Source organism: Amphiprion ocellaris, chromosome 24, assembly GCF_022539595.1.
Source record: "Amphiprion ocellaris isolate individual 3 ecotype Okinawa chromosome 24, ASM2253959v1, whole genome shotgun sequence".
NCBI classification, from domain to species: domain Eukaryota; kingdom Metazoa; phylum Chordata; class Actinopteri; family Pomacentridae; genus Amphiprion; species Amphiprion ocellaris.
Genome location: NC_072789.1, coordinates 13,605,916 through 13,665,706, shown reverse-complemented (window position 1 = coordinate 13,665,706; position 59,791 = coordinate 13,605,916). Strand labels below are relative to the sequence as shown.

The 59,791-nt window shown below is 40.2% G+C and overlaps 1 protein-coding gene and 1 long non-coding RNA gene across 2 annotated transcripts; both read left to right on the top strand.

Annotated features, from left to right (window-relative positions):
* Positions 1-516: 516 nt before the first annotated feature.
* mrps9 (mitochondrial ribosomal protein S9) lies at positions 517-21,174 on the top strand. Its single transcript, XM_023290214.3, has 11 exons — positions 517-657; positions 996-1,175; positions 7,423-7,485; positions 8,862-8,892; positions 8,991-9,070; positions 14,616-14,701; positions 14,824-14,899; positions 15,056-15,224; positions 18,174-18,282; positions 18,995-19,164; positions 20,802-21,174. Exons 1-11 carry the CDS (start codon positions 559-561, stop codon positions 20,891-20,893), a joined length of 1,155 nt encoding a protein of 384 aa, XP_023145982.2. The 5' UTR covers positions 517-558; the 3' UTR covers positions 20,894-21,174.
* Positions 21,175-55,064: 33,890 nt separating this feature from the next.
* On the top strand, positions 55,065-59,233 carry LOC129348235 (uncharacterized). The gene is made up of 3 exons (XR_008600700.1): positions 55,065-57,489; positions 57,617-57,662; positions 58,084-59,233. It is a non-coding gene; the product is annotated as an uncharacterized LOC129348235 (long non-coding RNA).
* The last annotated feature ends 558 nt before the right edge of the window (positions 59,234-59,791 follow it).

Genomic DNA, 59,791 nt, shown 5'->3' with positions numbered 1-59,791 from the left:
AAACAGTGCTTTGTGAAAATGTTTTGTTTAATTCACACATAATTCAGTTTTTACAAATGGCCATTCTTCTTTTTGGCTAGAAAAAAACATCAGATTTTACCATTTTTAAAGCATATTTTGGATAAACAGTACAACACTGTTAGAATTGGTCTGTATTTCCACAGTAATTTATTATACAGTCTAGATCTGTTACAGTCTAAGCGTAATATAAATTCAACAAAACACACACTATACTTTTTAGTGTACTGAAAGGTAGCTGTTTCTGAAAATAATTATAAATACAATGAGTATATAGTTAATCAACAAAGGTTCAGTTGTTTATGTTGAAAAAGTTAGGAAATATTTAAACAAGGACGAAATTAATGTAAACTTGTGGCTCATTTTAACTTACAGATTTTAATATAATGATAGTAACAGGTAAAAATACTTTATAAATAATGACTAGAGATTTATAGCTTCTTTTTAAAAACATTTATAGTAATTTGCAGTTTATGTTGATCTATCACGTGTCTCTGACGTGTACCAACATCCGCCGCGGACGTCACCGCTGCACCAAACATGGCGGCGTCCTGTGTGCGAACCGTGGGCTCGTTTCTTGGGAAATGTGGTAATTGCAGCTCGAGTTTAAACACAGTCACGTCGCAGTTAAGCCGGCAGGTAAATAATGTTTTTGTCTTTCATAAATTAACCAGTTCAAAGTTTTGAACTAACGTGGATGGATGCAAATTACCGACGAAGCCATACTACTGACGTCCTTGAGCTAGCATCCTCTTGCAGCGTTTGTTAGCCGAAGCTGATTGACGGCTCTTTAAAAAATAAGACAGCGTTTACGTCACATTTACTTTTGTCGTGACGTGGAGATATATGAGATGCGCTAATCTAAATGACTGAACACTTAACTAAAATTCGGCGTCTCAGGCGTGCTGCTCCGGGTATTTAGCAAGTTACCATTGTGTTGCATATCTTAAAGTGACAGCGCTTCTCCTCGACCTTAGGTGCTGAGCAGGCAAATATGTGTGAGCACTGCCCTCAAGAAGAATCTGGCGGCTGGAGGACCGGAGAAGTTCACAGTGGAGTTCATCCAGAAGCAGGTGGAGGAGTTTGACATCGGGAAACGACACCTGGCCAACATGATGGGAGAAGACCCCGAGAACTTCACCCAGGAGGACATAGATGTAAGTTAGGACACAGTGCTTAATGTGGGTTTCGAAACATTCAAGGACACCTTGCTAAATATTAGGCATAATAAGACAATAAATAAGCATCAAGACTACGATCAGAGTGGATATGACATGAGCTGGTTACAGCTGTGTTAGAATGGGTATGCTATTCAGTTGTGATGTTCAGTTGAGTCCAGCTGAAGGATGTGTAGCAGTTTCAAAGTTGTCATGCAGAGCAGCTGAAGGCAGCCATGGTGTTGACTCAAAACTTGGGACAAACAGCAGAGCAGCAGAAGAAGATCTTTCAGCATGGGCAGAGGTGTAGGGAGGATGGGATTTGAAGGTGAGCTGCAGAGCCTTGTAATGTATCTGTTGCTAAACAGGAAGCCAGTGGAGATGAGAAGTGAGGAAAGGTGTAATGTGGTCCAGTGATGATCCTAACAGCCGAATTATGAATGATTTGGATCTGATAAGATGTTTTTTGGAAACAACTTCACTGCAGCAATCAACGCAAGATGTGATCTGAGCATAAATAAAAACTTCCGTGCTGGGATGCTCAGGTAGTTCAACTGGTTGAGCGAGCGATAAATGTATGCAGGTGGCCTGGGTTCGATTCCAGCTCACGGCCCTTTACTGCATGTTTTCCCCTCCTGTCTGCCTCTTGACTGTGTCTATCAAATAAATATAAAGGCAAAAGAAAAAAGAAGAACTTCGGTGCTGTGTTGAGAGAGGAAGGATAAAGTTTAGAAATACTGTGAAAGTGAAAATAGGGAGTACATGAGTGCTATTGATGTGTGGACTAAAGGAGATTATACGACCCAGCATGACATCAAGAGTTTTGGTTTGGGAAAAAAGTGTGTACTGCATAGTCATCGATTTATACGGTGAATGGGTGGGTTTTGGTAAGTGTGCTCTTTGAGCCTAAGGAGAACTTCATTTGAATTTCCATTGAATTTGAGAAAGTTGTTTAGCGTAGGTATCGATAGGTATGGGTTTTAAGGGCCAATACAGATGCCGGTTATTGGTTGTCATGAAAGACCGATAACTGATATTTGGAACCGATATTACATGTAGTGTTGTAACAGCATGTGGTAGCAGGGAACTTGTCATTCATAACTAGGCTTCTTCATTAGTAATGGTAACTATAACTGGATCATCCAATAAGGTCCATCTTGTAAAGCACAATTAATTACTGTTTTCCACCCTTTATTTCAGGGTGATTTGTGAATTCTAACTTAGCAGCTAGCCACTGTGAGAGGAGCTAATTTCCTGGTTTGGCACAATGTCTTATGTTTCTTGTTCAGTTTTTGCAGTCTCTGCTTGAGAACCATTTCTGAGACAACAAAGTGACTACAGAGACAGAAAGAGATGCCTGCATCAGACCTGAAGTAGCATATGTAATTTATCAATAATCGGTTATTAAAAATACAGATATAGATAATCATAAAAATGCCATATATCAACCACAACAATTGGCCAGGCTGATAATCAGTCTGTCTCTAGTTTAGAGCTCCAAAATGGGTGATACTTTAGTAGTTTGAGGGTTAAATCATCCATCCATCCATCCATTATCTATACACCGCTTAATCCTCACTAGGGTCGCGGGGGGGGCTGGAGCCTATCCCAGCTGACTCGGGCGAAGGCAGGGGACACCCTAGACAGGTCGCCAGTCTGTCGCAGGGCTACATACAAAGACAAACAAGCACTCTCACATTCACACCTACGGGCAATTTAGAATAATCAATTAACCTCAGCATATTTTTGGACTGTGGGAGGAAGCCGGAGTACCCGGAGAGAACCCACGCATGCACAGGGAGAACATGCAAACTCCATGCAGAAAGATCCCGGGAAAGCCGGGACGTGAACCAGGGACCTTCTTGCTGCAAGGCGAAAGTGCTAACCACTACGCCACTGTGCAGCCCGGGTTAAATCATTTTTGGATTAATTCAGAATATTTCATTGTCCTTTGAAATCGATTTAAAATTCACAAGACAATCCCAAAACTAAAGGAAGTTGACCCGAGTGAGGCTGTATTGCTCAATTTATGAAATACTGAGTAGGAATAAGCATTAATAAGTTAAGGCATATGAATTAAGTTAAGCGTGTTTTGTAGATGTCAGGTGGTGCATACTAGTGATTCATTTCTGTGCTTGGATTCTTGAGGGAAATTTTCAGAGAAATATATCATTAATGTAATTTGGCTTGTAGCCCATGTGACAAAGGAAAGTTGTTACTACATGTTTTTGGAAATAGACAGCATGCATGCCAACAAAATGGGAAAAAATTAATAGCATTTGACTCACTAGTATCTTACATTTTGGTCTACAGTCATATCTCTCACTACTTTTTGTGTGTTTTGGAATATGGTGGAAGTTTATTGAGTAAAAGTTTTGGGTTAGACAGTTGTTTTGGATGACACCACTATGCTCTGAGATGATTATAAAAATAAAGCATTACCACAATGAAAGCAGGGTAAATTAATGAAACGCCCAATCATGAATGTTAACCACGTTTTGACAAAACGTTTATGGGAGCATAGGTTCAGTTTCTGCTGTTTGTAAGAGTCTTTCCTCTGAGTTTATTACATATCGGCAGCGTCACACAGCAGCAAGATCTATATGAAAGTGTAAAAATTGTGCACATTTTTGCACATCGATCAACAGCATTAACTTCTTCAGTTACTTGAATATCATGTGCTATATATCACTTGATGTACTTTTCAATCCCCATGTATGACAGCTATCTAATGGTTCTTTCCATCACTGTTGTGGATTTGTCTGAATGAAGCTGTGAGGAACTTTTGACATTAAAGTGACTAATCTCTGAATGAAAGAATGCCATCACTCGTTGTTTATGTCATGTCTGAGAAGGACTTCAATTTTTTTTAGATTTGCTGGCACTCTAAATGTTAATTTAAATTGTCAACAGACACTTTAATTGACATATTTAGCAGCCAAATGGTATGATATACACAGACACTTTAAATAATATTTTTTAGTTGAAAGGTCAAAGTTGCTCAGTTGAAAAGATAAACCCATGATATGTCATGTCTTTCTTATACTGTTCTTGTACTGTTGCTATGAAAACAACTCATGTAGTTGACAAAACCTGTAGTTTACTTTGACCCAGTCCTAAATGCACTGTCCTGCTGTCCAAACACCCACTAGAGCACTCAGTGTGCTTTGGTCCGCTGCTCAAAATGGTCCCCAGGAAACCTAGATTTTATTGCTGTTTGAGCAAAATTCTTTAAATCTAAATTTAAATATATACAACTGTTGAACCTTGTTTTGAAAATTAAACTAGATTTATGAGAGCCTGAGGACTAGCATATCGGTCCTTTCATGGTATTTGATGGCAGCAAGAAATGTAGGATTTTTTATGATTGCTGTTGTTGAGTAGAATTTGTTGCTGTTATTGCTGTAGTGGAAGAATGCCGACGTCCGACATCTGTTTAACTATTAAGCAGCGTAAATCATTTTATTGCCTTACTGTGCAGAAAAGGGAGCTCCAGAGCTGTTGTTGTTGCAGGAGTTTGTTTCCTGTTCAGTCTTTGAACAAGTGATTTGTTTAAAAAGTCTTCTCATCATCATCATTAGCATCAGTGGACTCCACAGACAGCAGGCAGGTGTGGCCACCTCTGGCTAATCCACTGCATCATTGATATTAGCGACGCCCTCAAACACACACCCGCATGCTTATTTGTGATTTTGGCAATACATTAGCCCTCGCCGCTCCAACCATTTAGCTCGATTTCCCACTTGTCCCTCGCCCGGTCCCCAGTGCCCCTCACAAATAATGAAGAGAGCTGTGGGCGCCAGGCTGTGAAAGCCAAAGCGACGGCTAGCAGCCCAAACTTAGATGTGTGGAAGGAAAGAGGAAAATTTGGGAGGACTGGAGAGGTGCGAAGTGGGGCAGCTGATAAATCCGTCCGCTCTGGTGTGGAGTCCAGACTCCTCAGGTGTGACGGTGATAAAGACCCAGGAAAAATCAAAAGGATGTTTACAGCCAGGGGGAGAAATTAACACTGCCCACAGACCCACAAAGACCCATAAACGTCTGGTGTGGCTATCGAAAACAAAACTGTGAAATATTTTGGACTCCTATCACCTGTTAAATTTTTAAATATATTTGAAAATACCTTTTTGTAAGAACTCATGGCCACACCGTCTGCTCACACACAGGTTGCCAACTGTTTGAGTCAAAGTTAGAGTAAAGTTATCTGCTTTTAAACTAGTGCTGAAACAGTTAGTTGAACAACAGTTGTCACACGATATCTTCCGATGATGATACCCCACATTTATGTGAATTGTGATGGGAATTTCTACTGTTGTCTGATATTTTTTGTAGGAAATGACTGATTCATTCATCAAACATGTACTTGAGATGTGGCTAATCATTATTTGAGGTCACTTATAAACTATCATCTGCCAAACTCAAAGGAGTGTGAGATCTGAATTGCTTGAATATATGTAGATTTTTTGTTGAATTGTTGAAGAATTCCCATCAAGGTGTTGTTTTCGAAGTGCTTGTTTATTCTGGACTGAATCCTGAAATGTTTGATTCATTAAATGAAAGAGTTTCTATTTTATGTAGTTCATTTTTATATGGTTATCTTCCTATTTTCAACTGTGGATTAGGCAAATCATTTATTTTGATTCTGGGAAACTGTGCTGGGTATTTCAGTTTATCATTTAATGTCAATAAAGATAACAATAACCATAATCCTTATCTTGTAAAGAACAGTAACATCTCTGTGAGACTAGAAATTAGGGATATAAGTACTGATTATGATTAGTATTTTGATTTATTAGTTAATTTTTTAATCTATAAAATCTCACAAGGTGGGTAAAACAAAATATATGTTTTGTCTGAGCAATAAGGCTGGACAATTTGGGGAAAATATTTATTTCCTTTTTTTTATTGTAATTTGATTTTCAATGTAATTTTGAAAGGCCAAGCTTCAGTTCAGTATTCAGTGTAACAGATTTAGTACGTGATGGAGCATTATGATAAGACACCATAAAAAGTGAGATCGTCACACAAGGAGAACGGCATGAAACAACGGTTTCAAATTGCAATTTTAGATCCATTGATCATTCAGGCCTACTGAGCAGAAGTCAAAAATCTTAGTGTAAGTTTTCTGTCGTGTAAAAGAAAGAAAAGCAGCAATTCTTCACATTCCTTAAGCTGGAACTTAAAAATATGTGGCTAATTTCTGTTAATTGTTTCAACATTAAAAAATAAGGTTTGTAGGTTTAAAAGAAGTTTACACAGCTTGATTTTTTTTTTTTATTGTCTGCTGTCCTGTTGTAGCTTGATCGTTTCCCTGTGTCGTTAAAATTTGTAAAATTTGACACCCTGCTGTGCTGTGACTCTGCTCACTTGTACAGGTGACAGCTAGACTGTCGCTTCTCCTCTTTCTTCCTCTGTCACTCTGTCGTCGCCCCTCAGGGATCTCTCCCATATTGTGTCAACTCTCTGGGGAGGTGTGTCTTCATCTGTTGCCTGCTTCTCTCTGCCTGTCTTTCCCTTTACCTCTCTCCTTTTCCCCCCATTTAACTTCCCCTCAGTTCCTCTTCCTGCCTCTCACGCCTTCACACACATATTTCCCTCGACCGGCCCTTTTCTTGCTGCTTTCCGTCGTTTTGACAACCTTAAAGGCAGCAACCTGCTCCCTCCATGCAGCACCTGCTGCCTCACTAATTGAACCAACACAGACAGGAGGAAAAAGAGGACGAGGAGTGGAGAGATGGCGGGATGGAGGAAGAGAGAGATGAACAGGCTGTCTTGATGAGTGTGGCGGGGCCAGCACACTTCTTGTCTGCCTCTCTTCTCTCACACACACATTTACAGTGCCATCTGTAGCCCTGTGTCGACAAACACACACACAGCAGAGGATGAACTTGGAGTGAACTGTTGGACGTCCACAGTGTCCTCTGCTCACTGTCAACAAAGCCAAAAACTTGTGCCTTTTTCTGCTTGTTTTCTCCTCTAACTCCACGGGAACACACACACACACACACACACACACACACACACACACACACACACACACACTAGCAGCTGCACAATCACTCACACCTCGCTCGCCTTTTCTTGAACCCGCAAGCAGCTTGTGCCCCTTCTTCTGTCACTTTCACCGCCGTTCCGTTGGTGTGACCTCTGTTGTTCGGACATTTCAGCGTTGTCACAATCTGCCATCATCTCTGAAACTGCCATCTCTTTTTGTTTATTAATTTTCCCCCCTCTCTCTCACCAACAGAGAAGCATCGCCTACCTCTTTCCCTCTGGCCTGTTTGAGAAGAAAGCTCGGCCTCTCATGAAGGTAAGGCTCTGAGTCCAAGCTTAACAGTTTGAAATGCGGGTTTCTTTACTGTCCTTTTTGCCAGTAACTTATGACTCTTTGCAACTATCTGAACTGTTTCATATTTGTCATATTTACTTTCATTTGTCCTGAAATCAGATGTGTTTAGTTTCTTTGGGCCAGTAAAAATCCCAGATCTGACCAGGAGGTAGATGTACACTACCAGTCAAAAGTTTGGACACTCCTTCTCATTCAATGTTTTTTTTAATTTATTTGTATTATTATCTACATTGTAGATTAATTCTGAAGGTTAACAATTTTTTCTTCACAACATAATTCCATATATATTCTTTTATAATTTTGATGTCTTCAGTCTTCATGTAGAAAATGGTTAAATAAAAGCCACTGAATGAGAAGATGTGTCCACACTTTTGACTGGTAATGTACATAAGGCATAATTTGCAGCCCTCCATTGTTGTGTTGCATTTGTGTCACACACAAATGACATTAAGGGACTTCCAGGCCGCCGTGCTATGATGACTCCACCCACAATGAGGTGGTACTCAATTGTAATGGAAACCGACCTAAACCGAGTTGGGTCGAGTAGAGTCAAGCCGAGTTGAGCTGAGTAGTGGAAAAGCGCCCATAGATACCTGCAGAGAGGTCAGAGGGGACAAAAAGCAACTTAATGTTATGCAATAGTGGCATAGAAGTGCAATGAGGAGGAAACAAACATGACAAAAAACTTGAAGAAGAAAGGAGAAAAATTAAGTCAAAAGAAATGTAAAACAGCAAACCCAATAAAACCAGGCAGCCAATCAATGTCAAACAGCAGGACGGTAAAAAGGAACTAAGAGTGGACACGATTAGGCAGCCTGAAGAAAAACTTAAAACAGGGGAAAAGTCTTTAAGTGTGATTGAAAATTGCAAATGGTGAGGCAGGTTTTAGTGTGGAATCTGGGTGCAGTAACTGAACAAGCCCAGTTTCCTTCGGTTTTGAGTAACCCAGTAATTGTCATGATGACCCGAGGGACAAACAGCTACTGCTTTCAGCCACAAGTAGTTTTCCACTGACAATTCAGAGAGAGTCAAGCAAAAGAACAAACAAAACTACAAGAAAGGAGTAACCTAACTTAACCTCGTCAAAAAGAAAGTAGAAATGACATTCTAATTTCTTTCCTCAAGTAAAAACAAGAGACAAAGTGCTGCCAACACCACTACAAAATACAATGTTTCCAAGAAGGTTATAGTATTTACAAGAGCTTAGGAAGAAGCGGATCACAATGTGCTGGTTGGTTGAAGTTAACAGGAGCCCTCACATTCTTCCTCAGTCACAAACTAATGTCACGCCTGCTTTACTTGACTTCACTCAAAATCTCGTATGTTTTCATTTCCAGCATCCTGAGGAAATATTTCCAAAGCAGAGAGGTATGTAATGCACTCCTGATTGTGTTTTTTACTGCTCTGAATGTTGCCAAAAATTGTGCAAACTACTCCACAGCTGATTTTCTTTCCTCTCCATGAAGCTGTCCAGTGGGGAGCAGACGGACGGCCTTTCCACTTCTTGTTTTACACTGGCAAACAGTCCTACTACTCCCTCATGCATGTGAGTACAGCAAGCAGGTGAAGCAGTAAGCAGTGCTGTCGGATTTTTTACCTTCATCCTGCTCGAATCTCTTCCTCACCTGCTCCCTCCCTGCCTCCCGCACCCTCGGGTCATATCCTATTCAGGCAGAGTGAGTTGAGAGAAGACAGCGCTGTCCCCGAGGAGAGGCAGCGTCAGATCCTCTTTTCCACACAGATGAATGGAGCCGGGGTGAGAGAGGTGGGAGATTAGAGGAAGGTGAGGCAGGGAAGCAGAGTCAGATGAGCAGGAGTGTGAGGTCAGAGGTGGTCCAGCTTAAAGAGCGAATCACTGGGGAGAACCTGCCTCTACCTGTGCTGCAGAGGTGGCCGACAGTAAGGTGGGGTTGCTCGTTTTTACCTGGTTCACCTTGTTTTCAGGCGTGTTGGGCTGATACTGTTGCAGGATTTCAGCTAATCACACATGGATCAATGCTCGTTGGTGTTCCATACAGGTGCAGCGTTTAATGATGATAAAGAAAATATATCATAGTCATACTATAGAAAAGGTTTTGGCGCTAAAGGTGAAGTGAGGATGCTTACAAATTCAAGCACAACAGCAGTAATAGTTTTTGTTTATCTCTTGTTTGCAGATGTTTTTTTTTTCTCAATTCAGTCTCTTCATGTGACAGCACACTGACACCATGAAGATGAGATCAGGGCTGTGTGGGTGCTACAACATCTGATGTAGAAATTCTACTTCTTATGTTTGAGATTAGTTGTACATGACTGAAAACATATTTACCCCCTTGTGATGCCTCTCACATTGAATTGTGGTCAATATATTTAGACTTTTTAGACAAGAATTTACCAAAAAAAAAAGACTCATGTCAAAGCGGAAGCAGATTTCTGTAATGTCGGTTAATTATGAATATTAAATACAGCATCTTGACACTGCAATTTTACCTCATTCTTCTTTGCAAAACTGTCAGATTGCACTAGGTGCATCCAGTGATATATAATATATAATATTGCACAAATAGCAGTCTAAAGATGAAATACGTTAAATTGACCAAATAACTTATAGCCCAAATGATTGATTATTTGTTAAACACTGAAAATTCTGTGTGATTGTAGACTATCTACTGCTTTACCAACATTAAGATAAAAATATGGCCACAGCAGTAATGGAGTTTAGTATTGTCTAGGTCTATGTGTGTCATTATTTATTTAACCTTTATGATTGATTCTCATTTTCAGTAACAAGGTGGCACACAGACAAGACCAACATTAGATCCTGGTCAGTCTGTTTCCATGTGGGGAATAATTTATAATTATATGTAATTAATTAGATTATATCAGTTGTTCCACATTAGCAAAATGCCGAATCACTCGCACTTTAGAGATGCTCATGTGGGTCCTGTTGCTGTCGGATGCTGCGGTATTTATTTAATGAATGAGGCCTAGAAACAGCTGGAAGCAGCAAACTAAACTTTAGTTCCTGATAATGTTTGATGTTATTATTATTGTCAAGTCTCATGAATCTGACCTGGTACAATCACTCTTCATCACAGAAAAGTTTAATTTTTATAGACATCTGAGCCTGTAATTGATGTAAAATTGTAGAGCAAAATAAATGACATGACTTTAAGTGAAAGGAGTGCATGTCTAAAAGGTGCTTAGTACTGAAGTAATAGAAATTTCAGTGATGAAGATCTCAAAACCTCAGCAAAACCATTTTCACAGATAGATAACAGTGGATGAAGTTCATTTTATGTTTATTAACCCTATGAGATCTTAACAGTTGCTGTAAATAAATCAGCTGAGTAGACCTGTCCCCCTCAAACTACACAGATCAATAAATAGTCAATACAGTGGAACGAAATACAAGAGAGTGGCTTTGATTACTGATCTGTCAGATATTTAGACTGTCAGGGCGGAAACATCTGTACGAAAGATATTTTAAGAATACTTCAGAAAGTTTTCATGTTGATAAATACTTCAAGAAATAAATGAATTCAAACTGTTTATGATCTGTAATCTGAATATATCCAGCCTCACATGTTTACCTTAACAGAATCAACCAGAAAAAATCTTTAGCTCTCGACTAAATACAAAGTTTCTATTAAATGTCATATTGTTGGACCAACGTTTAAACCAATCAGCTGTTATATCAGGTGAGAGCAGGCTTTTTCAATCATGCCCTGAGGCTGGAAAGAAGCTGCAGCCACCTTGATCTCACAATGTTAACTTTTCCAATCATACTGTGATGTCAGAGCAAGTCAGGTTGAAGTCAGACATGAATCTAACCAGGGAGCATTGTACGGTAGAGGTGTGACAAGACTGTACGAGGTAAACAACAACAAAACAGCTGTTCAAGGTGGAGATCCCTATAATTTTCTGATTTTAAAAAAAGAAAAACATATTTAGAGTTAAGCTGGAGAAAAAGGTTTTGTGTCCAAGGTGTGGCACGTCTGGCTTGTCAGGCTTTGTCCCGCCACGGGGAGCAACTCCTCCGTGAGGATTTGGAGGGAAGCGGGGCGTGGCAGAGCAGGTCGGCTAAGGGAGGGGGGCAGCCGATTCCCTGAGGGAGGCCTGGGGAGCAAGTAAAACGTTCACACTGCTCCTTACCTCTGAGCAAACCTACCTCTATTCTCTTTTAACACTCTCAACTGTCTCCTTCCAGTGTTCCCTTGACCTTGTTCAAAGACGTTTCATACACAAGAGGCGTGTGTCTGTATCTATAACACTGAATACTGGTGCAAGCTCACACTTCTCTCACACACACATACACACAAATGCACGCTATTGTGCCCTGCAGCCACAATCTGCACCCCCTGCTGTTGGTTTAAATAGGTATGTCAGACATGTCTGAGAGCTCGTGCTGCCTGTCTGCATGATTGCAGGCTCAATCACTCTCCTTCACCTTCGTATTTTGCCTCTCGTCTTGCTTCTGTTTTTCATCGTTCCATCGTTCACTCTTTCCCATCCTGTGTCCATTCCAAGATTTTTTTTTCCTTCTTTATTTTTCGCCGTTATCACCAGCCGTCTCTCACATGCTCACCTCTGGAGTGTTGCCAGGAGGGGGCAGCGGCGTGTAAAGCAGCCTTCCTGCTCGGCTGCTTTCCTCTTGGCTGTTGTTGGGCTCAGCCAGCGTGGTACATTAACCTGCTCACTGCTCCGCCGAGCCCTTTATGGCCACAACCCTGGGGAACCTGAAAACACACCTTCTTCTTTCACATTAGCCTCATCGAAACCTGCAAGCCAAATCCACAGGCGCCACTTTCTCATTGCCTTTTGGTTAAATTAGTCCACTGTTAGTACTTGAGGGTATTCCTCTTCCTCTAATAGCTAAAGCTCTGAACCTGAGGGTCTCGTCTTGCATATAAAGACCACTTATTGAATAGAAAGAGTGGCGCTCTGGCTGTCTGTCTCTGTAACAGCCTCGACTTAAATGTATCCAGATACCGGCCCTCTCCTCTCCTTTCATCCCACCAATCCATGCGAATTATTCCTCGCCATTGTAGAACCCAATGTTTGCAAACGTGTAACTCAAGCCCCTTATCCAAGCCTCCCTCCTCTCCCACTGCCTTCTTTTTTCTGATTTTCTATTACGCTTTTTTTTTTTTTTTTTTTGGCAAAGGAAATTGGGTTTTGCTTGATGTTTGCTTCTTTTTTTTGTGCCCCTCTCCGCCTCCTCCCGCACCCCCTCTGTGGCTGGTCAGAGTGGCAGAGGATTAGGCACACTCTATCAAGAAGGAATTAAACAAACATCTGGTGAATAATTGACGGGGAAATGAGTTCTCACCCAGGCGCTGGGTGGCTGAGGTGGGGGTGCCTGCCTTCGGGGACGTGACCAGCATGCCCACCCTCTCCCCGATTTTCTGTCTGTCTGTGCCCATCGCCATGACACACTCCCCCCAGGTTATCCTCAATACGACGTTGATCTAGTGATGAGGGAGCCCCCAAACTGTCCTGTCATTTATTTAATTTCATTTGTGTGCTCCAGCAGGTTCCCTTCCAGCTTCGCTTGAGGCCAAACACATATACAGCACAGGTGCCTGGGTCAGATCAGAACAGAATATATGAATTATGATACATGAATTAATCTGATAAATTCATATAAGCCAGCTCTATAGTATTTTTCCAAACATTACTGCAAAAATGAAATGAAAACTAACATCAGTGAAGTCTTTGGATTTTTATAATGTTTAGCAACACGACATACCATATGTTATTGGAGGAGCAAAAATAAACACTCAATGATTAAACTTCAGAACCATAAAATTTGCAGCAGATTGGAAAGGTGTGCTATCTTTTAAAAATTTGCAAAATTGCACTTTTTATCATAGCGAGAAACTGTAAAAACAGAAATAATTGCCAGATTTTCAACTTTCTAATGGTCCTTGAACTACTCACTTGCGACATGTCATTCCACTGAAAAATTGTATCAAATCGAATCTTAAAGTTATCACGTTTCATCAGAATCATGTTAATCTACATGTTAATTTAAAAATTTGCCAAAAGTAAGCCATTTGCACTGAGATTCTGGAAATAGTCACAAAATTATGTGCTATAAAGAGGCCTTGAATGACAAATCAACTGTTAAGCTGAACTGCAGGCTGTGTTTTCACAGAGCAGATAGGAGACAAGTATGAAAACAAACAAAAAATGTAGTTAAATTATCTGAAGTGCATAGAATCTTCAAGGGTTGCAGTGTTTTTTAACTTTAGTAAAATAATTAAAGAAATTTGAGTTTTTTAGGATCTACAGCTTTATAACTTACTCTGCACAGAAGACATTTTGACTTCTAGCTATCTGTGCTGTTTCCAAAAGGTGCAGGACTTTATATTGTGGTGAAAAATGTCCATCTTTATTTTCCCAGCTTTTGGGACAATGCTAGAAAATAACAATTGCGCACAAGAATATTTCAGGGTTGTGTCAAGTAATATAGTAGAAACTTTTTTTTCTCTTTCTCATAAATTTTGATAATATTGTCTACATTATTTATGTAAATCCACTTAATATTTTTAAAAATTTACAGATGAATGGAGGTTAAAAAAAGTGTCTTGGCTTCTTTGATAAATTCAAATATGTCAGCTTCACAAGATGTTTGGAGGAAGTAGCTAGAGCTGCCAGTTAATGATTAATTAAATCACTGATTAGCTGTTCAGTTGAGAAAAAGTGAAACAATTGAGAAAAATGTGCTCCAAAATGCCGCACACCAAATGTAAATGCATTTATTATTTAGCACAACGGTGAAGAAACCTTCAGCTGGATTTTTAAATCAGTGCAATCCTAAATGTGACTCTGAAGGGCCACTCATGGAAGATTTCCACCTCACAAGGCACAGTGCCAATTTAGACAGGGCTACCACCCAGCCCACGGATGGCTAGCTCGTTCTGCATGGCAGCTTCTTCTATGGGTGGGAGGGAGGGGAGAGAGAGGGGTGCTCACCCCCAATCCTGTTTTCTCACCTCGATATGATTATAGAAATATGCCTTTTCTGCTTGTGTGTATTCTAAGTGTTTGCTTTTGCATTTTAAAGTCATCAAATGCTGAATATTACTGTTGCTGGTGTATTTTAGAAATTGTACAGCAAAATCCTGAACATAGAGAAGCACCAAGACCGTATGAGAGCCAAAGGACTCTTCTCCCAGGACACTAAGGAGATGTAAGAGTGCAAAAGGAAATCTTTATTACGACAAAACAAACTGTGTATCCACATTTTCTTTCTTATTTTGGCATTGGTTCTACATAAACTTGTTTTTGGAATATGTTTTCTGTCGCCATTAGCGCTCTTGACACAAGCAGGTGGCTCACAAAGGAGGAACTCGAGGTGTTATTGGTGGAGACCATCTCTTCAAATAATGTAAGTGCAACCTGTCATTTCTTCAGTCCTCACCTTCCACTCCCTTATCCTCCAATAATACTAATTAAAATCACTAATGAATAGGATTTCCTCTCTGCACCTCCTCTGTGTCCAGGAGTTCAGCAGAATCTGACTCCTGTGTGTTCCTTTCTTCAGTACGATCGTTTCATCCAGCTGATGGAGCGTCTCCTGTCCATGCCCTACTGCAACATGGAGGAGGAGTTTGTCCTGCATTACCGTCGGCCGCTGGAGGCTCGGTCCAAGAAGCAGATGGTGCCGGTGCCGGAGAGGGATGACAAAGGCGTGGCCTTTAGCACTTCAGATGGTAGGTTCACAACAGCGGTGCGATTATTCTCAAATACACTCAATTTACAAGCCATATTGTATGATGCCACTAGATAATAGACTATATTGGTCACTTTCCTAAAATAATAGTCTAAGTAATTTTTTTGACAAAAGTTGAGAAAAATGTGCTCCAAAATGCCGCACACCAAATGTAAATGCATTTATTATTTAGCACAACGGTGAAGAAACCTTCAGCTGGATTTTTAAATCAGTGCAATCCTAAATGTGACTCTGAAGGGCCACTCATGGAAGATTTCCACCTCACAAGGCACAGTGCCAATTTAGACAGGGCTACCACCCAGCCCACGGATGGCTAGCTCACTCTGCATGGCAGCTTCTTCTATGGGTGGGAGGGAGGGGAGAGAGAGGGGTGCTCACCCCCAATCCTGTTTTCCCGCCTCGATATGATTATAGAAATATGCCTTTTCTGCTTGTGTGTATTCTAAGTGTTTGCTTTTGCATTTTAAAGTCATCAAATGCTGAATATTACTGTTGCTGGTGTATTTTAGAAATTGTACAGCAAAATCCTGAACATAGAGAAGCACCAAGACCGTATGAGAGCCAAAGGACTCTTCTCCCAGGACACTAAGGAGATGTAAGAGTGCAAAAGGAAATCTTTATTACGACAAAACAAACTGTGTATCCACATTTTCTTTCTTATTTTGGCATTGGTTCTACATAAACTTGTTTTTGGAATATGTTTTCTGTCGCCATTAGCTCTCTTGACACAAGCAGGTGGCTCACAAAGGAGGAACTCGAGGTGTTATTGGTGGAGACCATCTCTTCAAATAATGTAAGTGCAACCTGTCATTTCTTCAGTCCTCACCTTCCACTCCCTTATCCTCCAATAATACTAATTAAAATCACTGATGAATAGGATTTCCTCTCTGCACCTCCTCTGTGTCCAGGAGTTCAGCAGAATCTGACTCCTGTGTGTTCCTTTCTTCAGTACGATCGTTTCATCCAGCTGATGGAGCGTCTCCTGTCCATGCCCTACTGCAACATGGAGGAGGAGTTTGTCCTGCATTACCGTCGGCCGCTGGAGGCTCGGTCCAAGAAGCAGATGGTGCCGGTGCCGGAGAGGGATGACAAAGGCGTGGCCTTTAGCACTTCAGATGGTAGGTTCACAACAGCGGTGCGATTATTCTCAAATACACTCAATTTACAAGCCATATTGTATGATGCCACTAGATAATAGACTATATTGGTCATTTTCCTAAAATAATAGTCTAAGTAATTTTTTTGACAAAAGTTATAGATAGATAGATAGATAGATAGATAGATAGATAGATAGATAGATAGATAGATAGATAGATAGATAGATAGATAGATAGATAGATAGATAGATAGATAGATAGATAGATAGATAGATACTGAAAAAAATTACTTTGGCCAATATTTTCTGAGGGTGTCGGTATAAAAGATGGATGTAGCCTCCTTTAAAAGGAGAAACCAATGAGGACGTGACTTAAACCTGCATTCTTTCTAAACACAAGCAGGGGGCGACTATTCTGGTTGAGTTATGGCCTCAGTAGACATTTTCTTAATGAATTTATCGCCCCAATCACTAGCTTCAAGTCTCTTTTTGCACGAAAGGAAGTCAATTTATGAATGATGGTCTGATTTAGAGTAAAATAAAGTAGAGTAGGCTTTAAGGCTTGGCCACTGTGTTTGTCAGGTTGCTACTGTATAAACATGTGTTGTGTCCTCAAGTTCTCCATCAGATCCACTGCTCACTCGCCATTTCTGGCTCCATAATACCAAGACGGGCAACAAATTCTTGACCTGAGGCTTCAAGAACAGTAGTTCACAAACCACTGGGTGATGTCACTGTGGCTATATCCATCTATTATGTAAATGAAATGTCCTAGATTTACCTCAATAAATAGTTGCCTGAAGAATGGGAATCTACAGGGACAATAGAGTATAATAGAACCTCTTTATTGCCATTGTGATTTACAGTGAAAGTGGTCTACCTCAGTTCCTTTATTAGCTTTTTTTCCCCTCTTGTGTCACATGTTTACTCACTTAGGGCATTGTTCCCTGCAATCTAAAGTCCTGCATCTCTGTGGATACAGCACAACCAGGGCTCAGAACTCAAAAATATCTTCTGTGCACTTTAAGTGCCATAAATTATAAAAGACAAAACAGACAAAGTAAATCTATTTATTTATTTATTTTCAAACAATTGGTATAACCTTGAATCAGCATATACAACATATTTCCAGGAGTCCACTGATATTACCAAAACTGGAAAGAAAAAAAAAAAGGTGGCTCCACATACTATTTGCTTATATTTTGAATTTGCTTCAATAGAGCCTGAAGCTCAACTGGAAAAATCCAGAATTTTTATTTAATTACAGCTGAGTCACTCCTGGCTTCACAGTTGTGTTGTGAAGTGCAGAAATGTTAGTTGTTCGAATAATCTGGTGAGCGCATACTGACCGTTTTTGTGGAATTGTTTGAGTGAGACATGTAGAATAGTGAAAAATCATTTTGAGGAATTATCACGATTTGAAGCTTGAATTTGGATCATTGTCCTGGTAGAGCAGCATGTGACAGATGAATTCTTGAAAAACCATCAGAATGTTGATACTCTGATGAATCTTTCTGTTTCTACAGTTTTTAAAGAATTAGAAGAAGATAAATGGTGTAATTTAGGCTATTTTTATTTCCTGTCATGTTTCGAGAAGCAAATGAACCTAAATGTGTCTCAGAAACTTTGTACTTACTATACTATACTATAGAGCAGTGTTATTAAGTTGATAGAAATGATGGTGAATTAGACAAAAAATAGAAGTTCAGTTCCTGAAATTATGATTTTCTCACTTTCTGCAGCTCAGAGGCATCCAAATTCAAGCTTAAACATAAGACATTTAAATAATGTTTCTATTAAAGGGAAATTACACATATTATTGTTCAATCTCAGGTCGGAGGAAGACGTCTAACTCATCAGTTGTACTTCGAGACTGTGGCTCCGGTCGCATCACCGTCAACGGCCAAGAATACCTCCACTACTTCCCCGTGCTACAAGACAGGTAGGAGAGCTGCATAAGTGTTTCCACTGTGAACAAATAAAGCTTTCCATATCACAGGCTCTCTGCTGCTTCATTCATAGATACCACTTTCCTTAAAATGCAAGACATGATGTGTTTTACTCTCCACACACACCCCCCCAAAAAAATTAAAAAAGCAGCTTTTTCGCTCTTCACAGCATCGCCTCGTTTTTTATTTATCTCCTTGTAGTAAGTTAATTACACAGTTGAGTGACTGTGTCAGTGTGTGTGAGGCTGCAGTGTGTGTATGTCCAGAGCTGGTGTTGTCACACCGTGTGAGGATGGGCTGTAATTGGAGCAGAGAGGTGACAATTGACTTTGTCAGCAGCCATAGGCCATTCAGCCTGAGACGCCATCCAGAACACAGACACTTTCTTCTCCACACACACACAACCTCATCCTATTCCTGCTGAGTCAGAAGTCACTCTGTAATATGTGGTGGTGAGATTGTAAAAGAAAGCTTTTCACAGCGCTGGGATCCTCTATGCTTGTCTGAAAAGTCACCCAACCAGACATTAAATTAGCTAAGCCTCCGCCGTTGATACCACTATCTGTTAAATAGCACACGCTCCTGCTCTGCCTATTCAACCACATTTCATTCTTTCACCTCCAGTTTTTTTATTTTTTTTTATCTCTTGGTCATTTTCTCCTTCACTCTCACCCATCCTGTCTTTTTATACCCCTCCACTGTCAGAGAGCAGCTGATGTTCCCGCTTCAGTTCATGGGTTTGCTGGGGCGCTTCGACCTGCAGTGCACCGTGAGCGGCGGCGGCAGGTCGAGCCAGGCGGGGGCGCTGCGTCTCGCCATTTCCCGGGCTCTGCTCAGCTTCCTGTCTGAGGGAGAGCAGGAGACAATGAGACAAGGTGGGTAGATTTACCTCTCAGCTTATGACTTTGTGTTCTACAGTTTTAACAGCTTTAATGTTTCTTTTGTCATTTTTCTTTGAAAGCGCTTTGCCAAAAAACTAAAATTCATCATTATTATTGTTCCCATTGTTTTCCCTACCATGAATATTTAAATCAACTTATTACCTTTCCAGTAAGTAAGTTTAGGCTGTGGTGTGAAAGTCAAGTTGTAAACTTAACCCTCTGAACCCTAGGCAGTTTCCCTCTCTTTTTATTTTATTTCCTGTCTCCTGTCAAATTTTTACTCACTATAGGTTATTTTTTTGGTTCAGTATGAACCAAAACAAATAACCTATAAATAACCTTTATGGAAACAGCACTGCTAAAAGTAGAAAGACCTTGAAAATCTCTTTTGTGCAGTATTCTAAATTGAAAAAATGGTAACTCTACATACTGTAGATATTTAATTATATACATTTTTGATTTGTTTCCATGTGTGTGCCCGATCTGCTATGTGGAAACACAGTCTGCAGTTCAGCTGAAAAGTCCCAAAATTTTCGTCAAGTGACTGTTGATCACAGCTGAGGCGCTAATGGCTTGTGTGTTTTTAAATGAGTAATGTAAAGTAATGTTGTTTAAATATTTAAATATCACAATTTTAAACTTGGATGCTTCCACATTGAGCTGTACCTCATAGATTAGTACTTCAAGGACTGATGAAAAGATAAAAATCCAATGCTTCTTTCTTTATTTTCAGTTTCTGGCTCTGATAGATGATATCTAAATTTTTGTCAGGGCTTTAAAGAGCAGCTGGCAGGTTGGTGAATGATGTAAATGAAAGTGTAGTATAATGAAACAGAAACCAGATTTTATTTTTTCTTTGCACTACAAGGATTTTTTTGTAAAGGTGTTTTAAAGTCACCTCAATAAACGCAACTTGGTGAAGACATCACAAAAATGAGTGCTAGGTCCAGTTTACCTAAAGGATCAAAGCAGCAAGTTTGACACATTGACAAAGAGGTTAAAATTTATTTTCTTTCCTCGATGATAAGACCACAGGTTCATAATTCTGAGCCTGCTGAGTGTTACAGAGACCAGGAGCAGACAGGAATTAAGAGAAGATACCTTCATCATTGAGAAATTATTTAGTGAGGAGAAGCAGTGGAGAGCAGGGCAGATATCTAGGTAAGTGATATAACATCAGTAACATCAGCCAACGCTGGGTTACATCTCAGTGCTGTTAAGTTCATATCAGAATATTACAAAGCTAGTATTGCTTGTTTATATCTCCAGAATTGATATTTATCGGAACAGAAACTTATGTTTAAGAATCAGCTGGTATCAGTCTCTTCCATTTATTTCTGGCATTATGGAAGTGAGAAGGCGGAGATCTTTTTTTTAGGTCTATTCTTTGCAGTTTATTTCTCATTCGAGTTATTGTTGGATTGTTGATAATATTACTGCATTATGACAAATTTAGGGAGGATAATCCTGCAGCTAAAGCACATTTTTAGGATTTTAAATGCGATGATGATTGTACAACATCAAGAGAACCACGGGGAACATTTGCCTCACAAGTAATGTACAACACAAAGACAGATTGAGATGCAGTTGTCAGTGTTTTGTCTGATTTTTTTAATGATTTTTCCTTCTAGCTGGTCTGCTGACCCCTGACCCCAGAGTGAGGGAAAGGAAGAAGCCGGGCCAAGAGGGAGCACGAAGGAAATTCACCTGGAAGAAACGCTGAGGAGGAGAATATTCTCACCTGAATTCAAATATTCTCTTCTGGTCTCCATTTGCTCCCTTTTAAAGCTGCCTGTTTGTTGCTCCAGAGGCCTGTCACTTGTGTCTTCTTTAGTTTATTGAAACTCTTGAAACCAAATGAATGCTGTGTATTTTCACATGGCCACTGTTTACAAGCTGCAGTGAGCCCCTTCAGCCACCAGAGGGAAGTGTGTCATCAGGAATGAAGAAATTATACTGTTTATCTCTATTATCAATAAATAAAAGGTTTTCATATAAAAAGAATGTTTTTTTGTTGTAATGTTGACTATTGTATAGCATATTTTTTAAACATTCTTAGATATCACTGTTGGAGTTGAACTGAATAGGGTAAAATTTTTAAATATGCAAATTAGGTATTACCTATCGAAATGTGTGCTCATATGAATTCTTTTCCAAAACAGAAATCTGAACATCAGATGAAGCCACCTTCAGAATTCTTGTTTTATTTTGTCACATATTACTGTCAAAATCTTTTTATACGGGCGATTTTGGATTATTGTTTTCTGTTACCCCATAAATTAGAAAATACTGTCAATAGTCAGAAAAGAGAAAAAAAAAGGTTTTAACCATGTTTTTAGGAATAAAATGTTTTATAAACCAGGCTATGAATGAAAAATTAATAAACCCCTCTGTAAAAGAAAACTTCAGAATATAGATATGAATAAAAGTACATTGTTGGAATGGTGTATTTAAGCACTACTGAAGGAGAAGGAGATTTTTGGCCTACAACAGCCTAAAGATATTTATTAACAACACTCAATACTTAATCAAGGCATTTTATGGAGGCAAAGTAGTCCAATCTCTCAAAATTGACCAGTGCATGAAAAAAAAAAGTTTTTGCCTATAGCTATTCACCTAAAACTTTAAAAAATATGGAGCATAAATCCTCATTTACAACAATAGCTAGAATAAATACAACAATGTGTTGAGAGAAATAAGTTGATTATTTACTGAAGTTCCCAAGGATCTTTGCAAGGCATTCAGAGAGAATTTAAAGATCGCTATTCTGTATATATGTTGAGTTTGGGTGTGACAGAAGTATCCTTCCAGGCTTCAAGAAGTTTTAAAAGTGAAACGTTAAAAATGTCTGTTACGAAGCTGCTTCTAATATTCAAATGACAGAAACTTTTCTTATCAAAATCCACACCACCAGTATAGAGCTTAATATGTTTTCATAACAGCTGAGTTACACCCACTAACCAGAGTTATGTGACGATCGGCGTTGGTTTGTCTGTCTGTCTCTCTGTCAGCAACATTACTCAAAAATGTATGAATGAATTTGGATGAAATTTTCAGGGAAGGTCAGAAATGACACAAGGACCAATTGATTAGATTCTGGCAGTGATGCGACTTATAGTCTGGATCCATGAATGTTTTAAAGATGCCAGCCATCGGAAATGATATGACTGAGCAGCCTTGACAGAGTACTGCACTCTGTGTGCTTCTCTAGTTTAAAAACTCAAGGCTGGATGGATATACTGTGATGTCTCCACTAGGTGGGTGTCCTGAGCAGAACAAAGATACTTTTACCCGTGTCTTACATGTACTCATATTACTCAAACTGTAGTCATCAGCTAAAAGCATAATTTAAGCAATCATTCCAGATTTTAAGCAACTGAGGGTTACATAAAAAGATATACTGTGTTTTGTGCTGTTCTTTTGTGGGGCAATCTTGCCTGCAGACGCAAACAATGTGAGTCACCAAAAAAAGGACTATTTGGCCAACTTGTGTGTTTCTCAGTCACCCAGTTTATCGTAATCCTCTGAGCTTCAGAAGAAGGCAACTGGACGTTCTGGAGGATTGATCCAAGAAGCTTTATTTCTAGGGGCCCCTGCTTTCTCTCTGTTTGCTTAGTCTTTCCCAAATCTAAATAGCATATAAGCAGAAAAAAAAATACTATTTTGTTGTTACTACCTAATACTATGAATGTCATTCCTGGACAGCTGAGTAAGCAAATCGAGCACACCTCAACTGGGTAAGCAAATCGAGCGCACCTTCTCTCGGGTCTAAGGTAGAGGCATTAGAGGAGCAAAAGCGACACGATGGACAGGGACAGTGTGATAGAATTTTATTTTAGGCTGGGAATGAGCTACAAAGACATTCTGAAAAGCCTAGCATTGCAAGGGACCATCATTACTGAGAGACATTTGAACAGGATATTGAGAGTAGGGTTGCCACTAGGGTTGCCACCCGTCCCTTAAAATACGGAGACGTCCCTTATTTGACAATTAATTGTTGCGTCCCGTATTGATTCAAGTTGTTCCGTATTTTCATAAATGCCCCGTACACATTTGTCACACACTCATCAAAACTGCATAATGAATAAAATAAAACACAGGAAATATTAAGGGCAGCCATTTTCCTCTTCGTAGGACCCATGTAGCGAGGACCCGATGCCAGGTCCAGTGGACAGACTTCAGACGTCTCTGGGTGTCCGGTCCTGTCCGGTCCTGTCTCTGGTTGCCAGGTTACAGACGCTGCTGCACCCGCACGTTTAAGAATGTCTACACCTGAAACTCCACCACGTCTAAAGAAGCAAAAACGTTTGCAAATGGACAGACTGGAGTGGGAAGAGTGGAACCCCTGGCAATGGGTACAAGGCAAACTGTGTATTCTGTTGCTCATGGACTGGCTGAAGTAAGGCAGCATCAGGAGACAAACATGAAGGAAATATGAGAACAGAGAGAACCCAACCAGCAGGTCACAGTTTATCATCTAATCATCTCCTGAAGTCGATATGGTAAGTGGACATCATGATGAGATCACCTAGATTTCCTATAGTATATGGCTGTGAATTTACCAGAGGATGCTTATAATAATGCTGATGTGGCCGTAGACTACACTATTTTAGTGACTCAGTAAATGCCTAAGTTGGTTCTTATTTTTTAAATACTTTTTAGTTTTTAAAAAACATTTATTTAATAGCCTATATGTAATCAAACATGGCCTTTGCCTAAAAAGAATTATAGTAGTATAGAAGTATAGTAATTTTAAAAACTGTTCAAATTATTATAATATTTTGTAAAAAAAAAAAAAAAAAAAAAAAAACACATCATAGTAATATGTCAGTTAAATAAGCCCATAGTATAGCATGTCGCTCAAGAAACGTCATAGTATAGCCTTTGGTCCAGAAAATGTCCATAGTATAGCATGTCATCCAACAAATGTCCATAGTATAGCATGTCGCTCAAAAAAGTCACAGTGTAGCCTTTGGTTTAAAAATGTCATACATGCATGTCGCTCAGAAAACGTCATAGTATAGCATGTCGCTCTAAAATTGTCATAGTTTAGCATGTCACTCTTAAAACGTCACAGTATATCACGTCGTCCAAAAAACATCATAGTATAGCATGTCGCTCTTAAAACGTCATAGTATCCCATGTCGCTCTAAAAACGTCACAGTATAGCCAGTGAATGAGCAGCAGCAGCATCCAGTGCAGGTTGTGCTTTCTAACCATAGACTGCAGTCTATGGGAATGACTGACAGGTCGTCTGGTCGCTCATTCACTCTGTTCTCCTGCTTTGGATTTGGTGCAGCTGAGTTGTGGCTTTATCTTGGGCTGCAGTGAGTCTTCTGAGGTTTTTGGTCAGACAGAGTCTGTATTCTTGTTTGTGAACCAATGTTGGTTGTCTAGAAGGTGAGACTTACTGTCCTGATTCTCTATTTAAAGAGGTTGCTGTGGTAGGCTGCAGGAAACCTTCGCGTTTGGGTGGTACTCATTTGGATTTTGTACTGTTTCATTTGGACAGCTATCTTGAGGCCCCATCCATGTGGTTTTGTGAGGTTTTCTGCAACAGTTCTGCAAAGCAACCTGCAGCAGGAAAGACTTTGAGGGTTTCTTAGGAAGCTCTGGAGACTAGACTTTTGAGAAACATTTGTTAGCAAAGCAGTTTGAGCAGGAGAATGTAAGTTTAACCCTTTAATGTGCACCATGGGTCAAAAGTGACCCAAATCCAATGGAAAATGGGTTATCTCCTTTCCCACATTGTGGATCAAAGGGTTAAGAGTACAAATGCAGAATGAGGTGAAGGAAATAGAGAAGCAGCTTGAGTTGGAGATAATTTAGTGCTGAAGCTAAGATTGGAAGTAGTGCAGGCTAAAATGCAGTTAATCGATGGTTTTTGTTCCGTTTCAGTTGGTTTTGCACATTGTGGTGAGGATGCTACTGCTAATCTATGTTTGGTGCCTCCATTTCAGCTCAAGTTAACATTTAGTGCTCCACCAAGGAACGGCAGAGTTGTGTGACAATCGGTGTCTGTCGGTCTGTCTGTCGCTCTGTAAGAAAGATTACTCAAAAACAGAATAACAGATTTGGATGAAATTTTCAGGGAAGGTCAGAAATGACACAAGGACCAAGTGATTAGATTTTGGCAGTGATGTGGCTTATAGTCTGGATCCACGAATTCAAATCAGCCATTGTGGACTTATCAGGACTTATCCATTGGAAATGATACAAGGAACAACTGATTAAATTGTGGGGGTGTTTCAGAGTCCCATCAATTCCCACCACCCACTACATATTTAGGTGATGCGATTCGGTATCCGTACATAACGTACGCATGCATAACACACGCCTGTGTTCAGCGCAAGGTCAGTTTGTTTGTGAGTACATCTATATTAAATGATTTAATTATTGAAAATACAAATAAACAATAAAGAAGAATATTAAACATTAAAGACAAAATCTTTAATTAGATACTTGGACATAAAAAAAATACAAAGCATTTAATTCCAAAATTAAACCTTGAAAAAACTACAAATAATTAAAAAGAATTTTAAACATTTAAAAAGACAAAACATTTAATTCCAAAATTAAACATTTAATTGAAGAATTAAATATTAGAAAAGACAAGAAAACATTGAATAGGAAATTAAACCATAAAAATACAACCAAGCATTTCAAAAGAAAATTAAACATTAAAAGATTATAATACATTTCAAAAGAAAAACCTTAACAAAGATTAAATTAAAAAAAAAACCATTCGGAAAGAAAAGGAAAATTTTCAAACTTACAAAACTTAGAAAAGCTGATAAAACATTTAAAAACGCAACAATTAAACATTAAAAAGACAAAACATTTAGAAATCAGATCAAACATTAGAAAAGACAAAAAAACATGAGAAAAGAGCAACACCAAACATTTAAGAAGAAAAAAACTAAAGACTAAACATTTGAAGAGACACCAGTTAAACTTTAGAAGATGCAATTAAACAGAAGAGACAAAACTATCAAAAAGTGCAAAAATGAAAACACCAAGCTGTTTCTGAAAACATTTCCTCTTTCTATGTTCTTGGTTTGATCGTGGACAGATTTACTAAGAAAACTGCTTGACAGATACAGTCTACTATTAGTTTAAGGCATTGATCCAAATAATTGCAGGAGCCAGGATGATTGTTTCCTTTTATTAATCTCTGTTTTTCTTGAGTTACCCCCATCTAGTGGCTGAAGGATGGGGATAAAAGCCAGGGAGACTGCCAGGAAGGTGAGGCCTACCAGAGAGAGACAGTCTTTTGACCGCAACGCACATCCAAGGCCTGCAGTAAATTCATCCTCAGTTTATCTGTAGCATCTCACACCTTTTTCTTTCTAACTTTCAAATAAATTTACGTTACAATACATAGTGCCTTATGTTTAAAACATTTTTTCTGTGGACATTCTTTTCTTTTTGGATGTGTGTCGAGTCAGACGCTTAGGTACAGTCAGCACAGTGGCTATATAGGCGCAGGAATAGCCACTACACTAATGTGACCTTCGGATCTCCACAGACTTTACTGTTCAGTGAAGATTATCAAAGTTTGTTAAGGATTTCAGAAGAACTCAGATCTGTGGTCTCAATGTGAACTCAAGACTCCTTGACACAAGTTTTAAGCTCCTGTTAAGCAGAAAGCTCAAACTAACAGAGAACTACTGAGAAAGATTTCAATCCTCAGCAACACCTTGTGGTTCAGAGGTAAGTTCTGTGCTTCACATGTTGAAGGTCCATGGTTCAAATCCCCACTTGCACCTTTTATTTGTCCTTTGGATGCTCCAGTACTAATTGATACCATCACTTAAGCAAAGTTACAGCAACACCTTGTAGGAAAGGTGGTGCAGCGGTAAGTTCTGTGGCTCACATGTTGAAGGTCCATGGTTCAAATCACCACTCACACCTTTTATTTGTCCTTTGGTTGCTCCAGTACCAATTGATACCATCATTTAAGCCAAGTTACAGCAACACCTTGTAGGAAAGGTGGTGCAGCGGTAAGTTCTGTGCTTCACATGTTGAAGGTCCATGGTTCAAATCCCCACTCACGCCTTTTATTTGTCCTTTGGTTGCTCCAGTACCAATTGATACCATCATTTAAGCCAAGTTACAGCAGAACCTTGTAGGTAAGGTGGTGCAGCGGTAAGTTCTGTGCTTCACATGTTGAAGGTTTATGGTTCAAATCCACACTCACACCTTTTATTTGTCCTTTGGTTGCGCCAGTACCAATTGATACCATCATTTAAGCCAAGTTACAGCAAAACCTTGTAGGTAAGGTGGTGCAGAGGTAAGTTCTGTGCCTCACATGTTGAAGATCCATGGTTCAACTCTCCACTCACACTTTTTATTTGTCCTTTGGATGCTCCAGTACTAATTGATACCATCATTTAAGCCAAGTTACATCAACACCTTGAAGGAAAAGGTGGTGCAGAGGTAAGTTCTGTGCCTCAAATGTTGGTGGTCCATGGTTCAAATCCCCACTCACACCTCTTATTTGTCCTTTGGATGCTCCAGTACTAATTGATACCATCATTTAAGCCAAGTTACATCAACACCTTGTAGAAAAAGGTGGTGCAGAGGTAAGTTCTATGCGTCAAATGTTGTTGGTCCATGGTTCAAATCCCCACTCACACCTTTTATTTGTCCTTTGGATGCTCCAGTACTAATTGATACCATCATTTAAGCCAGATTACAGTTACACTTCGTATGATAGATGGTGCAGAGGAAAGTTCTGTGCCTCACATGTTGAAGGTCCATGGTTCAAATCCCCACTCACACTTTTTATTTGTCCTTTGGTTGCTCCAGTACTAATTGATGCCATCATTTAAGCCAAGTTACAGCAAAACCTTGTAGGAAAGGTGGTGCAGAGGTAAGTTCTGTGCCTCAAATGTTGGTGGTCCATGGTTCAAATCCCCACTCACACCTCTTATTTGTCCTTTGGTTGCTCCAGTACTAATTGATACCATCATTTAAGCCAAGTTACAGCAACACCTTGTAGGAAAGGCGGTGCAGTGGTAAGTTCTGTGCCTCACATGTTAAAGGTCCATGGTTCAAATCCCCACTCACACCTTTTATTTGTCCTTTGGATGCGCCAGTACTAATTGATACCATCACTTAAGGCAGATTACAGTTGCACTTCGTAGGAAAGATGGTGCAGAGGAAACTTCTGTGCCTCACGTGTTGAAGGTCCATGGTTCAAATCCCCACTCACACTTTCTATCTGTCCTTTGGATGCTCCAGTACTAATTGATACCATCATTTAAGCCAACTTACAGCAACACCTTGTAGGAAAGGTGGTACAGAGGTAAGTTCTGTGCCTCAAATGTTGGTGGTCCATGGTTCAAATCCCCACCCACACCTCTTATTTGTCCTTTGGATGCTCCAGTACTAATTGATACCATCATTTAAGCCAAGTTACATCAACACCTTGTAGGAAAAGGTGGTGCAGAGGTAAGTTCTATGCGTCAAATGTTGTTGGTCCATGGTTCAAATCCCCACTCACACCTTTTATTTGTCCTTTGGATGCTCCAGTACTAATTGATACCATCATTTAAGCCAGATTACAGTTACACTTCGTATGATAGATGGTGCAGAGGAAAGTTCTGTGCCTCACATGTTGAAGGTCCATGGTTCAAATCCCCACTCGCCCTTTTTATTTGTCCTTTGGATGCGCCAGTACTAATTGATACCATCATTTAAGCCAAGTTACAGCAATACTTTGTAGGAAAGGTTGTGCAGAGGAAAGTTCTGTGCCTCACATGTTGAAAATCCATGGTTTAAATCCCCACTCACACTTTTTATTCGTTCTTTGGATGCTCCAGTACTAATTGATACCATCATTTAAGCCAAGTTACAGCAACACCTTGTAGGAAAGGTGGTGCAGAGGTAAGTTCTGTGCCTCAAGTGTTGGTGGTCCATGGTTCAAATCCCCAGTCACACCTCTTATTTGTCCTTTGGTTGCTCCAGTACTAATTGATACCATCATTTAAGCCAAGTTACAGCAACACCTTGTAGGAAAGGCGGTGCAGTGGTAAGTTCTGTGCCTCACATGTTAAAGGTCCATGGTTCAAATCCCCACTCACACCTTTTATTTGTCCTTTGGATGCGCCAGTACTAATTGATACCATCACTTATGGCAGATTACAGTTGCACTTCGTAGGAAAGATGGTGCAGAGGAAACTTCTGTGCCTCACGTGTTGAAGGTCCCTGGTTCAAATCCCCACTCACGCTTTCTATCTGTCCTTTGGATGCTCCAGTACTAATTGATACCATCATTTAAGCCAAGTTACAGCAACACCTTATAGGAAAAGGTGGTGCAGAGGTAAGTTCTGTGCCTCAAATGTTGATGGTCCATGGTTCAAATCCCCACTCATGCCTTTTATTTGTCCTTTGGTTGCTCCAGTACTAATTGATACCATCATTTAAGCCAAGTTACAGCAACACCTTGTAGGAAAGGTGGTGCAGCGGAAAGTTCTGTGTCTCACATGTTGAAGATCCATGGTTCAAATCCTCATTCACACTTTTTATGCGTCCTTTGGATGCTCCAGTACTAATTGATACCATCATTTAAGCCAGATTACAGTTACACTTCGTAGGATAGATGGTGCAGAGGAAAGTACTGTGCCTCACATGTTGAAGGTCCATGATTCAAATCTCCACTCACACTTTTTATTTGTCCTTTGGATGCTCCAGTACTAATTGATACCATCATTTAAGCCAAGTTACATCAACACCTTGTAGGAAAAGGTGGTGCAGAGGTAAGTTCTATGCGTCAAATGTTGTTGGTCCATGGTTCAAATCCCCACTCACACCTTTTATTTGTCCTTTGGATGCTCCAGTACTAATTGATACCATCATTTAAGCCAGATTACAGTTACACTTCAAATGATAGATGGTGCAGAGGAAAGCTCTGTGCCTCACATGTTGAAGGTCCATGGTTCAAATCCCCACTCACACTTTTTATTTGTCCTTTGGTTGCTCCAGTACTAATTGATGCCATCATTTAGGCCAAGTTACAGCAAAGTCTTGTAGGAAATGTGGTGCAGAGGTAAGTTCTGTGCCTCAAATGTTGGTGGTCCATGGTTCAAATCCCCACTCCCACCTCTTATTTGTCCTTTGGTTGCTCCAGTACTAATTGATACCATCATTTAAGCCAAGTTACAGCAACACCTTGTAGGAAAGGCGGTGCAGTGGTAAGTTCTGTGCCTCACATGTTAAAGGTCCATGGTTCAAATCCCCACTCACACCTTTTATTTGTCCTTTGGATGCGCCTGTACTAATTGATACCATCACTTAAGCCAGATTACAGTTGCACTTCGTAGGAAAGATGGTGCAGAGGAAACTTCTGTGCCTCACGTGTTGAAGGTCCATGGTTCAAATCCCCACTCACACTTTCTATTTGTCCTTTGGATGCTCCAGTACTAATTGATACCATCATTTAAGCCAAGTTACAGCAACACCTTGTAGGAAAAGGTGGTGCAGAGGTAAGTTCTGTGCCTCAAATGTTGATGGTCCATGGTTCAAATCCCCACTCACACCTCTTATTTGTCCTTTGGTTGCTCCAGTACTAATTGATACCATCATTTAAGCCAAGTTACAGCAACACCTTGTAGGAAAGGCGGTGCAGTGGTAAGTTCTGTGCCTCACATGTTAAAGGTCCATGGTTCAAATCCCCACTCACACCTTTTATTTGTCCTTTGGATGCGCCAGTACTAATTGATACCATCACTTAAGGCAGATTACAGTTGCACTTCGTAGGAAAGGTTGTGCAGAGGAAAGTTCTGTGCCTCACATGTTGAAAATCCATGGTTTAAATCCCCACTCACACTTTCTATCTGTCCTTTGGATGCTCCAGTACTAATTGATACCATCATTTAAGCCAACTTACAGCAACACCTTGTAGGAAAGGTGGTGCAGAGGTAAGTTCTGTTCCTCAAATGTTGGTGGTCCATGGTTCAAATCCCCACTCACACCTTTTATTTGTCCTTTGGATGCTCCAGTACTAATTGATACCATCATTTAAGCCAGATTACAGTTACACTTCGTATGATAGATGGTGCAGAGGAAAGTTCTGTGCCTCACATGTTGAAGGTCCATGGTTCAAATCCCCACTCACACTTTTTATTTGTCCTTTGGTTGCTCCAGTACTAATTGATGCCATCATTTAAGCCAAGTTACAGCAAAACCTTGTAGGAAAGGTAGTGCAGAGGTAAGTTCTGTACCTCAAATGTTGGTGGTCCATGGTTCAAATCCCCACTCACACCTCTTATTTATCCTTTGGTTGTTCCAGTACTAATTGATACCATCATTTAAGCTAAGTTACAGCAACACCTTGTAGGAAAGGCGGTGCAGTGGTAAGTTCTGTGCCTCACATGTTGAAGGTCCATGGTTCAAATCCCCACTCGCCCTTTTTTTTTGTCCTTTGGATGCGCCAGTACTAATTGATACCATCATTTAAGCAAAGTTACAGCAACACCTTGTAGGAAATGTGGTGCAGAGGTAAGGTCTATGCCTCAAATGTTGATGGTCCATGGTTCAAATCCTCACTCACCTTTTATTTGTCCTTTGCATGCTGCAGTACTAATTGATACCATCATTTAAGCCAAGTTACAGCAATACTTTGTAGGAAAGGTTGTGCAGAGGAAAGTTCTGTGCCTCACATGTTGAAAATCCATGGTTTAAATCCCCACTCACACTTTTTATTCGTTCTTTGGATGCTCCAGTACTAATTGATACCATCATTTAAGCAGAGTTACAGCAACACCTTGTAGGAAAGGTGGTGCAGAGGTAAGTTCTGTGCCTCAAGTGTTGGTGGTCCATGGTTCAAATCCCCAGTCACACCTCTTATTTGTCCTTTGGTTGCTCCAGTACTAATTGATACCATCATTTAAGCCAAGTTACAACAACACCTTGTAGGAAAGGCAGTGCAGTGGTAAGTTCTGTGCCTCACATGTTAAAGGTCCATGGTTCAAATCCCCACTCACACCTTTTATTTGTCCTTTGGATGCGCCAGTACTAATTGATACCATCACTTATGGCAGATTACAGTTGCACTTCGTAGGAAAGATGGTGCAGAGGAAACTTCTGTGCCTCACGTGTTGAAGGTCCCTGGTTCAAATCCCCACTCACACTTTCTATCTGTCCTTTGGATGCTCCAGTACTAATTGATACCATCATTTAAGCCAAGTTACAGCAACACCTTGTAGGAAAAGGTGGTGCAGAGGTAAGTTCTGTGCCTCAAATGTTGATGGTCCATGGTTCAAATCCCCACTCACGCCTTTTATTTGTCCTTTGGTTGCTCCAGTACTAATTGATACCATCATTTAAGCCAAGTTACAGCAACACCTTGTAGGAAAGGTGGTGCAGCGGAAAGTTCTGTGTCTCACATGTTGAAGATCCATGGTTCAAATCCTCATTCACACTTTTTATGCGTCCTTTGGATGCTCCAGTACTAATTGATACCATCATTTAAGCCAGATTACAGTTACACTTCGTAGGATAGATGGTGCAGAGGAAAGTACTGTGCCTCACATGTTGAAGGTCCATGATTCAAATCTCCACTCACACTTTTTATTTGTCCTTTGGATGCTCCAGTACTAATTGATACCATCATTTAAGCCAAGTTACATCAACACCTTGTAGGAAAAGGTGGTGCAGAGGTAAGTTCTATGCGTCAAATGTTGTTGGTCCATGGTTCAAATCCCCACTCACACCTTTTATTTGTCCTTTGGATGCTCCAGTACTAATTGATACCATCATTTAAGCCAGATTACAGTTACACTTCGTATGATAGATGGTGCAGAGGAAAGTTCTGTGCCTCAAATGTTGGTGGTCCATGGTTCAAATCCCCACTCACACTTTTTATTTGTCCTTTGGATGCGCCAGTACTAATTGATACCATCATTTAAGCAAAGTAACAGCAATACCTTGTAGGAAAAGGTGGTGCAGAGGTAAGTTCTATGCCTCAAATGTTGATGGTCCACAGTTCAAATCCCCACTCACACTTTTATTTGTCCTTTGGATGCTCCAGTACTAATTGATACCATCATTTAAGCAAAGTTACAGAGACACCTTGTAGGAAAAGGTGGTGCAGAGGTAAGTTCTATGCCTCAAATGTTGATGGTCCGTGGTTTAAATCCCCACTCACACCTTTTATTTGTCCTTTGGATGCTCCAGTACTAATTGATACCATCATTTAAGCCAAGTTACAGTTACACTTCGTATGATATATGGTGCAGAGGAAAGTTCTGTGCCTCACATGTTGAAGGTCCATGGTTCAAATCCCCACTCACACTTTTTATTTGTCCTTTGGTTGTTCCAGTGTTAATTAATGCCATCATTTAAGCCAATTTACAGTAAAACCTTGTAGGAAAGGTGGTGCAGAGGTAAGTTCTGTGCCTCACATGTTGGTGGTCCATGGTTCAAATCCCCACTCACACCTCTTATTTGTCCTTTGGTTGTTCCAGTACTAATTGATGCCATCATTTAAGCCAAGTTACAACAACACCTTGTAGGAAAGGTGGTGCAGAGGTAAGTTCTGTGCCTCACATGTTGAAGGTCCATGGGTCAAATCCCCACTCACACCTTTTATTTGTCCTTTGGTTGCTCCAGTACTAATTGATACCATCATTTAAGCCAAGTTACAACAATACCTCGCAGGAGAGGTGGTGCAGTGGTAAGTTCTGTGCCTCACATGTTGAAGGTTCATGGTTCAAATCCCCACTCACACCTCTTATTTGTCCTTTGGTTGTTCCAGTACCAATTGATACCATCATTTAAGCCAAGTTACAGCAACACCTTGTAGGAAAGGTGGTGCAGCGGTAAGTTCTGTGCCTCACATGTTGAAGGTCCATGGTTCAAATCCCCACTCACACCTTTTATTTGTCCTTTGGTTGCTCCAGTACTAATTGATACCATCATTTAAGCCAAGTTACAACAATACCTCGCAGGAGAGGTGGTGCAGTGGTAAGTTCTGTGCCTCACATGTTTAAGGTTCATGGTTCAAATCCCCACTCACACCTTTTATTTGTCCTTTGGTTCCGCCAGTACCAATTGATACCATCATTTAAGCCAAGTTACAGCAACACCTTGTAGGAAAGGTGGTGCAGCGGTAAGTTCTGTGCCTCACATGTTGAAGATCCATGGTTCAAATCCCCACTCACCTTTTATGTGTCCTTTCGATGCTCCAGTACTAATTGATACCATCATTTAAGCCAAGTTACAGCAACACCTTGTACGAAAGGCGGTGCAGTGGTAAGTTCTGTGCCTCACATGTTGAAGGTCCATGGTTCAAATCCCCGCTCACACCTTTTATTTGTCCTTTGGATGCGCCAGTACTAATTGATGCCATCATTTAAGCAAAGTTACAGCCACACCTTGTAGGAAAAGGTGGTGCAGAGGTAAGTTCTATGCCTCAAATGTTGATGGTCCATGATTCAAATCCCCACTCACACCTTTTATTTGTCCTTTGGATGCTCCAGTACTAATTGACACCATCATTTAAGCCAAGTTACAGCAACACCTTGTACGAAAGGCGGTGCAGTGGTAAGTTCTGTGCCTCACATGTTGAAGGTCCATGGTTCAAATCCCCACTCACACCTTTTATTTGTCCTTTGGATACGCCAGTACTAATTGATGCCATCATTTAAGCCGATTTACAACAACACTTTGTGGGAAAGGTGGTGCAGAGGTAAGTTCTGTACCTCACATGTTGAAGGTCCATGGTTCAAAACCCTGTCCTGATCTTTTATTTTTCCTTTGGTTGCGCCAATACTAATTGATAGCATCCCTTGAGCAATGTTGCACCTGGAGCCACTGTACAGCCACAACAGAATCCACCACAACTTCCTCACAAAGAGCCTCCATCCAAAGCAGGAGGCGCCGCCTGGTGGTCGGAGGAGGAACCAAGAAATAGGAAACACCTCCTGCAGACGTGGAGGCAGAATCAGTTGGCTTTAAAACCCAGAGAGGTTTTAGTTTCCAGCTGTCTCCAGTGAATGAGCAGCAGCAGCATCCAGTGCAGGTTGTGCTTTCTAACCATAGACTACAGTCTATGGGAATGACTGACAGGTCGTCTGGTCGCTCATTCACTCTGTTCTCCTGCTTTGGATTTGGTGCAGCTGAGTTGTGGCTTTATCTTGGGTTACAGTGAGTCTTCTGAGGTTTTTGGTCAGACAGAGTCTGTATTCTTGTTTGTGAACCATTGTTCGTTGTCTAGAAGGTAAGACTTACTGTCCTGATTCTCTATTTAAAGAGTTTGCTGTGGTAGGCTGCAGGAAACCTTCGCGTTTGGGTGGTACTCATTTGGATTTTGTACCGTTTCATTTGGACAGCTATCTTGAGGCCCCATCCATGTGGTTTTGTGAGGTTTTCTGCAACAGTTCTGCAAAGCAACCTGCAGCAGAAAAGACTTTGAGGGTTTCCTAGGAAGCTCTGGAGACTAGACTTTTGAGAAACATTTGTTAGCAAAGCAGTTTGAGCAGGAGAATGTAAGTTTAACCCTTTAATGTGCACCATGGGTCAAAAGTGACCCAAATCCAATGGAAAATGGGTTATCTCCTTTCCCACCTTGTGGATCAAAGGGTTAAGAGTACAAATGCAGAATGAGGTGAAGGAAATAGAGAAGCAGCTTGAGTTGGAGATAATTTAGTGCTGAAGCTAAGATTGGAAGTAGTGCAGGCTAAAATGCAGTTAATCGATGGTTTTTGTTCCGTTTCAGTTGGTTTTGCACATTGTGGTGAGGATGCTACTGCTAATCTATGTTTGGTGCCTCCATTTCAGCTCAAGTTAACATTTAGTGCTCCACCAAGGAACGGCAGAGTTGTGTGACAATCGGTGTCTGTCGGTCTGTCTGTCGCTCTGTAAGAAAGATTACTCAAAAACAGAATAACAGATTTGGATGAAATTTTCAGGGAAGGTCAGAAATGACACAAGGACCAAGTGATTAGATTTTGGCAGTGATGTGGCTTATAGTCTGGATCCACGAATTCAAATCAGCCATTGTGGACTTATCAGGACTTATCCATTGGAAATGATACAAGGAACAACTGATTAAATTGTGGGGGTGTTTCAGAGTCCCATCAATTCCCACCACCCACTACATATTTAGGTGATGCGATTCGGTATCCGTACATAACGTAGGCATGCATAACACACGCCTGTGTTCAGCGCAAGGTCAGTTTGTTTGTGAGTACATCTATATTAAATGATTTAATTATTGAAAATACAAATAAACAATAAAGAAGAATATTAAACATTAAAGACAAAATCTTTAATTAGATAATTGGACATAAAAAAAATACAAAGCATTTAATTCCAAAATTAAACCTTGAAAAAACTACAAATAATTAAAAAGAATTTTAAACATTTAAAAAGACAAAACATTTAATTCCAAAATTAAACATTTAATTGAAGAATTAAATATTAGAAAAGACAAGAAAACATTGAATAGGAAATTAAACCATAAAAATACAACCAAGCGTTTCAAAAGAAAATTAAACATTAAAAGATTATAATACATTTCAAAAGAAAAACCTTAACAAAGATTAAATTAAAAAAAAAAACATTCGGAAAGAAAAGGAAAATTTTCAAACTTACAAAACTTAGAAAAGCTGATAAAACATTTAAAAACGCAACAATTAAACATTAAAAAGACAAAACATTTAGAAATCAGATCAAACATTAGAAAAGACAAAAAAACATGAGAAAAGAGCAACACCAAACATTTAAGAAGAAAAAAACTAAAGACTAAACATTTGAAGAGACACCAGTTAAACTTTAGAAGATGCAATTAAACAGAAGAGACAAAACTATCAAAAAGTGCAAAAATGAAAACACCAAGCTGTTTCTGAAAACATTTCCTCTTTCTATGTTCTTGGTTTGATCGTGGACAGATTTACTAAGAAAACTGCTTTACAGATACAGTCTACTATTAGTTTAAGGCATTGATCCAAATAATTGCAGGAGCCAGGATGATTGTTTCCTTTTATTAATCTCTGTTTTTCTCGAGTTACCCCCATCTAGTGGCTGAAGGATGGGGATAAAAGCCAGGGAGACTGCCAGGAAGAGAGAGACAGTCTTTTGACCGCAACGCACATCCAAGGCCTGCAGTAAATTCATCCTCAGTTTATCTGTAGCATCTCACACCTTTTTGTTTCTAACTTTCAAAGAAATTTACGTTACAATACATAGTGCCTTATGTTTAAAACATTTTTTTCTGTGGACATTCTTTTCTTTTTGGATGTCTGTCGAGTCAGACGCTTAGGTACAGTCGGCACAGTGGCTATATAGGCGCAGGAATAGCCACTACACTAATGTGACCTTCGGATCTCCACAGACTTTACTGTTCAGTGAAGATTATCAAAGTTTGTTAAGGATTTCAGAAGAATTCAGATCTGTGGTCTCAATGTGAAATCAAGACTCCTCGACACAAGTTTTAAGCTTCTGTTAAGCAGAAAGCTCAAACTAACAGAGAACTACTGAGAAAGATTTCAGTCCTCACCAACACCTTGTGGTTCAGAGGTAAGTTCGGTGTTTCACATGTTGAAGGTCCATGGTTCAAATCCCCACTTGCACCTTTTGTTTGTCCTTTGGATGCTCCAGTACTAATTGATACCATCATTTAAGCCAAGTTACAGCAACACCTTGTAGGAAAAGGTGGTGCAGCGGTAAGTTCTGTGCCTCACGTGTTGAAGGTCCATGGTTCAAATCCCTACTAACACCTTTTATTTGTCCTTTGGATGCTCCAGTACTAATTGATGCCATCATTTAAGCAAAGTTACAGCAACACCTAGTAGGAAAAGGTGGTGCAGCGGTAAGTTTTGTGCCTCAAATGTTGATGGTCCATGGTTCATATCCCCACTCATGCCCTTTATTTGTCCATTGGTTGCGCCAGTACTAATTGATACCATCATTTAAGCCAAGTTACAGCAACACCTTGTAGAAAAGGTGGTGCAGAGGAAAGTCCTGTGCCTCACATGTTGAAGATCCATGGTTCAAATCCTCACTCACACTTTTTATGCGTCCTTTGGATGCTCCAGTACTAATTGATACCATCATTTAAGCCAGATTACAGTTACACTTCGTAGGATACATGATGCAGAGGAAAGTTCTGTGCCTCACATGTTGAAGGTCCATGGTTCAAATCCCCGCTCACGCTTTTTATTTGTCCTTTGGATGCTCCAGTACTAATTGATACCATCATTTAAGCAAAGTTACAGCAACACCTTGTAGGAAAGGTGGTGCAGCGGTAAGTTCTGTGCCTCACATGTTGAAGGTCCATGGTTCAAATCTCCACTCACACCTTTTATTTGTCCTGTGGTTGTTCCAGTACTAATTGATACCATCATTTAAGCCAAGTTACAGCAACACCTTTTAGGAAAGATGGTGCAGTGGTAAGTTCTGTGCCTCACATGTTGAAGGTCCATGGTTCAAATCCCCACTCACACCTTTCATGTGTCCTTTGATTGCTCCAGTAGTAGTTGATGCCATCATTTAAGCAAAGTTACAGCAACACCTTGTTGAAAGGATGGTGCAGTGGTAAGTTCTGTGCCTCACATGTTGAAGGTCCATGGTTCAAATCCCCACTCACACTTTTTATTTGTCCTTTGGATGCGCCAGTACTAATTGATACCATCATTTAGGCCAAGTTACAGCAACACCTTGTAGGAAAGGTGGTGCAGCGGTAAGTTCTGTGCCTCACATGTTGAAGGTCTATGGTTCAAATCCCCACTCACACTTTTTATTCTTCCTTTGGATGCTCCAGTTCTAATTGATACCATCATTTAAGCCAGATTACAGTCACACTTTGTAGGATAGATGGTGCAGAGGAAAGTTCTGTGCCTCACATGTTGAAGATCCATGGTTCAAATCCCCCCTCACACCTTTTATTTGTCCTTTGGTTGTTCCAGTACTAATTGATACCATCATTTAAGCCAAGTTACAGCAACACCTTGTAGGAAAGATGGTGCAGTGGTAAGTTCTGTGCCTCACATGTTGAAGGTCCATGGTTCAAAACCCTGTCCTGATCTTTTATTTTTCCTTTGGTTGCGCCAATACTAATTGATAGCATCCCTTGAGCAATGTTGCACCTGGAGCCACTGTACAGCCACAACAGAATCCACCACAACTTCCTCACAAAGAGCCTCCATCCAAAGCAGGAGGCGCCGCCTGGTGGTCGGAGGAGGAACCAAGAAATAGGAAACACCTCCTGCAGACGTGGAGGCAGAATCAGTTGGCTTTAAAACCCAGAGAGGTTTTAGTTTCCAGCTGTCTCCAGTGAATGAGCAGCAGCAGCATCCAGTGCAGGTTGTGCTTTCTAACCATAGACTACAGTCTATGGGAATGACTGACAGGTCGTCTGGTCGCTCATTCACTCTGTTCTCCTGCTTTGGATTTGGTGCAGCTGAGTTGTGGCTTTATCTTGGGTTACAATGAGTCTTCTGAGGTTTTTGGTCAGACAGAGTCTGTATTCTTGTTTGTGAACCATTGTTCGTTGTCTAGAAGGTAAGACTTACTGTCCTGATTCTCTATTTAAAGAGGTTGCTGTGGTAGGCTGCAGGAAACCTTCGCGTTTGGGTGGTACTCATTTGGATTTTGTACCGTTTCATTTGGACAGCTATCTTGAGGCCCCATCCATGTGGTTTTGTGAGGTTTTCTGCAACAGTTCTGCAAAGCAACCTGCAGCAGAAAAGACTTTGAGGGTTTCCTAGGAAGCTCTGGAGACTAGACTTTTGAGAAACATTTGTTAGCAAAGCAGTTTGAGCAGGAGAATGTAAGTTTAACCCTTTAATGTGCACCATGGGTCAAAAGTGACCCAAATCCAATGGAAAATGGGTTATCTCCTTTCCCACATTGTGGATCAAAGGGTTAAGAGTACAAATGCAGAATGAGGTGAAGGAAATAGAGAAGCAGCTTGAGTTGGAGATAATTTAGTGCTGAAGCTAAGATTGGAAGTAGTGCAGGCTAAAATGCAGTTAATCGATGGTTTTTGTTCCGTTTCAGTTGGTTTTGCACATTGTGATGAGGATGCTACTGCTAATCTATGTTTGGTGCCTCCATTTCAGCTCAAGTTAACATTTAGTGCTCCACCAAGGAACGGCAGAGTTGTGTGACAATCGGTGTCTGTCGGTCTGTCTGTCGCTCTGTAAGAAAGATTACTCAAAAACAGAATAACAGATTTGGATGAAATTTTCAGGGAAGGTCAGAAATGACACAAGGACCAAGTGATTAGATTTTGGCAGTGATGTGGCTTATAGTCTGGATCCACGAATTCAAATCAGCCATTGTGGACTTATCAGGACTTATCCATTGGAAATGATACAAGGAACAACTGATTAAATTGTGGGGGTGTTTCAGAGTCCCATCAATTCCCACCACCCACTACATATTTAGGTGATGCGATTCGGTATCCGTACATAACGTAGGCATGCATAACACACGCCTGTGTTCAGCGCAAGGTCAGTTTGTTTGTGAGTACATCTATATTAAATGATTTAATTATTGAAAATACAAATAAACAATAAAGAAGAATATTAAACATTAAAGACAAAATCTTTAATTAGATAATTGGACATAAAAAAAATACAAAGCATTTAATTCCAAAATTAAACCTTGAAAAAACTACAAATAATTAAAAAGAATTTTAAACATTTAAAAAGACAAAACATTTAATTCCAAAATTAAACATTTAGTTGAAGAATTAAATATTAGAAAAGACAAGAAAACATTGAATAGGAAATTAAACCATAAAAATACAACCAAGCATTTCAAAAGAAAATTAAACATTAAAAGATTATAATTATATTATAATTATAATCTTTTCTTTTTGGATGTGTGTCGAGTCAGACGCTTAGGTACAGTCAGCACAGTGGCTATATAGGCGCAGGAATAGCCACTACACTAATATGACCTTCGGATCTCCACAGACTTTACTGTTCAGTGAAGATTATCAAAGTTTGTTAAGGATTTCAGAAGAACTCAGATCTGTGGTCTCAATGTGAAATCAAGACTCCTCGACACAAGTTTTAAGCTTCTGTTAAGCAGAAAGCTCAAACTAACAGAGAACTACTGAGAAAGATTTCAGTCCTCAGCAACACCTTGTGGTTCAGAGGTAAGTTCTGTGCTTCACATGTTGAAGGTCCATGGTTCAAATCCCCACTTGCACCTTTTATTTGTCCTTTGGATGCTCCAGTACCAATTGATACCATCATTTAAGCCAAGTTACAGCAACACCTTGTAGGAAAGGTGGTGCAGCGGTAAGTTCTATGCCTCACATGTTGAAGGTCTATGGTTCAAATCACCACTCACACCTTTTATTTGTCCTTCGGATGCTCCAGTACTAACTGATACCATCATTTAAGCCAAGTTACAGTAACACCTTGTAGGAAAGGTGGTGCAGAGGTAAGTTCTATGCCTCAAATGTTGATGGTCCATGGTTCAAATCCCCACTAACACTTTTTATTTGTCCTTTGGTTGCTCCAGTACTAATTGATACCATCATTTAAGCCAAGTTACAGCAATACCTTGTAGGAGAGGTGGTGCAGCGGTAAGTTCTGTGCCTCACATGTTGAAGGTTTATGGTTCAAATCCCCACTCACACCTTTTATTTGTCCTTTGGTTGCTCCAGTACGAATTGATACCATCATTTAAGCCAAGTTACAGCAACACCTTGTAGGTAGTGATGGCTGATCGAGGCTTTGTTGAAGCTTCGACACTTAATTCAAAACATGCTTCATTACTCGAGGCCTCAATGACACACACAGCTCGAGTAGTACATCTAGTGGTCAATAAAAAGATGTGCAATCAAGACGTGGTTCATGGATTGTTTTGGATTTGACTCGCAATGCACACATTCCTCTTTGACTACACTAGATAATTGTATGGGTTCTAGTGGACACAAAAATAATATTACTAGTAATAATAATGACAATAACTATTGAAGAGCACGTTTCTTATTTGCCATGTTTGTCTGTAACCCTATGTACTCTTCACTTATATTCTGTGTTATGAAACATTTAAACGGTGCTGCTACATTCATGAGATGCTCTACAAATACAGACTGATGTCATTTTCACTTGGGGCTGGTGCAAATAAAGATTATATGGATTATTATGGATTTTGGCAAAATATGTCTTGGGGTTTATTTTTATGTTGAAGGTCCATGGTTCAAATACCCATCCTGACCTTTTATCTGTCCTTGGGTTGCGCCAATACTAATCGATAGCATCATTTAAGCACAGTTAGAGCAATATCTTGTAGGACAGGTGGTGTAGAGATAAGTTTTCTGCCTCTCATGTTGAAGGTCCCCGGTTCAAATCCACCTTAGTACCTTTATGATCGTCACCTCCTTAATACTTTTGTGTACCATCATTTACGAAAACTAACGGGTACACCCTCGAGGAAGGATAGCATAGTGATAAGTTATCTGCCTCTCATCCAGAAGGTCCTCGGTTCGAATCCAGCTCAAGGCTCTTTTTACACTTTGGCTGCATGACAACCTCTTGCTAGCATCATTACAACAAACTCTACAAACGACCTTGCGTGAAAGATAACACACACATAAGTTGTGTGTGTGTCATGTTGAGGGTTGCGGTTCGAGTCCCCACTGGGAACCTTTTTTCCACATTTCATGCTTTCAAACTATCTGCCAGTTCGTTCATTCACTGATTCACTGGAGCTCATTGGAAGTCCAAAGGCAACTCTGGATTGTTTTCTTCTCTGTCCTCTGTTTGTAATTCATCAGGTCTGTACCTTACTATGCTCTGCGCTGTGAGGTGACAAATGCTGTGAATTTGCTCTAAATAAATCTAAATAAAGTGAATGGATTGAGCTCACCTGGATTCAGTGTCCTGCATCCTGTATCTGGAGTTACTGTACAACCACAACAGAAACAACAACAAACCAGAATTAGCTGCAGCTGGTCTTCAAGGATCCCAACATGAACAGACGACTACAATCAGTCACTTCCACAGTATTGGATCCATTCACTGTCACTCAACCCCTCAGCCAATCACCGGCAGTCTCTCTCCCACCTGGAATCCACCCCTGTTCCTTTGTTTGAAGTACATCCAGATTCAGTCATTCACACACAGTGACTTGAACAGCAGGATCAGCTCACACCACTCATCACTGGAAACCCATTCACTTTTCACAGTCCTGGAAACCACAGCATCAAAGAAAGTGAGTTAAAATTCATGTGAAGCAAGTTGAAGCTGTTTGGTATCATGCTAATGCTCATGCTAATGCTAACAGACCTTCAACTCCACAACCATCCTCTTGGACTTCTGGATTCCACCAACAGAAACCAAACATTTTGCTGAACACTGGTGAGCAACTAATGAAAAATGTGATGAGTGACTGATGATGATGATGATAATGATGAAGCCTGTCTGCTGAACAGGTTAGGCTTCAATGGATGATTTGAATTGATGGCGAGCTACCCTCCAAAGAACTGGAACAGTATGAAAAGATTCAGCCCTTCACCCACCCCACTCATTGTCAGGCCTCAAGCCTTACAGCTTCATCCCTTCCCCAATGCTGTGGTAGGACTTGTTTAGATTCATTTCACCTTGTTTGGACTTGTTCAACTTGTTTTATGGATTAATTACTTTGATTAACACCCCATTGGCAACAGTGGAACCACATTCACCTGAATCTAGAACTGTCCTTGCATTATTGACATTGACCATAGCACATAGTCACTTTAAATTGTTTAAAGTGTAGCTGCTTTATTGTGATTTGAATTGATTGAATGACAGGTGAAGGTTTGATTTTTCTGATTTTCTGTTTCTGACTTCTGTTATTGTTTTGTGTTATTATTTTGGTCATTGTTTTCCCTTGATACATTCATGAAAGTAGGGATTTTTGTCTGTAAACAGCACTGAACATTTCCGTGGAATTTCAAGTTAATGGCAGTGCACTGCAATTTGCAGGCAGCACAAAAAACTACCGAGAAATGCCAGGAATTAACGTGGACGGCTGATGTCCCAGGGGGGGAGCTTTCCAGTGTCAGTGAAAATGCTGTGAGCTATACAAATGCAAATCAGAGTGGTGGGTGTGGAGGTGTAAGGTAGGGGGGTTGGTGGGTGTGGAGGTGTAAGGTAGGGGGGTTAGGGGTGGGGGTTGACTTTTCACACTTGCATTAGTTTTTTTTAAGAGAAAAAGGACACACAAACAAAACTATACAGTTTATACTTTATTTGAATCAGGGTTCATACAGCTTTTATAAAAGTAAATAAAAGCACATCACAGGCACTTTTCAACACTGTGAAAATCCTAAATCTCAAACACCATGCAGAGCAGCATGACTACAGTCACCTTTTCTCTTATGTTGCTTTCCTGTACAGTGGATGTGTTTACCACACATCTTCCAGCAATGCCCTCAACAGGTAGAAATGATGATGGACATGAGGTGTCTGTTCCCCTCAAGTTCCAAACTTCTACCGACTTTCCATAAAAATGTCTGTTGGGATGGTGATGAAGCCTGGAAACTCCTGCAATTACGCGTCTATATATAGTACTCTCTGACCTGACATTAATAGCTATGAACTGCTTCATAATGGCTGGTCTTGTTTCTGTCAGAGGTTCAAGGATGGATTCCTTAAAAAACACCATCTAGCAAATACAGACCTGATCAAAATCTTAAGACCAGTTGAAAAATAACTAGAATTTACCTTTTGCACATTTGGATCTTAATGAGGTTTTAAGTAGAGCTACAATATGCAAAAGCAAGAAGGGAGAGTGAGACAAAAAGCACTTTGAAAAAGTAATTTATTGAAAACAACAAGTAAACTGAAATAGGCTGTTTATCAGCTGATCAAAAGTTTAAGACCACAGGCTATAAAAGCCCAAATCTGCTCAAAATTCTCATCTTCTGTCAGGCATTCACATGGTCATGCCCTCCTGATGGCTAAAGCTAAGAAGCTTTCTCTTCTTGAACGTGGTCGGATCGTAGAGCTGCATAAGCAAGGCCTCTCGCAGCATGCCATTGCTGCTGAGGTTGGACGCAGTAAGACAGTCATTCTAAATTTTTTGAAAGATCCTGAGCATTATGGAACAAAAACGTCAAGTGGTAGACCCAAAAAAATTACACCTGCGCTGAGCCGGAGGATCCGATTGGCTGTCCGTCAAGACACAGGGCGGTCCTCGACCCAAATTAAGGCCCTTACTGGTGCCGACTGCAGCGCAATAACCATCAGACGGCATCTGCGGGAAAAGGTTTTCAAAAACAAAAAATGAATTCAAAGACCTCGTCTCCTACAACGCCACAAAACTGCGCGTTTAGACTTTGCCAGGGAGCATCAAACATGGGACAGTGAAAGGTGGAAAAAAGTTTTATTCTCTGATGAGAAAAAATTTAACCTTGACGGTCCATATGGCTTCCAACGTTACTGGCATGACAAGGAGATCCCACCTGAGATGTTTTCTACCCGGCACAGTGGAGGGGGGTCCATCATGATCTGGGGTGCTTTTTCATTCAGTGGAACACTGGAGCTTCAGGTGGTGCAGGTCGTCAAACGGCAGCTGGTTACGTGCAGATGTTGCAGCTGGCATCCCTCATGACTGAGGGCCCTCGTCTGTGTGGTAACAGCTGGGTTTTTCAACAGGACAACGCTGCAGTTCACAAAGCTCGCTTGACCAAGGACTTCTTCAGGGAGAATATCATCACTCTTTTGGACCATCCCACATGTTCCCCTGATTTAAATCCCATAGAGAACATTTGGGGATGGATGGCAAGGGAAGTTTATAAAAATGGCCATCAGTTCCAGACAGTTGATGCCCTTCGTGAAGCCATCTTCACCACTTGGAGAAATGTTCCCACCAGCCTCTTGGAAACACTCGCATCAAGCATGCCCAAACGAATTTTTGAAGTGATTAACAAGAACGGTGGAGCTACTCATTACTGAGTCCTACTGAGAACATTTTTTGTTCTGGTTTGGAGAGTTTTTTGTAATTTTTTGAGCGATGGTCTTAAACTTTTGATCAGCTGATAAACAGCCTATTTCAGTTTACTTGTTGTTTTCAATAAATTACTTTTTCAAAGTGCTTTTTGTCTCACTCCCCCTTCTTGCTTTTGCATATTGTAGCTCTACTTAAAACCTCATTAAGATCCAAATGTGCAAAAGGTAAATTCTAGCTATTTTTCAACTGGTCTTAAGATTTTGATCAGGTCTGTACATATGCTGACCTTTTTGCTCTAAATCTGTCATTCAAATATGTTACAAGTTTGCATGAAATGGCAAAATGATCAACTGTAATTACAGTGTTCAGGGTTCATCTGATGATACATTATCAACACTGCATGCACACTACCAGACAAAAGTTTGGACACACCTCATTCAATGGTTTTTATTTATTTGTATTATTTATACATTGAGATTAATACTGAATATTAACTCTTTTTGTTTACAACGTAATTCCATATGTATGTATGTATGTACTGAATGAGAAGGTGTGTCCAAACTTTTGACTGGTAGTGTAGATCAAGCTCATCTAGGATGATATGACAGAGGCATCACTGTATGGGGCAAAGCCTTTTCTTCTTTTGATTAAAGAAGTTCATCTTGCAGGCGTAGAGAAAATCTGTTGACCTGGAGAAGTCAGCATGTTACTTTAAGGAATGCTGCGTCACTGACGTCATCACGTTAGAGTTGCTCGTCCAATCACACGCGTCGTCTCGCAAGAACCGCGCGATACACGAACAGACAAAGAAGTCGTCTTGCTTTCGACCAAAGAGCACCAGGTGCTAGGTTGGTTCAAAGTTGAGAGCCAGTGCTTTTTTGGTTCAAATCTCGTGCCGCCCCAGAACAGGTTTGTGTTTCCATTCAGAAGGAGCAAAGTTGGAGCTGCGTCATTACGCCACCACAAAACGTGTGTACGTACTGCGTACGTAGCCGTTCAACAGCGTTCACGCTGTACGGAAACCCACACAACAACAATGGAGGACTTCATTGGAGTGGTGTTCATGGCTTTGCTAGTGTGTCTCGCCATCGCTGAACAGCAAAACCTTCTGTTAGGGGTTACCCATCGGCGTCGCCGTTCCAATGCCCAGCGATCACGTTTGAGAAGAAAGGTAATTATTATAGACGTTTGGATACTTAACAGTAAACGTGCTAGCGTTAGCTTAGCTACTTAGCTTCGACTACGCTTGCATTGACTACTTAGCGGTTAAACACGCGCAATAAGTTGATGACCATATCCATGTTTATCTTTTTAGATGTTTTTAGATGTCACCGCGCCCTCTGCCCGTGACGTGCTCGGCTCTCAACTCTGGCCACCTCTGGCCCAGCAACGAGTTGGTGCCCGAAACGGCCCCAGAGTTTGGAGCCCGGAGCCGCAGCTCCGGTGGTCGAAACACAAAAAACCGGCGCCAAGTCGGGCGCCGGCTCCAACTCCGAACGGGCTCCACCCCGTCGAAAAAAGAGGGAGTTTCTACAATGGCGGCCCGGTATCACCAGTCCGACTCACCACAAACTCCTCGCATAGAACAGCCTGAACATGACCGACTGGTTCCAGTCAGACCCGCGACAGACACTGAGAAGAAACTATTGAGCGTTATCAGCCGGCTGTCTGGCCAGAGAGGACCGCTGGAGGAGAAGCTGGAGGAGAGGATAGCCGCCATGGAAGCAAAATTAAACACTTTCTCCAGCGGCGAGGAAATTCAGCGGAAAAGAGGAGAGCACAGTCCTAAAATTGCGGTAAGAATATATTCCATTTGTGGGATATTTTTAGCGAGTTTTAGCACAGTGCTCTGAATTGGTAACGTTAAGCAGTGATAGCATGTAGTCCTCCATCTTTGTTAACAAACGTGACTTTATTTTTGCCTTTTTGTACTTTTAGGAACAAGGGTGAGACTGTTTATTCTTTTTTCTTTTTCGTTTCTTTTTTGTGAGAAAAATGTTTACTGTAAGCATGTATAATAATTCTTTGTCAGCTGAATGCACACAAATTGTTGTACTGTAGATTGTAAACAATTCATGCATCCATTCAAATTGTCTGCTAATTTAAAACTGTTTTAAACGACTTTACAGTTGACTCTGCAGTTATTCTGCTGTGAGTAGTAAATGAATGTTCTGATTTATTTTCACAGACTGGGCTCACCTCACAATGAGACAGTCAGGACATATTTAGTTAAAACTTTGGCTGAAGTCCAGATGTGGAGGATGTGGAGACAGACGTCCTTCTACGTAAGTATCCTGTTTAAAATTGTTCTAAATTTTTCGATTTCATCAACAGAAACAAAAGCTAACAATAGCTGAAAATAGCAGGAAATAATAATAAAGCTAATAACGGCTTCATTTAACTGTTTTCCAGCTGATTGTAAAAAGCATTTTGAAACTCTACGGAGGAACTACCGCTACAGTCAACCCAACATGGCGGATCAGGCAGAGGCCATGAAGTCTTCTGCCCGAGTCACCACAGAAGAAAGAGGGTAAGAGATATTAGTTTGATTCATTACATTGTGTGTTTTATACAAAATGTGGTTAGAATAGTATTGCTGGTCACTATGACATTATTTTTCTGTTAAATTATTAAATGTATTGATTTCCGGGGCGCTATGGAGCCGCGGACCCGGAAGGCAGCATAAAGTGGAGGCTCCGTGTAACCCGCATTAAAAACTTGTAATAACCCTACATTAGACAAGCCAACTGAATTGAGAAAATGTCCAAGACGACTATAACTAAGGATTGTGACATTTTCACCCGAAAGCGCGGTTCCCAAAAGCCAGGTAAAGCTGATAGTCCACCGCCGGACTCGCATGGGGAGAGGGCCGCTAGCCCTAGCAACACAACCGACCTCACGGCGGTACTAGCTGAACTTCAGTCACTCCGCTCCGAGATCGGTGGATTTGGAACTAAACTGGACAATATAAGTAGCCTCATGGGTGAAATGACTAAATCAGTAACCGCTTTGGAGAACAACATGACAGAAGTGAAGCAAAATGTCGCCGCCAATGCTACACGATTGGAGGAAGCTGAGCACAGAATCATGTCAACAGAGGAACACCTAGAAAAGAAAACAGCGGATCTCAACAGAGCCATGAAACGAATCGCCTACCTGGAGACCAAGACCGACGACCTGGAGAACCGGAGCCGAAGAAAAAAATCTACGTCTGTTTGGCCTCCGGGAGGGCACTGAGGGTAAGCGGCCGCTGATGGAGTTTATACGGGAGATGCTACCACGATGGCTGGAGACCGACAGGTCCTTCACGATAGAGCGGGCCCATCGTACCCTCGCCTCGCCGAAACCGAATATGGATAGAGCAGTCATTATCCGTTTTCTGAACTTTCAAGATCGGGAGTTCGTGTTTCGCTCCACAAAGCAGCACAACATTACACACGATGGAAACAAGCTCTTTTTTGTCCAGGACTTATCAGCTGAGTCCGTTCGACAGAGATCCGAATTCAACACTGTCAAAAAAGTGTTCGCCGAAAAAGGAATGTTCCGCGGGTTCCAGTACAACCCATGCAAGATGAGGATCCTCCACAATGGGAAAATTCAGCTGTTATCATCTCCAAAGGAAGCAGAGGAGTTCCATCGCAAGCACACCGGAGATAACTAACGGAATGCGGTGAGCTGTTCACTTTCTGGACCACACAACAAGCTGGCTTTAACCATTAAACACTCCGTAAATGTGTGGATATAAGATGAGCCAATAACTTGAGACTTTTTCAGTTATACATTTATCTTACTAATTCCGAGCAGCTATGTAATTTAATTTGTAAAAGGCATTCCTCTATAATGCTTTCATGAAGCCATTATAATCATTTAAGTTCTTCTTCCTCTTCTCTGTTTTTGCACTAATGTTATTCATTTTTGTGAAAGTGTTATTTTTTCCAAGACATTTTGTGCGCCAGAATGGACACTATTAAGAGACACTGTTGCCAAATAGCTTACTGGCTTATCTAACCTGTCTACTGTTTGTTTGGGTTCATAGAGTTTAAAATATGGTATTGCGTGGTTGACGGATACCACTGTGGCTTTTGAGGTCAGGTTCTTATAGTTCAACTACTCCCCTGTAGAGTGGATTAGTATAAGCCCCTGTTTACTGTTCTGAGTAAGGGTGGGGATTTGGAGTCTTATGGGCCAATTACAGGTTTATTTTTGTTTGTTGGTTTTTAAGAATTTCTATGTATTTTATGTTAATACAGCATCAGCAATGGGTCTTAGTACATTTACATCACAGAACAAAGCTACCACTTATGGAACAAGTAAATATCCAGAACATGTCTGATATAAAAATTACAAGTTGGAATGTCAGGGGACTCAGGAGATTGATTAAATTGAAGCAAGTTATAAACAGGATCAAACAGCTTAAATCCAAAATAATTTTTCTTCAAGAAACACATCTGACAATGTCTGATGTTAAACTTGTAAAGAACAGATGGCCTGGTCAAGTTGTACATGCATCATATAATAACTATGCCAGAGGGGTACTTATCCTGATCCACAGAACTGTACCGTTTCAAATGATTAAAACAATTCAAGATCCTGCTGGTAGATATGTAATCGCTCAGGGCAATATTCTCTCATTTGCAGTGAATCTAGTGAGCATATATGGACCAAATAAAAATAACCCTAAATTTTTTGAAGATCTCTTTCTTACAATATCTACTTTACAAGGATCTTACATAATTGGAGGAGATTTTAACTGCACTTTAAACCCAACTATAGATCATTCAACAGGCTCAGACATTTATAAAACACAAACTAGACAAGTAATAAATCAATATATATCAGATATTAATCTGGTGGAAGTGTGGAGGGAGCAGAATCCAGACAAAATAGAATTCTCCTGTCAATCCAGTATACATAAATCACAATCTCGTATAGATTATTTTTTGGTTTCAAGAGGACTTTTATCAAGGATTAAAAAATGCCAGTATGATAGCATAGTGATCAGTGATCATGCAGCAATCTCATTAAATGTCCACATAGAGAAATTTACTAATAATCCCATTAACTGGCGATTTCAAGCAAGATGGCTACAGAATCCTGACTTTGTTAAATTCGTAGGAGAAAAAATAGATAATTACTTTGAATTAAATACAGACCAAACTAGTGCCTCGGTGAGATGGGAGGGGTTTAAAGCATACATTAGAGGTGAAATTCTCAGTTTCACGAGCACGAAGGCTAAAAAACAAAAGAAACAGATTGAAATTCTGGAAAAACAGATCAAACTTCTGGAACTAGACCTAACCACTGGCGATGACCAGTTAAAACAAAGTGAACTGTTACGTTTAAGAACTGAGTATAATAAATTATCCTCCGACGCGGCCGCGAGAAATCTGTTGTGGCTAAAGCAATCTTACTATGATCAGGGAGAAAAAGCTGGCAAGCTCCTGGCATGGAGAATTAAGAAAATGCATAGTGACAGAGCGATTAACAGTATAATCAACTCTGCAGGGAACTTAACAGTAGACCCATCTGAAATCAATGACAGCTTTAGAGAGTTTTATCAAACCCTATATAAGTCAGAATGCCCTCAAGTTTCAGTGGAACAAGAAACATTCTTAGACCAACTTCAATTCCCGACCCTAGCAGAAGATTCAAAAAAGGAATTAGACAGAGATTTAACAACTGAAGAAATATCACAGGCCATCAAAAATATTAACAGTGGTAAGGCCCCTGGGCCGGATGGATTTACGAGTGAATTTTATAAAGCTTTTCAAGAAAAATTAACAATCCCACTTTTTAAAATGTATAAAGAAGCTTATCAAAATGGAACTCTCCCACCCACTCTGAGACAAGCAATGATCACACTGATCTTAAAACCTGGTAAGCCACCTGCAGAACGCTCATCATTTAGACCAATAAGTCTAATGGGAGTTGATACTAAAATACTTTGTAAAGTTCTAGCAAAAAGATTAGACCCCTACATCTCACAATTGGTTCATAATGATCAAAATGGCTTTGTACCAAAACGTCAAGGATTCCACAATATTAGGAGAGTTTTCAATATAATTTATGAGAAATTTGATGCAAAAGATACAGCCTTATTATCGCTGGATGCCCGTCAGGCTTTCGATAGGATAGAATGGCCATATTTATTTAATGTTCTGCCAAGATTCGGATTTGGAACTAACTTTCTTAAATGGATTCAGATCTTGTATACAGGACCCACTGCCAGTATTTTAACAAATAATATAGTTTCAAAACCAATTACATTAGAACGCTCCACACGCCAGGGATGCCCACTATCACCAATGTTATTCATACTGGCTATAGAACCTTTGGCTATGGCAATACGAACACATACAGACTTGTCTGGTATCCGTATAGGAGAACAACAACACAGATTGGCTCTATATGCTGATGGTTTGATAGTTTTCTTAACAAAGCTGTCTACCAGCATACCAAACCTAATGCAACAAATTGAACTATTTGGACAGTTCTCTGGATATACTGTAAATGACTCAAAATTCCATACTATTTTTAAATGAGGACGAAAGGCTAAAATCAATCATACAAACCCGTTTATTAATGCATACGAGGGATTTGTGTATCTTGGAATTAAAATTACCCCTGATGTTAAAACCACCGTTGCAACAAATTACGACCCTTTGATTAGAGAAGTGAAGGCAACTCTGGATAGATGGATGACAATGCCCATATCAATAATTGGCCGAATAAACATGATTAAGATGAACGTGCTACCAAGGTTCTTATACCTCTTTCAATCACTCCCTCTACCACCCCCAAAATTATTCTTTGATGAAGTAAACAGTATTTTTAATGCATTCATCTGGAATAATGAAAAGTCCAGGCTGAGACTACGCTTGCTGTACCTGCCATACGAAAGAGGAGGGCTAAAACTGCCAAATCTGAAATGGTATTACTGGTCTGCACAGTTACGCTCAGCCATGTTTTACTTTTCAACTGAGATACCCCCAGCCTGGGTAAATATTGAACAAACATCAGAACCAAACCTTGCATTAAAACTGTATCTACTCTGCAAATCCCAAACGCTTAAAGAAAATAACAAACAACCCTTTTCTTAAAAATACCATAGACGTTTGGTATAGGGCACATCAACATGTTGGCGATCTCCCTCCTATTTCACGTCTTTCCCCTATATGGGGCAATGAGTGCTTCATGGCAGGAAGAGCAGATGGAGGTTTCAAAACTTGGGCACATAAAGGTGTACAGAAGGTGGCAGACCTTTATAGGGATGGTGGTCTGCTCACATTTGACCAACTATGTCAAACATATGACATTCCAAAGAAGCATTTTTTAAAATATTTACAAGTAAAACATTTCATCATGTCAAAATACAAACACATTATATCTGAACCTCCGCTATCACATCTGGAGAACCTTACACTCCAAAACTTAGAGGAGAAAGGTCAAACTTCTTTATTTTATGCAGCTCTATTGGCACATGATAAGGAAACCACCACTGACAAGCTGGAAGCATGGAGATCTGATCTTCAAGAGGATATACATGAAGTAGATTGGGAAAGTGCATGTTTAAAAGCCCAAACTCAATCAATTAACACAAGGATGAAACTCCTCCAATATAAATGGTTGATGAGAACTTACATAACTCCGATCAAACTGAATCGTTGGTCGCCCAATATCCCAGACACGTGCAGCAAATGCTTAGAAGAAAAGGGTACTCTGTTTCATTGTGTTTGGGGCTGTTCAAAATTACAGACGTTCTGGAAATCAGTCATACGAACTTTGTCTAAGATTGTTGGTGTGAGGGTGCCTCTTCACGCAAGGACGTGTGTGTTGGGTATATTTCCAGAGAACTGTATTTTCACTTCAAGTCAGTTAACACTCATTGATTTTGGACTCCTGCAGGCCAGGAGGCTGATATCTTTATACTGGAAGAAAATGGACGTACCCTCAATACCTATGTGGGTGAGAGAGATGGCATCTTGTATTGTACTAGAACGACTTACTTATATTGTCAGAGGAAGAGGAGGGGACTTTGGGAAAATATGGTCACCTTTAACTGAGTTTCTCAGATGTTATGAGGCCAATTAATTTTGACAGTGGTGCTGAATTGTTGAGCTGTATGCTGTGTATTTATATTTATTTACTTATTTATTTTTATTTATTTATTTTTTCTTTCATTCTTTCACTTTTTTATTTATTTTTTATTTATTTGGGGGGATCATGTTGCTCTTTATTTGTTTTATGTTGAGTGTATTGTTAAGTTTTTCATAATATAAAACCCAATAAAGATATTGTTTAAAAAAAAAAAAAAAAGTATTGATTTCCTGTACTGATTGTGTTCACATCTGCTGGATGCCAGGAAGACAGTCCTTGCTCCCGATGAAGAGGACTTCTGGAAGAGCATCACAGCTGACATGATGTCAGATGAGGAGGACGGCAGCGTTGACGGGGTGCGTGGATGGATAGTATGGCCTCCATCCTTCCACAGCCAGGAGCTTGCCAACCTGTGTGCAGCCCTACAGGCTGATGTAAAGTACACAGCTCTACATCACAGGTGTTTTCACAATGGACAGCCGTCTGATAGACTGAAGCCACTGAAGTACAACACGGCAGCAGCCAGAAAACATTTTAAGCCAGAGCTGATGCTTGAGACCAGCCTGGAGTGAGAGATGAACTTGGTCAAAATTTTTTGTAAATTTTTTGTTTTTAAAGACAGTTTATTTTAATTTTGATTTCGGATTTCTGGAACTCAGGACTGTTCAATAAAGCTCTTGTTTTTCAACATGTCTCAACATGTCATATTTTTTCCCTTGCAATAAATTAATGTCATTGATTGTAGGATAGCCCATTGGTTAACAATAACAAGTATGCAGGTAATTATACACTATATGGCCCATATTTATTAATGTCTTATTAAAATATTAATAATAATAAGCGTTATTATTGTGTGTGACTGGGGGTGAGGAGGTGGGGGTGGGGGGGCTGGCGGGGGGCGGGGATTTGACCAGTAGCAACAGATCTTTCAACCAATCATGACACAGTTTTTTTTCTGCTGTCATGTCTTGTTTCATCCAATCGTAGTCCTGAGTCATGCTAGACAGGCAGGCTAGATGCTAATTAGTTTTCACACCTCTGCCATGCCCCAGGTGTGAAGTCTCACTCCCCCCCTTGCCCCACACACACACCCCCCAACTCCACAGACATGATTCATTCAAGGTATTTCTCCTCACCCGCCAGCTAGGCTAGGCTTCTCAGGCTATGAACTTCATAGCCTGAGAACAACCAATAACTGTGGGGAACTTAGTAGGTTTTCAGTGATTCACAGGGTCGATAATCTGGCTTTTCATGCAGTGAGTGTTTTCTGTTGATTATTTTAATACATTACCGGGAACCTAATTTCTGTGTCTTGTGTTCATTAATTTTCACACAGTTCCCAGAGCTGAACCTTTTCCATAGTCTAGCCCTTAAGCCACCTAATGGCAGCATATTTCCATTGTAAGTGCTACACACACAACACAAGTATTTGCATTGTGATTTGAGGATTTGTTTCATTTTTAAGGTTGGGGTAAAAACCTTGACAGGAACAAAAAAAAGATGAAAAATTTTAAAAGCAATTCAACTAAATTTTATTTATATAGCGCCAATTACAGTCAAATTGTCTCAAGACACTTTACAGAACCCATATGCCTGAACCCCAGAGCAAGTCCCAAGGTGACGGTGGTAAGGAAAACACTCTTTTAACAGGGAAATGAAATACAATAAAACAAATCATTTAATACAATTACGTTTTTAAAAAGAAAACTAAACATTAAAAAATACAATTAAATAATTCAAAATGAATATAAAACATTAAAGACAAAATATTTAATTAGATAATTAAACATAAAAAATACAAAACATTCAATTCCAAAATTAAACACTAAAAATACAAATAAACAATTAAAAAGAGTTGTAAACATAGCATAGCAGATGGGACGAGGTTTTCTAAAGTTAAATTCACTGATTATGTTCAGTCTCTACCATATTCAGCTAAATTTATGACCGTAACAGGACCAGAATATGTACGTGTGATACATGATAGACAGGTAAAGGTGTGTAGATTGTGTATTCAGCCGGGCCACATCCTCAGAGAGTGTCCTGATTTTAAATGTCATGTGTGTGGGGAGCAGGGTCATTACGCTAAGGAGTGTGACATGAGAACGAGGGTGAGGCGATGCGAGCTGTGTCCTAATCAACTTGCAAATTGTATATGTAACCAGGTGGTAAACAGAGGCAATAAAACAAACTGAAAAAACCACTGAAATGCCTGTTTGTGGCTCTTCTGCTGGTTCTCATTTTGGACAGCAGGGGGCGTATGGTCATTGTTGTACCTCCGGTAGTTTGGAGGTCAGAGGGCAGAATACCGGAAGTTGTGATCGCAGAGACGGTCGGGGATCAGGACCGTAAGAAAAATGTAAATCATACTGCGATATGAAAGGCTGAAATGTGAACTATGATGACGGAATGGTGGATTGTTTGTTATTGACACTGGAGATCCACTTTATGTCTGTGTGTTGTGCTTAGGAGTGCCGATGGTTGAAGGATGGAAGCACTGTACATGTGCCGCTGATGCTAGTCGTCCGTGTGCTTGGTATGGGATTTCCAGTATATGATTTTATGCTCCTAGTTCCATGAGATATGAGTGTGTTATTATATGCATTGTATTTTTGTGTTGTTAAAGATGAAATATTTGTAACTACTGTTTGTTACTGCATTCTGTGCTTAGCACCAAGGCTTATACAGAGCACTGTGGTAACTGTGTTTTTTTGTTTGTGCTAGGGGCCACAGCCGTATGTTTCTTGTATGTTTCTGGTTCGGATACTGTTTCTAGTACTGTTGCTTATATAGTTGCTAATGTATTGTGCCCTAAGTTTTGGGGAATACATCTCATTTTAGAAATTCTATTACTTGTAAATAAATTGGGAAACAAAGAACCCCCACAAAAATTAAATTTGAAGTATTGGTGTCTGATTTAACCCGGCTTCATATATGCAACAAAAGTGAGAATGATGTTAGAGAGAACTCCGTTTCTGAGTCGGAGGATGGAGGAATGTGTGTGAGTGACCAGGAGGAAGAGGGACTGAACAGCCAAGAACGAGAGCAACTGGGTATGACACTCACCGATGCGAGGGGCTCCGGAGGCGTGGAGGTTCCTGGTCCTACACGGGCGAAGGAGGCTCAGCCGGAGAGCCGGAACCGGGAGGAGGCGGTGGAGAAACTGGTCTGTGAGGAGCCACAGTGTGCTCTGGATGGAGTGGATGAGACGGAAGAAATGCCTGATGACACTGTCCCTGAGTCACAGTCTCAAATTCCGCTGGGGGGAACCCGGTCATGAGGCTGTCATCCTCTGACTCGGAAATGGAGCTCTTGGAGGTAACCCAGTTAAGAAAACGGCTAAATGAATCTAGGCAGCCGAAGACGGTTAAGAAAGCAATAAAAAAACGGTTGTGACGTGGCCAGTAAACTCATCCCCGTTCTCTGTCCACTCCTTATGCTGCAGCTCATATCTTTCAATGCGTGTGGGCTCCGCACAGAAGCTTCTCTTGGTGAGCTTTTTAGTCATCACTTTGGGTGTTTTCACCTTCAACAAATAGGTGAAATATTTCTTTTTAGAAAGGATTTCTAATTTCCTAGAAATATTTGAAGAAGCATCACAATCAGCGACAACACTTCAACTTTACTCATCTTGTGTGACGTCGTTCATAAATGGTGCACATTAATAAGGAAAGAATAAGCTCTATTTGTGTGAATTTAGCACTAAGTCCAAGTTCATTTAATGGACTAATGGACTAAAATAAAAGAAAAGTGGATTAACACAGATGTTTGCTGTTCACCTTACGGCAGTTTTAATATATTATAGCCACTCAATGGCTCTGAATCTTGGTAGTTTCTGTTCAAATTGAAGTGAATATTCTCTGTGAAAAGTAATTATTCTCTGCTAATTTTGCTTGTCTTTTGTCTCCACAGCTGATACCCTGACTTCATGGAGGAGGTGAGTCAGTTCAATAAAGTTTTTCTGTGTTAGTGAAGTTAACAGTGTTGTGTGTTTAGTTAGTGGCTGGAACATCATGATATGTTTTTGGAGAAAGTCCTATCATATGGTATTCCTTTCTAACTAAGCACTAAACATCAAAAATGTCCTCTTCTTTCCCAGTATTTTACAGTAGAAAACAGGATTCAGTCATCTCACATTAAATCTGATATTCTAATGGTGTTTAAAACAGTTTAATTCTTTCAGATGCTTGATGGTGTTGAAGGATTTTAGGAGCGAATAAATAACAAATACATGAAACATCCTTCACTCCGATAATTAGGCTTACTGCAAATCTCATAAAGACAAGAGGCACAAAGTGTCAGTCTCTGGTTTAGGGTTAAATCAATATTTACAGCCAATAGAATCTGTTATTGACACATATCTTTATTCTGTAGAGCAGAGCTGTCAAACTCATTTTAGTTCAGGAGCTACATTCAGCACAGTTTGATCTCAAGTGACCAGTAAAATAATAACCTATAATATTTCCCTGTGTTTTAGTGCAAAAAAATACATTCTGAAAGTGTTCACGTTTAACAAACTGTCTTTTACTTGAAGTTTTTAAATGAAAATAAGTGCAATTTCAACATCATTATGCCTCAGTTTATCATTTATACACAAATTACAGATCACAGAGTGTCTAGAAAGGCACAAAATATTCAGTTGCAGATATCTGGAACTCAGTGATGTAGTATTTTACTTTGTGATCGCAACAACTTGTCAAGATATGGAAATGATTTTAATTTGATATTCATTTCCACGTGTAGTAATCCTGACACCACAGCATACAAACTAAACAGGAACTATTAAGGAAGAAGTTTCGGTTATCTCCCTGCCTTGTAAATGGAGAAAATTTAGAAACATGTAATTTTTTATTTTTTAAAAATGCATAAAAGTTGTGTTGGTGCATGAACTGAGGCTGCTGACTGACCTTATATTGCACAATGTTCAATGTCTTTAAATATTTTCACAGTAAGGATTCATCTGTCGATCTATCTATACCTGAAACCTCATCCTCTGTATATAGTCTTCTACATGTTTTTTTTTGTTTAAAGAATAAAATCATCTGTATATAATGCTATGGGAGGGCTGACAGTGGTGTAGTGGTTAGCACTTTTGCCTTGCAGCTAGAAGATCCCTGGTTCGCGTCCCGGCTTTCCCGGGATCTTTCTGCATGGAGTTTGCATGTTCTCCCTGTGCATGCGTGGGTTTTCTCCGGGTACTCCGGCTTCCTCCCACAGTCCAAAAATATGCTGAGGTTAATTGATTATTCTAAATTGCCCGTAGGTGTGAATGTGAGAGTGCTTGTTTGTCTCTGTATGTAGCCCTGTGACAGACTGGTGACCTGTCTAGGGTGTCCCCTGCCTTCACCTGAGTCAGCTGGGATAGGCTCCAGCCCCCCCCCGACCCTAGTGAGGATTAAGCGGTGTATAGATAATGGATGGATAATGCTATGGGCAATTTTTGCACCGTTTTTTTCTTATTTATTCTTGCACTGCCTTTATACTCTTATACTTTCTCCTTTCCTAAGGAAGAAGTTTCGGTTATTTCCCCAGTTATGTTTGAAATGTAACATTACTTCTTCAGCTCAGTGCATCAGTGATCATATTGGTTTAGTGGTTGGAAGTCAATAAAACATTAGCG

Bases quoted from the DNA above. Each gene is read 5' to 3' on its own strand.
- mrps9 (XM_023290214.3), top strand. From the start codon at position 559: ATGGCGGCGTCCTGTGTGCGAACCGTGGGCTCGTTTCTTGGGAAATGT. The intron at 14,702-14,823 runs GTAAGAGTGCAA...TGTCGCCATTAG, and splicing joins TCCCAGGACACTAAGGAGAT to CGCTCTTGACACAAGCAGGT. The intron at 14,900-15,055 runs GTAAGTGCAACC...TCCTTTCTTCAG, and splicing joins AGACCATCTCTTCAAATAAT to TACGATCGTTTCATCCAGCT.